General features: G+C 36.4%; 1 protein-coding gene and 2 non-coding genes across 3 annotated transcripts; 2 read left to right on the forward strand and 1 right to left on the reverse strand.

The window, feature by feature from the left end:
* Positions 1-12,957: 12,957 nt before the first annotated feature.
* LOC112787441 (small nucleolar RNA R71) lies at positions 12,958-13,065 on the forward strand. The gene has a single exon (XR_003194856.1). It is a non-coding gene; the product is annotated as a small nucleolar RNA R71 (small nucleolar RNA).
* A 15,027-nt stretch (positions 13,066-28,092) lies between these two features.
* Positions 28,093-28,200, reverse strand: LOC112788701 (small nucleolar RNA R71). The gene has a single exon (XR_003196055.1). It is a non-coding gene; the product is annotated as a small nucleolar RNA R71 (small nucleolar RNA).
* Positions 28,201-41,229: 13,029 nt separating this feature from the next.
* On the forward strand, positions 41,230-45,494 carry LOC112782864 (uncharacterized). Its single transcript, XM_025825500.3, has 3 exons — positions 41,230-41,370; positions 41,607-44,331; positions 44,806-45,494. The coding sequence occupies exons 2-3, from the start codon at positions 41,709-41,711 to the stop codon at positions 45,180-45,182; spliced, it is 3,000 nt and encodes a 999-aa protein (XP_025681285.1). The 5' UTR covers positions 41,230-41,370; positions 41,607-41,708; the 3' UTR covers positions 45,183-45,494.
* Positions 45,495-72,089: the final 26,595 nt, after the last annotated feature.

A 72,089-nucleotide genomic window follows, 5' to 3' on the forward strand; every position in this document is an offset into this window, starting at 1 on the left:
GTCGCTAGCCAATGAGTTGCTGCATGCACAAGGCGGGGTTCGAACTCCCGACACTTGCTTAAGCGGACGAGTGAGCTGACCACTCGACCAACTCAAGTTGGTTTTTTAATGCTATAGCTATATAGTGATACTTCCTATATTCTATAAGTTATGATAATATATAAAAGCTAGGGTTTTGTTTATTATAATGAAGCAAGTGGGAGCGAAGAGAAAATGGGCCATCCCTTGAAATAGAGCATGACATTGGAGACTGGTGAAGATGGAAATTTTTGCAATAACGTTAGAGAGAAATTCGGAAAGCTACATATTTCTTTCACCATAAATCTTATACTACTGATGAATTCTGAAATATGTTTCAAAAAACAAAAAAGGATCCAAGTGTTAATAAGATAAAAATAAAATGTAGAATCAAAATATTTTTCTCTATAAAAGGGATAAGAATGTCTCTTAGCTTATTTACATATAAGAAAAATTACCTGTTAATTTTAAAATGATCTTTTAAACTTAACTCACTATTTTAATAATGATCTAAATATATAAATTTGATTAGACAGTGATATATTAAAATCAAATTCATAATTTTATTATGATTAGATTAATTATACAATCTTTACTTATCTTTCTAACATATATATTCTCACTATAATTAAAAAGATTTCATAAAAATATGTTAAAAAGGAATGTATATAAATACCAAGCTTTTGTTATGAAAAAATATGTTTGGAGTTTTTGAGAGTAAATAAAACCCTAGAAAATGGAGAGATGGGGCAAAGCATGCCGGGTGTGACAAAGACCACACACTGTATATTCCTTCGAGAAAGACATTGTGGGTCACCTTACTCTTCAAAGTTCAAAGCGCGCACACACAAATAGAAAGGGTTACAACACCACTGAACAATAACAAAAGAAAAGAAATTGAAGAACGAAAAGTTATTATTATTATTATTATTATTATTATTATTATTATTATTATTATTATTTGATTAATATATATAAATAGAGATCGACAGAAACTGATGGTGTACAAATTCACAAAAGAAAACTTTTGTAATTCTTAAAATTTAAATCTGAAATCTCATTTAGAATTTAATTTTAATATATTAATATTATAAAACAATTTACACGTTCATCCAATTAATTAGGTTTATGTATTTAAATATTTTTTAACTAATAAATTTAAAAATTTATTTTTATTGATGTAGTAATATATTAATAATTATTTGTGAAAAATATTTTACATTAATAATATATAAAAATTAAATTCTAATTATTGTTATATATTAAATTTTAGAATAAAATAAACTAACAAACACATTTAGGATTTATAATTCAATAGCTACTAATTTATGGTAATTAAATACAATACATAAAAATTATTAAATAATTTATTATATTTAACTAATTTATAATATAATAATTTTGAAGTGTTAATAACAACTTTATATATAAAAATATTATTTATATATTAAAATTAACTACTAAAATCAGTTATCAATATGTTTATGTATATGTATAAATAGATATGTGATTTAATTTATTTTTAATATGTATTTATATTTTAATATATAAATAGGACAATGTTATAAATAATCATCTTAATCTATTAGTATATATATAAAGCGAATGTGCCCACGAGCTAAGTGCTAGTTACTAGTTAGTGTATATAACGTAAAAGACTCGCAACTTTTTCTTCACATTCCTCAACTTTGTGACCTCTCTTTTTTTTATTTTTTCTGTACACTAGTTCTCTCTATCTCTTTTTGTTTTGATGGCCCATTGGCTCTGCTCATTCCTCTTTGCCTCTCTTAATAACACTTTGTTTTAGTTTTCTTGTTTCTGTAGCTATATGCACACTTTTTCCCCTATTCCCTCCTCCAAAGTTTCCTTTCTTTTCTCCTTTCTCTCTGCGTCTCTTTTTCTATTTTCCACTGTTTGAGAGAGTGACGAGAATCCAAGATAAGAACGTAAAGTCCAAACAAAAAAACAAATAATAATTAAAAAGGGGGTTTCAGGAATCACACGCTTTTTAACATGCTAAGGGAAAAAAAAGCGCTTCGCTACACTTCATCATGATCTTCAATGCGCCCCACAAAAGTTTGCCCTTCATTTATAAAGAAATTACCACCAGCAACCAATTATTCAATCTTCTTACCTATCTGTATTATGCAGCCATGTGCGGCCTTCAATTAATCTTAGAGTGATGAGTCAAAGAATATATAATAATCTAAATAATTATTTATAGGGTAATTAAAGTATATTTTCTGTTTGTAAAATTTGTCAAAAAAAATTAAAAATATTTTTAAATTTTATTTTGTTTTAATTTTATCTTGAAGTTTTTAATTTGTATCAAATGTATTTTTACTAGTTAAATTTTTAAAAAATTTAGAACAAATTTAGTAATAACGCATGACAATTATATTTGATTTATTTGTGTTGAATAATGTTGTTCTTGTGAAATTGTTGCTAAATTGGTCTTAAATTTTTTGAAAAATTAGCCGTTAAAAGTATATTCGATACAAATTGAAAAATTTGGGATAAAATTAAAATAAAATAAAATTTAGGGATATTTTTAAAATTTTTAACAAAAACAAAAAATATACTTTATTCTTATTTATATTCATATGATTTTATAGCTCCAAATTACTTATAATAATATAAATGTTAATGTGTTAATATTAAAAAAGGACAAATGATTTTTTTTAAATAGATATAGAGATGAGTATATATAGAAACTAATTTAAAAAATATAAAAACTTAAATGTATGATATTAAATTAGTTAAATAAAAAATATTAGTGAACTAAACCATTAAAATATAAACTCGTCACATAAAAAAATGATAAATATGTTAGATACTATTTTTTATTTTCTTATATATATATATATATATATATATATATATATATATATATATTTAAAATTTTGAGGAGTTGAAACCATTGTTCGCCGCTCTATATCCGTCCTGCCTTCGAGTGAATTATTACCCCAACAAATTAAACATCTGAAATAAACTAATCGGATAGAGAAAATATAATAGAAAAATGAATTTATGATTGTTGAGTCTATAACTCCATGAAGTAACCATTAAGGATATTATCGTTAACTCCAGTGAAAAGAATACTAGAACTACTTCTGTTTAATGATAGTAGTGTAATTCAAGTCCACGTAATAAGCCACATTAAATCCAGTAATCCACGTTGAAAAAGAAAACTGGAACACATCATTAACGATCAGATTGTTTAAACAATTATATATACAACAACGTTGGCCAGATGAAATAGAAAACAGATCTTGTTATGATTGGTTTCACTGATCATTTCCAACATTACAACTCTTCAAGACACAAAGTCATTTGATTTGCATGCATGGATGTGATGTCCCTCAGTATCTATTGTTTTGGCTATACTTAATAGGTTTATGGTGATATCTTTTCCAAACATACATGGTCAACCTCCTCCTAAATAAATACATGTGCATCCAAATTGGTTTACAAAGTAGATCAATCTTCATAATTAATCTTGATCTCAATTAATGCATTCCAATCTTTCTAATAAAAGCAAAAAGCGGCTCCTCCATCTCCGCAAAATTGTCTGTGTCATTTTTGTTCATATCAGATTATATATTGGAATAAACGCACATCAAATAAGAATTAGACATATTTATTGATTAGGTGGTTATAACCCCATCTAACTACGCCTATAAATCGAAATTTAAATAAAAAACAAACGTGGCTTATCTTCAGTTAGAGAGAATCTCGCTAATAATAATTCACTCAGCAACAAATTTAAATAATGGCCGAAAGTTCAGGTCGATATCTCAATCTCTCTGAAAATACGCTACTCATTCTGAGTAATATTATACTTATATGCTTTTATTAACTTGAGCGTCAAAGTGTTTTTACAGGTGCATGCCATCGCCATTCCTCTTGAAGCCGACGTATACCTCTTCCATTTTAAGCAAAGGCAAGCTCAATCCTTAAACAGGATGAGTTATATATCAAGTCTGGCTTACTATGCAAGAATATTTAACACCTACTGTGGGGCCGAGTTTACTTAACCCCACTATATATCATTTTTTCAGTCTCACTACCTACTGATGCATCACTATTTCGTGCTATATTTTAGGTTGAATTGAGTGGATTTTATCCATTATTCTTACACTTATGCATAAAAATTGCATGTTTTACATTTTCCTTCCAAATTCTGTGCTTTAATTGAAACATGCTTCTTTGGCCTTAAATTACTGATTTTCAATTCTTTCTTATTACCATTCGATGCCGTGATATGTGTGTTCAGTGTTTTAAGGTTTTATAGGTCAGGAATGGCTTAGAGGACGGAAAGGAAGCATGCAAAAGTGGAAGAAACACAAGAAAGTAGAGTTTTGAGAAGCTCGCAGCGACGCGTACGCGTGGGCGACGCATACGCGTGACTGGTGCAGGAGACGAACGACGCGTAGGCGAGCGTAAGCGTGACAGAGCGTCATATGCTGCATTAAACAGAAGACGCTGGGGCGATTTCTGGGCTGCTTTTGGCCCAGTTTCAAGCCCAAAAACACTGCTTAGAGGCTGCAGAGTGAAGCTAGGAAGGGAGAATCACTCACACACTTTATTCACACAAAATTAGGTTTTAGATGTAATTTTCTAGAGAGAGAGAGGATCTCCTCTCTCTAGGTTTTAGGGTTTCTCTTTCAATTTCTCCTTAGGTTCAGGTTCAATTTTACTTTAATTTTATTTTTTCTTACTTTTATTTGTTCAAGCATTTTAGTTCATCTTCCTCCCTTGTTATTTCCCTTTTTCACCATTTTCATGTTTATGAGCTATTGTTACATTTGATTTATTCTGATGCAATTTGTGTTTTTTATGTTTATTGTTGCTCTCTTTAATTGTTAGTCATTGATGCTTGCAATTGATTGTTTAGATTTATTTTTCTTGTTAGTTTTCTATACTTTTATTTTATGCCTTCCAAGTATTTGATAAAATGCTTGGTTGGATTTTAAATTAGATTTTCGTGTTCTTAACTTAGATTGAGTAATTTGGAGACTCTTGAATTGTCAAAGTCTCTTGTTGGTTGGTGATTGAAAGTTGCTAGTTGGCTTGAGTTTCACTAACTCTAATCTTTGATTAGGACTCAAGTTGAATTGCTCACTTAACTTACCTTCAATTGTTAGAGGTTACAATTGTTAGAGGTTAACTAAGTGAGAGCAAAAGGCAATTACCATCACAAGTGACTATGATAATGGGGATGAGAATTCCAATTATCAATCCTTGTTAAGACTTCTCTTAATTGTTATTTTATTTCATTATTATTTATATTACTTGTCTCTTATTACAAAACCTAAAAAGATACTTTTCTATAACCAATAGTAAAAACACTTCCCTGCAATTCTTTGAGAGACAACCCGATGTTTAATTCTTCGGTTAATTTTTATTGGGTTCGCTTTAGTGACAAACAAATTAAATGTTGATTGAGGATTGTTGTTGATTTAGAACTATGCTTGCAACGAGATTTCATTGAGAAATTCTTTACTGACAATTTTCCTCCATCAAAACTTTGGCACCGTTGCAGGGGAATTGCAAATGTGTGCCTTATTATTGGTTATTGTGAATATTGTGAATAATTTTACTTTTTCGTTTCTTTGTTAGTTATTTTTAGTTTTAGGAGTTTATTTTCATTATTTCTTATTAGTTTTTGTTTTTAGTTTTACTTGTTACTATGAATTCTCACCCCTTTGGCTATGAGTTTAGTTCAAATTATGTTGTAGGGAATGGAAGCTACAATGAGAATATGCATCACGATTGGGACAATCAAAGGTGGGAGGAGCCTCAAGCTTATGGACAACCCTCTTGGCAACAACCTCCACCAACTTACTATGAGCAAGATCCATTCCAAGGTGCATACCAAGACAATGGATATGGTGGACCCCCTTGTAGTTACCAACAAGCCCCACCATATGCCTATGAAACCCCTCCTCAACATAGTTTTGAACCACCATACTCACAAGTCTCATCCTACCAAACACTTCCATATGACCCTAACCCATATCCATCATACCAACCACCTTATGAGCCATATGAACCATACATAGAACCACCCACATTCCAACGCAATTACTCCCAAGAACCACCACCTCAATATACACCACCTCCAATGTATGCGAGCTTTCAACCGCAATATGATCCTAATTATGTTAGCTAAGCGGAACAAGAGTCACAGGATCATTTTAAGGAAGCAATGGATCGAATTCAAGCGATCATCCATCAAATGGAGCGAGAGGAAAGCCAAAAAGCACACGAAACTCTCATGGCTAACAAATCTTAACTTGAAAACCAAGGACTGAGTGTGTTGTGCAACCAGTGGAAAAGATGGAGAGTGTTGAACTGCCATATCCTTATCATGATGAACCACTCTCTTATCATGAACCTTTCCTCCCAAGCAATGAACTCTCATATCCAACCCAATCTTCAATGAATGACACTCTTGGTGTTCTTCTTCAAGGGCAAAGAGAGATGCAAAGGGAGGTGCTAGAATTCACAGCTGCCTTGACTGAGGTAGTAAGTCAATTAGCTTCCCAACGTTTGGACACTCAAAGAACTCCCATGGCTACATGTGGAGAATCAATAGAAGAGCGTAGCATGAAGGAGACACTAGAAACTCCGGTGAAAAGCGAGGAATGTGGCTTTGTATTGGAATAATTGGAAGAAGCCGTAATTGTTGAAGCGGAAGAAGTGGTTGAAGACTTAGGAGATGCTGAACCTCCATGGGAATCTAGAGTTGTAGAGTATTCCTCCAAGAAGCTTGAAATTGATGTTGAGGAGGTTAGTGCACAACTTCCAAGGCATATTCCCTATGACGAATTGGACGAAATAGATCAAGAAGCAAGTTCCCTTGGTGATGATGATCATGAATCAAGCCCTCCTAGTAATAAATTTGCATCCACAAGTGAACCACTTGAGTTAGAAGAGCCTTCCCCCGATGACATTGCAAACAACATTGAGATAGATTTCTCTAAACCTCATATTTATGATTTGAGTGACAGAGAAGAGTTGGATGAATTCGGAGAGGACGAGCTTGAAGGTGATGAATCTTTTCAAAAGGTGGAAGTCCTTCACAAAGGATGGACGGGAGTTGAATATGCTTTGTCAAGATCGTTGGAGACTTCTCTACCTAGGGTGCCGTCTACTACTTCATTTGAGTGGGTAAAACTTATCTCTATTCGATTTACTGTCCCACTTGGGTATGGTATTCTTGAAACAGATGGCCAACTTAGGAGGCTCTGTGGCATTAAGCGTAAGAGAAAAATGTTTAGTGGTTGGAGTTGCAAATCAAGGCTCATCAAGGTTGAGATTTCAAGACCTAGATGCAAGGGTTGGACAAGTGACAATTTGGTTAGATCTAAGAGAAGAGTTTGGTATTTTATTGAGAATTTGGATTGCTTGCCATCCAGTTGGAACGATGATAAGCAACTTAAAGACGGGTGTAGAAACAAGATTTGGGATCCCAGCATACAAAAGGATTAACTTTGGAAGCTCAAAGCTTTTGAAGAACTTCATCAAGGCTTGGTGAATTCACTTGGAAATGTTGGAGCTTATTGGAAGTCCAAGCATTGGCAGAAGTTTCAAGATGAGTTCAAGCACAAGCCACCTGGTGCACGAAATTGTGATCTCCAGGCTCGAACAAATCCTGGTAATGGCTCCAAAGCTTGGTGCTCTGATCTTAATTCATAATTGTCACAACTTCGATACAACTAACCAGCAAGTGCACTGGGTCGTCCAAGTAATACCTTACGTGAGTAAGGGTCGAATCCCACGGAGATTGTTGGTATGAAGCAAGCTATGGTCACCTTGTAAATCTCAGTCAGGCAGATATAAAGTGATAATGGTGTTTTCGAATATTATATAATAAAATAGGGATAGAGATACTTATGTAAATCATTGGTAGGAATTTCAGATAAGCGAATGGAGATGCTTTTTGTTCCTCTGAACCTCTGCTTTCCTGCTATCTTCATCCAATCAGTCTCATTCCTTTCCATGGCTGGCTTTATGTGATACATCACCACTGTCAATGGCTACTTTCGGTCATCTCACGGGAAAATGATCCAATGCCCTGTCACGGCACGGCTAATCATCTGGAGGCATCACCCTTGTCAATGGCTTCATCTTATCCTCTCAGTGAATAATATGCTCACGCACCCTGTCACGGCACGGCTATTCATCTGTCGGTTCTCGATCATGCTGGAATAGGATTTACTATCCTTTTGCGTCTGTCACTAACGCCCTGCAATCGCGAGTTAGGAGCTCGTCACAGTCATTCAATCATTGAATCCTACTCGGAATACCACAGACTAGGTTTAGACTTTCCGGATTCTCTTGAATGCCGCCATCATTCTAGCTTACGCCACGAAGATTCTGGTTAGGAGATCTAAGAGATATTCATTCTAGCTTATTTCATGTAGAACGGAAGTGTTTGTCAGGCACGCGTTCATGAGGGAGAAAGATGATGAGCGTCACACATAATCATCACCTTCATCACGTTCTTGGGTGCGAATGGATATCTTAGAAGAGAAATAAGAAGAATTGAATAGAAAACAGTAGTACTTTGCATTAATCTTTGAGGAACAGCAGAGCTCCACACCTTAATCTATGGAGTGTAGAAACTCTACCGTATGAAAATACATAAGTGAAAGGTCCAGGCATGGCCGAATGGGCAGCCCCTCTGATCTAAGAACCAGGCGTCCAAAGATGCCTAATACAATAGTAAGAGGTCCTATTTATAATAAACTAGCTACTAGGGTTTACATGAGTAAGTATTTGATGTATAAATCTACTTCCGGGGCCCACTTGGTGTGTGTTTGGGCTGAGCTTAAGTGTTGCACGTGCAGAGGCCATTTGTGGAGTTGGACGCCAGTTTTTGTGCCAGTTTGGGTGTTCAGCTCTGGTTTTGGATCCTTTTCTGGCGCTGGACGCCAGATTTGGGTAGAAAGCTGGCGTTGAACGCCATTTTACGTCGTCAATTCTTGGCCAAAGTATGGACTATTATATATTGCTGGAAAGCCCTGGATGTCTACTTTCCAACTCAATTGGAAGCGCGCCATTTCGAGTTCTGTAGCTCCAGAAAATCTACTTTGAGTGCAGGGAGGTCAGAATCCAACAGCATCAACAGTCCTTTTTCAACCTCTGAATCTGATTTCTGCTCAAGTCCCTCAATTTCAGCCAGAAAATACCTGAAATCACAGAAAAACACACAAACTTATAGTAAATTTCAGAAATGTGACTTTAACACAAAATCTATTAAAAACATCCCTAAAAGTAACTAGATCCTACTAAAAACAATGTCAAAAAGCGTATAAATTATCCGCTCATCACAACACCAAACTTAAATTGTTGCTTGTCCCCAAGCAACTGAAAATCAAAATAGGATAAAAAGAATAGAATATACTATAAATTCCAAACTATCAATGAAACAGAGCTTCAATCATATGAGCGGGACTTATAGCTTTTTGCCTCTTGAATAGTTTTGGCATCTCACTTTATCCATTGAGGTTCAGAATGATTGGCATCTATAGGAACTTCAGATTTCGAATAGTGTTATTGACTCTCTTAGTTCAGTATGATGATTCTTGAACACAGCTTCTTTATGAGTCTTGGCCGTGGCCCTAAGCACTTTGTTTTCCAGTATTACCACCGGATACATAGATGCCACAGACACATAATTGGGTGAACCCTTTTAGATTGTGACTCAGCTTTGCTAAAGTCCCCAATTAGAGGTGTCCAGGGTTCTTAAGCACACTCTTTTTTTTTTTTGCTTTGGACCTTGACTTTAACCGCTCAGTCTCAAGTTTTCACTTGACACCTACACGCCACAAGCACATGGTTAGGGACAGCTTGGTTTAGCCGCTTAGACCAGGATTTTATTCTATTAGGCCCTCCTATCCACTGATGCTCAAAGCCTTGGGATCCTTTTTATTTCCCTTGCCTTTTGGTTTTAAGGGTTATTGGCTTTTTGCTCTTGCCTCTTGGTTTTAAGAGCTTTGGCTTTTTCTGCTTGCTTTTTCTTTTTCTTTCTATTTTTTTTTTGCCTTTTTTTTTCTGCAAGCTTTGTTCTTTGCTGCTTTTTCTTGCTTCAAGAATCATTTTTATGATTTTTCAGATTATCAAATAACATGTCTCCTAGTCATCATTCTTTCAAGAGCCAACATATTTAACATTCTTAAACAACAACTTCAGAAGACATATGCACTGTTCAAGCATACATTCAGAAAACAAGAAGCATTGTCACCACATCAATATAATTAAACTAAGTTCAAGGATAAATTCGAAACTCATGTACTTCTTGTTCTTTTGAATTAAAACATTTTTCATTTAAGAGAGGTGATGGATTCATAGGACATTTATAACTTTAAGACAAAGTTACTAACTACTAATGATCATGTAATGAAGACACAAACATAGATAAGCACAATACATAGAAAACGAAAAGCAGAAGAATTAAGAACAAGGAATGAATCCACCTTAGTGATGGTGGCATTTCCTTCTTGAGGAATCAATGATGTCCTTGAGCTCTTCTATGTCTCTTCCTTGCCTTTGTTGCTCCTCCTTCAGTGCTTTTAGATCTTCTCTGATTTCATGAAGGATGATGGAGTGCTCTTGATGTTCCACCCTTAGTTGCTTCCAATAATTGTGTGGAAGAAAATGTATCCCCTGAGGTATCTCAGGGATCTCTTGATTTGCAGTCAAATGTTCTACCACTGAGCTATAGACCCTTGATGGAAGCTTTTGTCTTCCCTTTCCTCTTTCTAGAGGTTTCTCTGGCCTTAGGTGCCATCAATGGTTATGGAAAAAATAAAAAAGCTATGCTTTTACCACACCAAATTTAGGCATGTAAAATGCCCTTGCACACAACTCTGGGCGTTCAGCGCCAGGTTGGTGCCCATTTTGGGCGTTCAACGCCCCTTTGCTGCCATTTCTGGTGTTGAACGCCAGAACCATGCTTGTTCTGGGCGTTCAGCGCCAGGATGCTCCCATTCTGGGTGTTCAGCGCCAGAACTATGCTCTGTTCTGGCGTTTGAACGCCAGATGCTCCTCCAGGGTGTGATTTTCCTTCTGCTGTTTTTGATTCCGTTTTCAATTTTTATATTTATTTTGTGACTCCTCATGATCATGAACCTATAAAGACACATAACTAAGAAAAATATAGTTAGATAAATAAACATTGGGTTGCCTCCCAACAAGCGCTTCTTTAATGTCAATAGCTTGACAGTGGGCTCTCATGGAGCCTCACAGATGTGCAGAGCTTTGTTGAGACTCTCCAACACCAAACTTAGAGTTTGGATATGGGAGTTCAACACCAAACTTAGAGTTTGGTTGTGGCCTCCCAACACCAAACTTAGAGTTTGACGGTGGGGGCTCTGGTTGACTCTGCTTGGAGAGAAGCTTTTTCTGCTTCCTCTCCATGGTTGCAGAGGGAGATCCTTGAGTTTTAAACACAAGGGAGTTCTCATTCCATTGAAGGAATATTTCACCTCTGTCAACATCAATCACAGCTCTTGCTGTGGCCAGGAAAGGTCTTCCTAGGATGATGGATTCATCATCTTCCTTTCCAGTATCCAGGACTATGAAATCAGCAGGGATGTAAAGGCCTTCAACCTTTACTAGCACATCCTCTACTTGTCCATACGCCTATTTTCTTGAGTTGTCTGCCATCTCTAATGAGATTCTAGCAGCTTGCACCCCATAGATTCCCAGTTTCTCTATTACAGAGAGGGGCATGAGGTTTATCCCTGAACCAAGGTCACATAGAGCCTTAAAGATCATGGTGCCTATGGTGCAGGGTATTATGAACTTTCCAGGATCCTGTCTCTTCTGAGGCAATGTCAGTTGATCCAGATCACTTAGTTCATTGATGAACAAGGAAGGTTCAACTTCCCAAGTATCAATGCCAAATAATTTGGCATTCAGCTTCATGATTGCACCAAGAAACTTGGCAGTTTGCTCTTCAGTAACATCCTCATTCTCTTCAGAAGAGGAATACTCATCAGAGCTCATGAAGGGCATAAGGAGGTTCAATGGAATCTCTATGGTCTCTAGATGGGCCTCAGAGTCCTTTGATTCCTCAGAGGGTAGCTCCTTATTGATCACTGGACGTCCCAGGAGGTCTTCCTCCTTGGGATTCACGTCCTCTCCTCTCCTCACAGGTTTGGCCATGGCACTTATGTCAATGGCCTTGCACTCTCCTTTTGGATTCTCTTCTGTATTGCTTGGGAGAGTACTAGGAGGGATTTCAGTGATCCTTTTACTCAGCTGGCCCACTTGTGCTTCCAGATTTCTAATGGAAGACCTTGTTTCATTCATGAAACTTACAGTGGCCTTAGATAGATCAGAGACTAGATTTGCTAAATTAGAAGCATTTTGTTCAGAGTTCTCTGTCTGTTGCTGAGTTGATGATGGAAAAGGCTTGCTGTTGCTAAACCTGTTTCTTCCACCATTGTTAAAGCCTTGTTGAGGCTTTTGATCCTTCCATGAGAAATTTGGATGATTTCTCCATGATGAGTTATAGGTGTTTCCATAAGGTTCACCTAAGTAGTTCACCTCTGCTATTGCAGGGTTCTCAGGATCATAAGCTTCTTCTTCAGGAGAAGCCTCTTGAGTACTGTTGGATGCAGCTTGCATTCCATTCAGACTCTGAGAAACCATATTGACTTGCTGAGTCAATATTTTGTTCTGAGCCAATATGGCATTTAGAGTATCAACTTCAAGAACTCCCTTCTTCATAGGCGTCCCATTACTCACAGGATTCCTTTCAGAAGTGTACATGAACTGGTTATTAGCAACCATGTCAATGAGTTCTTGAGCTTCTGCAGGCGTTTTCTTTAGGTGAATGGATCCACCTGCAGAAGTGTCCAGTGACATCTTTGATAGCTCAGATAAACCATCATAGAATATATCCAGGATGGTCCATTCTGAAAGCATGTCAGAAGGACACTTTTTGGTCAACTGTTTGTATCTTTCCCAAGCTTCATAGAGGGATTCACCTTCTTTCTGTCTGAAGGTTTGAACATCAGCTCTAAGCTTGCTCAGCTTTTGAGGAGGAAAGTACTTGGCTACGAAAGCTGTGACCAGCTTATCCCAAGAGTTCAGGTTGTCTTTGGGTTGAGAATCCAACCATAATCTAGCTCTGTCTCTTACAGCAAAAGGGAAAAGCATGAGCCTGTAGACTTCAGGATCTACTCCATTAGTCTTAACAGTATTACATATCTGCAAGAATTCAGTTAAGAACTGAAAAGGATCTTCAGATGGAAGTCCGTGAAACTTGCAGTTCTGCTGCATCAGAGAAACTAATTGAGGTTTCAACTCAAAGTTGTTTGCTCCAATGGCAGGAATGGAGATGCTTCTTCCATGTAAATTGGAATTAGGTGCAGTGAAGTCACCAAGCATCTTCCTTATATTATTATTATTTTCGGCTGCCATCTCCTTTTCCTGTTCGAAAATTTCTGAAAGGTTATCTCTGGATTGTTGTATTTTAGCTTCTCTTAATTTTTTCTTCAGAGTCCTTTCAGGTTATGGATCTGCTTTAACAAGAATGTTCTTGTCCTTGCTCCTGCTCATATGACAAAGAAGATGGCACAGAAAAAATAGTAATAATAATATGGATCCTTTATACCACAGTATAGGGATCCTTGTGTTTGTAGAAGAAAAGAAGGGAAGAAAATCTGAACTCAGAGAGAGAGGGGGTTCAGATTTTTGGAGAGTTGAAGAAAAGATGTTAGTATATCAATAAACAAATAGAAGAAGATGAGAGGGGGAAGTGAATTTTTGAAAACAATTTTTGAAAAAGAGTTAGTGATTTTTGAAAATAGTTTTTGAAAAAGGTTAGTATTTTTTTTCGAAAATTTTTTTTTAAATAAAAAATAAAAATAATTAGTTAATAAAAAAGAAATTTTTGAAAAAGAGGGAAGATATTTTCGAAAATTAGAGAGAGAGAGTTAGTTAGGTAGTTTTGAAAAATTTAAGAAACAAACAAAAAGTTAGTTAGTTAGTTGAAACAAATTTGAAAAGATAAGAAGTTGGGAAGTTAGAAAAGATATTTTGAAATCAAATTTTGAAAAAGATAAGATAAGAAGATATTTTTTTGAAAAGATATGATAGAAATTAGTTTTTGAAAAAGATTTGATTTTTAAAATCACAATTAATGACTTGATTCATAAGAAATCACAAGATATGATTCTAAAACTTAAAGTTTGAATCTTTCTTAACAAGCAAGTAACAAACTTCAAATTTTTGAATCAAAACTTTAATTGATTATGTTATTTTCAAAAATTTGGTATAAAAATAAGAAAAAGATTTTTGAAAAATATTTTTGGAATTTTCGAAAATAACTAAGAATTTTGAAAAAGATTTGATTTTTGAAAAAGATTTTGAAAAAGATAAGATTTTCAAATTGAAAATTTGATTTGACTCATAAGAAACAACTTGATTTTAAAATTTTTTGAAAAAGTCAACTCAAATTTTCGAATTTGCTGAGAGAAAAAGGGAAAGATATATATATATATATATATATTTTTTTTTTTTTTTGAATTTTTATGATGAGAGAGAAAAACAAAAAAATGATGCAATGCATGGCAATTTTAGATCAAAATTATGAATGTGTGCAAGAATGCTATGAATGTCAAGATGAACACCAAGAACACTGTGAATATCATGATGAACATCAAGAACATATTTTTGAAAAATTTTATATGCAAAGAAAACATGCAAGACACCAAACTTAGAAATCTTTCATGTTTAGACTCTAATAAATAAAAAATGTACATGTAAAACAAGAAAAGACACAAAACAAGAAAAACATCAAGATCAAACAAGAAGACTGACAAAGAACAACTTGAAGATCATGAAGAACACTATGAATGCATGAAATTTTCGAAAAATGCAAGATGCACATGCAATTGACACCAAACTTATAACATGACTCAAGACTCAAACAAGAAACATGAATATATATATATATATATATATATATATATATATATATATATATATTTTGGATTTTTATTTTATATTTTTCGAAAAGTAATTTTGAAAAAGAAAATAAGGATTCCAAAATTTTTAATATGAATTCCAGGAATCTTATGCTCTAAAGCTCCAATCAAAGGGTCAGGCATGGCTTAATAGCCAGCCAAGCTTTAGTATGTAACTCAGACATGACACGCCTGACATTCCTTACATTCAACAGTCAATTGGCTAAGAAAGATAAAGAATCTCTTCTCTTGAGTATAAGAATTGAGACATGGCTTTACAGCCAGCCAGGCTTCAACATGCTCCATGAAACACTAGAATTCATTCTTAAAAATTCTGAAAGGAAAATATATTTTTGAAAACATTTTTATTTTTAAAATTTTTTTTTTCGAAAACAAAGGAAGAATTTTTGAAAGATTTTTGAAAAATTTTTTGAAAACAAGACAAAAAAAAAAATTACCTAATCTGAGCAACAAGATGAACCGTCAGTTGTCCAAACTCGAACAATCCCCGGCAACGGCGCCAAAAACTTGGTGCTGTTGCCGGATCAAACTTGGCACTGATGTTACCGGACCAAAAGCTTGCCGAAAACTCAAACAATCCCCGGCAACGGCGCCAAAAACTTGGTGCACGAAATTGTGATCTCCAGGCTCGAACAAATCCTGGTAATGGCTCCAAAGCTTGGTGCTCTGATCTTAATTCATAATTGTCACAACTTCGATACAACTAACCAGCAAGTGCACTGGGTCGTCCAAGTAATACCTTACGTGAGTAAGGGTCGAATCCCACGGAGATTGTTGGTATGAAGCAAGCTATGGTCACCTTGTAAATCTCAGTCAGGCAGATATAAAGTGATAATGGTGTTTTCGAATATTATATAATAAAATAGGGATAGAGATACTTATGTAAATCATTGGTAGGAATTTCAGATAAGCGAATGGAGATGCTTTTTGTTCCTCTGAACCTCTGCTTTCCTGCTATCTTCATCCAATCAGTCTCATTCCTTTCCATGGCTGGCTTTATGTGATACATCACCACTGTCAATGGCTACTTTCGGTCATCTCACAGGAAAATGATCCAATGCCCTGTCACGGCACGGCTAATCGTCTGGAGGCATCACCCTTGTCAATGGCTTCATCTTATCCTCTCAGTGAATAATATGCTCACGCACCCTGTCACGGCACGGCTATTCATCTGTCGGTTCTCGATCATGCTGGAATAGGATTTACTATCCTTTTGCGTCTGTCACTAACGCCCTGCAATCGCGAGTTAGGAGCTCGTCACAGTCATTCAATCATTGAATCCTACTCGGAATACCACAGACTAGGTTTAGACTTTCCGGATTCTCTTGAATGCCGCCATCATTCTAGCTTACGCCACGAAGATTCTGGTTAGGAGATCTAAGAGATATTCATTCTAGCTTATTTCATGTAGAACGGAAGTGTTTGTCAGGCACGCGTTCATGAGGGAGAAAGATGATGAGCGTCACACATAATCATCACCTTCATCACGTTCTTGGGTGCGAATGGATATCTTAGAAGAGAAATAAGAAGAATTGAATAGAAAACAGTAGTACTTTGCATTAATCTTTGAGGAACAGCAGAGCTCCACACCTTAATCTATGGAGTGTAGAAACTCTACCGTATGAAAATACATAAGTGAAAGGTCCAGGCATGGCCGAATGGGCAGCCCCTCTGATCTAAGAACCAGGCGTCCAAAGATGCCTAATACAATAGTAAGAGGTCCTATTTATAATAAACTAGCTACTAGGGTTTACATGAGTAAGTATTTGATGTATAAATCTACTTCCGGGGCCCACTTGGTGTGTGTTTGGGCTGAGCTTAAGTGTTGCACGTGCAGAGGCCATTTGTGGAGTTGGACGCCAGTTTTTGTGCCAGTTTGGGCGTTCAGCTCTGGTTTTGGATCCTTTTCTGGCGCTGGACGCCAGATTTGGGTAGAAAGCTGGCGTTGAACGCCAGTTTACGTCGTCAATTCTTGGTCAAAGTATGGACTATTATATATTGCTGGAAAGCCCTGGATGTCGACTTTCCAACGCAATTGGAAGCGCGCCATTTCGAGTTCTGTAGCTCCAGAAAATCTACTTTGAGTGCAGGGAGGTCAGAATCCAACAGCATCAGCAGTCCTTTTTCAACCTCTGAATCTGATTTCTGCTCAAGTCCCTCAATTTCAGCCAGAAAATACCTGAAATCACAGAAAAACACACAAACTCATAGTAAAGTCCAAAAATGTGACTTTAACACAAAATCTATTAAAAACATCCCTAAAAGTAACTAGATCCTACTAAAAACATACTAAAAACAATGTCAAAAAGCGTATAAATTATCCGCTCATCACCACCATAACAAAGAGCTCACCAAATGTCCAACTTAAGGACTTTAACTAAAAGTGCTAGGTGGGAGACACCCTACCATGGTAAATTCTTTCCAATTTTCCTTTTTCTTATATTAGTAATAAGTTAAATTTTTATTTTTAGTTATGTTTATTTCGTCTAATTTATGGTTTAGTTGTTTAATAATTTCTGGCGTTGTTATATTTTTTTTCCAAAAAAAAAAAAGTGCAACTGACGCGCAAGCGTTCATGACGCGTACGCGTCATATGGAGGCTCGCTCGCTATTAATAATGAATATGCTAGAGACGTGCGAGAGGGGTGCCTAGCGCACAAGCCGCCCCACGCGTACACGTGGCCCACACGTACACGTCACCTGCAATTTTGCCAATCCACACGTAAGCGTCAGCGACGCGTACGCATGGTATGAAAATCGGCGTAAATTGGTGATTGAACAGAGAGTTGGGCTGCCACTGTGCTGGAAGCTGCGTTTCGCACGCGAGTAGTTACGCGTACACGTAATCGACGCTCACGCGTTAGTGTGCATTTTAGCCATCTACGCGTACGCGTGGACGATGCTTACGCTTCGCATGGCTGTTTCTGTTTTCATGCGTACGCGTGATGTATGCACGCGCGTCGCGTTAGCTTCCTGTTTTCCACTCTTCCTCTTTCTTCTCTCCTTTCTTATTCTTCCCTATTTCCTTTCTTCTCCCTTTTCTTCTTTCCTTCCTTTCTTTCTTCTTCTTCATTTCTTTAACTTCTCATCCTTATTCTCTTTTATTCTCTTTTGTTTATTGCATTGGCATACTGACATTCATTGCATTTTAATTTTGTGCATGCTTTTATTTTCTTTTCTAAGTTTATTATTTTTTCATTGGTGTTAAATATTCTTATTCAATTGTTGCATCTTTTTTTTGCATTATTTTGGTGCTTCGTGACCTGTTTTATGTTATTGGGTATTATTATTCATAGGTCAATGCTAATTTTTTATGACACTTGTATTCCATTTGCATTGATATGAACTTATACTATCTTTCATGACCCACTCTCTCTCCCCCATTGTTGCAATTTTTGCACTATTGATATGCCATGTGCTTCTACCATTTTCTAACTTGCATGTTGTAGCTGCCATGTAATTGAGACCCTCATTATTCGGCATTCACCCACCCATATTTTATTTGTTTTCTTATCTTTGTTTCTGGGTTACTTTTCTTCCTTTTTCTCTTATTTCAGGATGGCCACTGAGAGGGGAAACGAAAAGCTTCTCAATGGGATAACAGACAAGTCCATCTGCACAATCTTTGGAGAAAAATATCAGTTGTAGCCACCCGTTGATGCGTGAGCATCTTTCCTATCTTTTCCTAGTGAATTTGCATTTAAATTATTGAGTTTAATCAAGAATTAATTATCTTTTAGCCACTATGGATGCTACTTTGAGTCTTGTGCAATTCTGTTTAATTTAGGTTGCATTCAGATGGATTTGATGGAGTTTCCGCAGAAAAAGAAGAAGGCTATATAGGGCAGGAATGACTTAGAGGAAGCTTGCACAAATGGAATCAGCACAAGAATTAAAGGAGATGACCAACGAGGAGCGACGCGTGCACGTACCTGACGCGTGCATGTGATTTGGAGATTTGCTCAGCGACGCGTGTGCGTACCTGACGCGTGCGCGTACCTGACGCATACGCGTGACACGCGAAGAAGACCATCGACGCGTACGCGTGACTGACGCGTACGCGTGACATGCGCCACGTGCAGAAAACGCAGAAAACGCTGATTACTTAATTAATTCTGATTTAAACTTTATTTTTATATTAGAAAAAGATATTATTTTAGTTTTAGAGAATAGATTTTTAAATTAAATTAGGATTAGATATAAAAAAGAAAAGAAACTTCTCTTCTAGGGGGATTCCAACATTATTCCACTTTTCATTCCACCTCAGCGCAATTTACAGTTTATCAGAATCCTTATTTTCTCTCTGAACCATGAGCAACTAAACCTCCACTGTTAAGGTTAGGAGCTCTGTCTATTGTATGGATTGATACTATTATTTTTCTATTTTAATTCATGTACTGATTTATATTTCAAGAATTGTATTCGTTCTTTATCTTATGAATTTGGGTGGAACGGAAGTATGACCCTCTTTCTAATTGAGTTCTTGTATAACTTGGAAAAGCTCTTTACTTGAACAACAGCTTGAAAATATATTCTCCAAAATTTCTAATTATCTGGACTTAACAGGATACGTGACATATAATCCTCTTATATTTGGGTAATTAGGAGTTTTGTGGCATATAAACTAGAATTGAACTTCATCCTCTAATTGGAATTAAGTAACCAAGGAATTGGCGTTTGATGAAAGTTAGAGTAGACTAAGAAGGTCTAAGGAATTAGGGTTTAGTCATATATAGTTTGCCATGAATTAAATCTTGCATGATTAAAATAATTAGTAAGAAAAGTCAATCCAGAAAATAGATATCTCTGAAGCCTTAACTATTTCTCTATATATTATTCACAACTTGTTTACTGCTTGCTTTATTAAATTTCTAAATTATTGTTTAATGTTTTTGAACTCTCAAACACTATTTTTTGCTTGTCTAACTAAGTAAATCAATCAACCATTGTTGCTTAGTCCATCAATCCTTGTGGGATCGACCCTCACTCACCTGAGGTATTACTTGGTATGACCTGGTGCACTTGCCAGTTAGTTTGTGGGTTATAAATTCCGCACCACCCGTCCACTTGCATATCTTTGCATGCACCGAGGACGGTGCAATCTTTAAGTGTGGGGAGGTCGATACCGACTTCCATGGGTTAGTTACTTTCTTTTCAACACCAATTTTTAATTTTCTTTGTTAGTTAGTGTTACATTGCATAATAGATTGCGTGTGTAGTAATTGTTTGCATGTATGTACTACTTGGTTGAAGTGATGAATTCTTTTCAAGAAATTGTTTAGAGCATTTCACTAATTTGAATTAAAACTTTTTGAACTTGCTTGAAGTAATTTATTTTGGAACATGGTTTAGAGCTCGAACACACAAAACCAGTGAGATTTTAAACCTATTTGATTTGCATCTTATCAACCAATATATTCTGTTTTAGTGTGTGTTGTTCTCTCTAAAATTGTGATCTTTGTCTTACTTAATCCTATATTTCCATTGTTTGATGTATGCATGCACTTATATAATTGAGGCCTTTGTTTCACTATAGCTCATATACCCATATGGCCTTATCCTTTTAATTATCCTTTGCAAACCAATGTTGAGCCTTTTAACCCCATTTGTTCTTTATTTTAACTCATCACTAACTCTAAGCGAAAAATAATATTGTCCTTAATTTGAATCCTTGGTTAGCTTAGACTAGTGAGAGTGCTCATGATTTAAGTGTGGGGAAACTAGGTTTGGAAACACTTGGTTTGAGAATTGGGTGTTGTGTATTTTTATGAAAACGTGAAAAAACTGTTGAGGATATGTTTATGCATTCAATACCTTAATCATATGCATTGAGAAAAATAAAAAAATAAAACAAAAAAAAAGAGTAATTAATAAAAGGGGACAAAATACCCCAAAGTAAATGGTGATAGCAATGCATATGTACTGTACTCAAATTTAGAATGCATGAATATGTGGTAAACGTAGTTAATGGCCAGTTGAATTTTGTATTTTGACTACATGGATTGTCTTAAGTTAGGTGGAAAGTTTGGGTTAATCAAGGATTCAGATTTTAGTCCACTTGACCAAATACAATCCTACCTTGACCCTAACCTCATTACAACCCTTAAAAGACCTTTTGATATGTGTATTTGTGCATTAAATTTTTGTTGATTGGTAGAAGAAGGGCAAGCCTTAGAAAGCAAGATTAGTAGAGAATTGAGAGAATCGAACCTTAAACACTTGACTGATTAGAGTGTATACACTTTCGGTGAGGGTTCGATGCTCGATTCTTTGTTCCCGGCTTTCACGAGCTTTCTTTTTGCAAGTTCACTGTAGTTTATTTTGTGATTTAAATTAGTGGAATCCAATTTATGTTTCTCTTGGAGAATTTTTTTTACTTTTAACCAAGTAGGTAAAAGCATTTTGTATTTAGTCGCATTCATATAGAAAGGTTGCATTTCATAAATTCTACCATTCCTCTTCACTCTCTTATAGTTTCTCCTTGAGCTTAGCATAAGGACATGCTAATGTTTAAGTGTGGGGAGATTTGATGCACCACTATTTCGTGGTACATTTTAGGCTGAATTGAGTGGATTTTATCCATTATTCTCACACTTATGCATACAAATTGCATGTTTTACATTTTCCTTCCAAATTATGTGCTTTGATTGAAAACATGCTTCTTTGGCCTTAAATTACTGATTTTTAATTCTCTCTTATTACCATTCGATGCCATGATATGTGTGTTCAGTATTTTCAGGTTTTATAGGGCAGGAAGGACTTAGAGGACAGAAAGGAAGCATGCAAAAGTGGAAGAAACACAAGAAAGTGGAGTTTTGAGAAGCTGGCAGCGACGCGTACGCGTAGGTGACGCGTACGCGTGACTGGTGCAGGAGACGAGCGACGCATACACGTGGATGACGCGTACGCGTGACCAGGATTTTGTTAAGCGACGTGTACGCGTGGACGACGCGTATGCGTGACAGAGCGTCACGTGCTGCATTAAACAGAAGACGCCGGGGGCAATTTCTGGGCTACTTTTGGCCCAGTTTCACGCCCGAAAATACTGCTTAGAGGCTGCAGAATGAAGCTACGAAGGGGGAATCACTCATACACACTTCATTCACACAAAATTAGGTTTTAGATGTAATTTTCTATAGAGAGAGACTCTCTCCTCTCTCTAGGTTTTAGGGTTTCTCTTTCAATTTCTCCTTAGGTTCAGGTTCAATTTTACTTTAATTTAGTTTTTTCTTACTTTTATTTGTTCAAGCATTTTAGTTCATCTTCCTCCCTTGTTATTTCCCTTTTTCACCATTTTCATGTTTATGAGCTATTGTTACATTTGATTTATTCTAATGCAATTTATGTTTTCTATGTTTATTGTTGCTCTCTTTAATTGTTAGTCATTGATGCTTGCAATTGGTTGTTTAGATTTATTTTTCTTGTTAGTTTTCTATGCTTTTATTTATGCCTTCCAAGTGTTTGATAAAATGCTTGGTTGGATTTTAAATTAGATTTTCGTGTTCTTAACTTAGATTGAGTAATTTGGAGACTCTTGAATTGTCAAAGTCTCTTGTTGGTTGGTGATTGAAAGTTGCTAGTTGGCTTGAGCTTCACTAACTCTAATCTTTGATTAGGACTTGTGAACTCAAGTTGAATTGCTCACTTGACTTACCTTCAATTGTTAGAGGTTAACTAAGTGAGAGCAAAAGGCAATTACCATCACAAGTGACTATGATAATGGGGATGGGAATTCCAATTATCAATCCTTGTTAAGACTTCTCTTAATTGTTATTTTATTTCCTTATTATTTATATTACTTGTCTCTTATTACAAAACCCAAAAAGATACTTTTCCATAACCAATAGTAAAAACACTTCCCTGCAATTTTTTAATAGACGACTCGAGGTTTAATACTTCAGTTTATTTTTATTGGGTTTGCTTTAATGACAAACAAATTAAATGTTGATTGAGGATTGTTGTTGGTTTAGAACTATGCTTGCAACGAGATTTTATTGAGAAATTCTTTACCGACAATTTTCCTCCATCACCTACCCTATTTTGTAGGTTTTAATCAATGGCAGAAAAACACAACAATCTTCCTCCTCAACTCTCTACTATAGTCGAACTATTAGTGATTAAGAAATCACTAAAAGCAGAAATTCAAAGGTTAACTGAACCTTTGAACCAAAATGAACAAGGCGATGAGGAGGAACCAAAGAAGTTCTGGTAATAATGTCAACTATGACGATCACACTTTGGAAATAACGACTGTAATAATAATCACTCCAAACCCATTAATAAAGGAAACAAATTCTACCAAATGCTCTCGTAACATTATCTAATGGTACACAATTGTTTCAGTTCCAATTTCTTTTAATTAGAAATTTCAAATTAGCACAATTATGCAAACATTTGATTAAATAAATTGATTTCATTATTTTTGATATATAACCAAGAGTCGAATACTCGAATCATATATGAATCTAAGCTCACAATGAATCTCTCTTGTCGTTGTTTACATTACTATTGCGATAATTAGTATCTTGTCCTTATTATTTGGTGTTAATCCATGTTATTTTATTCAAAATTTTTTCTTCGTTTTCTTCAATTATCTTCTTCCCGGGATAGAAGATTCAGTTTTAGCTTTAACTGACAAATTCAAAACATGTGTTTACAATACAAAACAAAAAAGCCCAAAATTATAAGGCAATTGAGAGACCAATAACCTTAACATATCAAATTGACAAGTCCTACACTACGGTCAAACAATTCGCAAGCATAACCTAACCTGATTATACCATTCTTTTAATTTTCAATACGACATGGCCTCTAATAAGGTACACACTAACCTATATACTTGAACCGCTTTACTTTTACGTATCTTACCCTCTCATATACCAACCTTGGACACATTATATTTCATCATAAATTATCAGTCTGTATTTTATTTTCGACTGACCTTCTTTAAATATATTTGGTACTATTGTTTCTATCATACATTTCTGCGCCAAATTTTATATATAGAACAATACAGTCGCACCGACCAAAAGAAAGTCAGGCAGTTCTATAGATGATGAGCGGATAATTTATACGCTTTTTGGCATTGTTTTTAGTATGTTTTTAGTAGAATCTAGTTACTTTTAGGGATGTTTTCATTTGTTTTTATGTTAAATTCACATTTCTAGACTTTACTATGAGTTTGTGTGTTTTTCTGTGATTTCTGGTATTTTCTAGCTGAAATTGAGGGACTTGAGCAAAAATCAGATTCAGAGGTTGAAGAAGGACTGCTGATGCTGTTGGATTCTGACCTCCCTGCACTCAAAATGGATTTTCTGGAGCTACAGAACTCAAAATGGCGCGCTTCTAATTGCGTTGGAAATTAGACATCCAGGGCTTTCCAGCAATATATAATAGTCCATACTTTGGCCGCGTTTAGATGACGTAAAAGGGCATTGAACGCCAGTTCTACGCTGCTGTCTAGAGTTAAACGCCAGAAACACGTCACAAGCCAGAGTTGAATGCCAGAAATACGTTACAAACTGGAGTTCAACTCCAAGATTGACCTCTACACGTGTAACATTCAAGCTCAGCCCAAGCACATACCAAGTGGGCCCCGGAAGTGGATTTATGCATCAATTACTTACTTCTGTAAACCCTAGTAACTAGTTTAGTATAAATAGGACTTTTTACTATTGTATTAGACATCTTTGATCAGTTTTATGCCATCTTAGACTTTCATGGGGGCTGGCCATTTGGCCATGCCTGAACTATTATCACTTATGTATTTTCATACGGTAGAGTTTCTGCACTCCATAGATTAAGGTGTGGAGCTCTGCTGTTCTTCAAAGATTAATGCAAAGTACTACTGTTTTTCTATTCAATTCAACTTATTCCGCTTCTAAGATATTCATTCGCACTTCAACCTGAATGTGATGAACGTGACAATCATCATCATTCCCCCACGAACGCGTGCCTGACAACCACTTCCGTTCCACCTTAGATTGAATGGGTATCTCTTGGATCTCTTAATCAGAATCTTCGTGGTATAAGCTAGATTGATGGCGGCATTCATGAGAGTCCGGAAAGTCTAAACCTTGTCTGTGGTATTCCGAGTAGGACTCTGGGATTGAATGACTGTGACGAACTTCAAACTCGCGAGTGCTGGGCGTAGTGACAGACGCAAAAGGAGGGTGAATCCTATTCCAGTATGATCGAGAACCTCAGATGATTAGCCGTGCTGTGATAGAGCATTTGGATCATTTTCACAAGAGGATGGGATGTAGCCATTGACAAGGGTGATGCCTCCAGATGATTAGACATGCAGTGACAGCGCATCGGACCATTTTCCAGAGAGGATAAAAAGTAGCCATTGACAACGGTGATGTCCTTACATAAAGCCAGCCATGGAAAGGAGTAAGATTGATTGGATGAAGACAGCAGGAAAGCAGAGGTTCAGAGGAACGAATGCATCTCTATACACTTATCTGAAATTCTAACCAATGAATTACATAAGTATTTCTATCCTTATTTTCTATTTATTATTAATATTCGAAAACTCCATAACTATTTGTATCCGCCTGACTGAGATTTACAAGGTGACCATAGCTTACTTCAAGCCGACAATCTTCGTGGGATCTACCCTTACTCACGTAAGGTTTATTACTTGGACGACCCAGTGCACTTGCTGGTTAGTTGTATCGAAGTTGTGAATGAAAAACGATTTATTAAGACGTGCGTATAGAGTTTCTAGCGCCGTTGCCTGAGATCACAATTTCGTGCACCAAGTTTTTGGCGCCGTTGCCGGGGATTGTTCGAGTTTGAACAACTGACGGTTCATCTTGTTGCTCAGATTAGGTAATTTTCTTTTTGTTTTATTTCCAAAAATTTTTCAAAAACCTTTCAAAAATTTCTCATCTGTTTTCGAAAAAAAAAATAAATCTTTTCAAAAATATATTTTTCTTCAGAATTTTTAAGAATGAATTCTAGAGTTTCATGAAGCATGTTGAAGCCTGGCTGGCTGTAAAGCCATGTCTAATTCTTTTGTATAGGGGCTTCCAACCATCAGCATAGAGGCAAGTTAATTGAAATGTCAGCCGTGGCATGTCTGAGTTACATACTAAAGCTTGGCTGGCTATTAAGCCATGCCTAACCCTCGGATTGGAGCTTTAGACTAAGAATACAAGATTCCTGGAATTCATATTAAAAAATTTTGAAATCCTTATTTTCTTTTTCCTATATGTTTTTTCAAAAAAAATATACAAAAATCCAAAAAAATAAAAAAATCATAAAAATAAAAAATATTTCATGTTTCTTGTTTGAGTCTTGAGTCAAGTTGAAAGTTTGGTGTCAATTGCATACTCATCTTGCATTTTTCGAAAAATTCATGCATTCATAGTGTCTATAAATGAAAAATTTTTAAGTTTGGTGTCTTGCATGTTTTCTTTGCATTACAAATTTTTCAAAAATAAGTTCTTGATGTTCATTTTGACATTCAAAGTGTTCTTGGTGTTCATCTTGACATTCATAGCATTCTTGCATGCATTCATTGTTTTGATCCAAAATTTTCATGCATTGAGTCTTTTTCATGTTTTTCCCTCTCATTATTAAAAATTCAAAAATAAAAAAAAAATATATCTTCCCCTTTTTCTCTCATAAATTTCGAAAATTTGGATTGACTTTTTCAAAAAATTTTAAAATCTAGTTGTTTTTATGAGTCAAATCAAATTTTCAAATTTTATCTTTTTCAAAAATCAAATCTTTTTCACTTTTCTTATTTATTTTCAAAAATTTTTAAAATATTTTTCAAAAATCTTTTTCTTATCTTTATCTCCTAATTTTCGAAAATAACATCATCAATTAATATTTTGATTCAAAAATTTCAAATTTGTTACTTACTTGTTAAGAAAGATTCAAACTTTAAGTTCTAGAATCATATTTTGTGATTTCTTGTGAATCAAGTCATTAATTATGATTTTAAAAATCAAATCTTTTTCAAAACTAATTTCAATCATATCTTTTCAAAAATATCTTTCTATCTTATCTTTTTCAAAATCATATCTTTTTCAAAAATTTGATTTTAAAATATCTTTCCTAACTTCTTATCTTCTTATCTTTTCAAAATTGATTTTCAAATTTGTTTCAACTAACTAACTAACTTTTTGTTTGTTTCTTATCTTTTTCAAAACTACCTAACTAACTCCCTCTCTCTCTAATTTTCGAAAATATCTTCCCTCTTTTTCAAAATTTCTTTTTAATTAACTAATTATTTTAATTCTTGATTTTAATTCTCGAAAATTACTAACCTTTTTCAAAAACTATTTTCGAAAATCACTAACTCTTTTCAAAAATTATTTTCGAAAATTCTCTCTCTCTTATCTCCTTCTATTTATTTATTCATCTACTAACACTTCATCTCACCCAAATTCGAACCCCCTCTTCCATCTGTGTTCGAATTTTTTTTTCTTCTTTTCTTCTACTCACACAGGGACCTCTATACTGTGGTAAAAAGGACCCATATTATTATTATTTTTCTGTCCCTCTTTTTCATATGAGCAGGAGCAAGGACAAGAACATTCTTGTTGAAGCAGATCCAGAACCTGAAAGGACTCTAAAGAGGAAACTAAGAGAAGCTAAATTACAACAATCCAGCAAGCACCTTTCAGAAATTTTCGAGCAAGAAGAAGAGATGGCAGCCGAAAATAATAATAATGCAAGGAGGATGCTTGGTGACTTTACTGCACCTAATTCCAATTTACATGGAAGAAGCATCTCCATTCCTGCCATTGGAGCAAACAATTTTGAGCTTAAACCTCAATTAGTTTCTCTGATGCAACAGAACTGCAAGTTTCATGGACTTCCATCTGAAGATCCTTTTCAGTTCTTAACTAAATTCTTGCAGATATGTGATACTGTTAAGACTAATGGAGTAGATCCTGAAGTCTACAGGCTCATGCTTTTCCCTTTTGCTGTAAGAGACAGAGCTAGAGTATGGTTAGACTCTCAACCTAAGGATAGCCTGAACTCTTGGGATAAGCTGGTCAAGGCTTTCTTAGCCAAGTTCTTTCCTCCTCAAAAGCTGAGTAAGCTTAGAGTGAATGTTCAGACCTTCAGACAGAAAGAAGGTGAATCCCTCTATGAAGCTTGGGAGAGATACAAAGGACTGACCAAAAAGTGTCCTTCTGACATGCTTTCAGAATGGACCATCCTGGATATATTCTATGATGGTCTGTCTGAATTAGCTAAGATGTCATTGGATACTTCTGCAGGTGGATCCATTCACCTAAAGAAAACTCCTGCAGAAGCTCAAGAACTCATTGACATGGTTGCTAATAACCAGTTCATGTACACTTCTGAGAGGAATCCTGTGAGCAATGGGACGCCTCAGAAGAAGGGAGTTCTTGAAATTGATACTTTGAATGCCATATTGGCTCAGAATAAAATATTGACTCAGCAAGTCAATATGATTTCTCAGAGTCTGAATGGAATGCAAGCTGCATCCAATAGTACTCAAGAGGCATCTTCTGAAAAAGAAGCTTATGATCCTGAAAATCCTGCAATAGCAGAGGTGAATTACATGGGTGAACCTTATGGAAACACCTATAACCCCTCATGGAGAAGTCACCCAAATCTCTCATGGAAGGATCAACAAAAGCCTCAACAAGGCCTTAATAATGGTGGAAGAAATAGGTTTAACAATAGTAAACCTTCTCCATTATCCACTCAACAACAGATAGAGAACTCTGAACAAAATACCTCTAATTTAGCAAACTTAGTCTCTGATCTATCTAAGGCCACTGTAAGTTTCATGAATGAAACAAGGTCCTCCATTAGAAATTTGGAGGCACAAGTGGGCCAGCTGAGTAAAAGGATCACTGAAATCCCTCCTAGTACTCTCCCAAGTAATACAGAAGAAAATCCAAAAGGAGAGTGCAAGGCCATTGACATAGTCAACACGGCCGAACCTGGAGAGGAAGGGGAGGATGTAAATCCCAGTGAGGAAGACCTCTTGGGACGTCCAGTGATCAATAAGGAGTTTCCCTTTGAGGAACCAAAGGAATCTGAGACTCATCTAGAGACCATAGAGATTCCATTGAACCTCCTTATGCCCTTCATGAGCTCTGACGAGTATTCATCTTCTGAAGAGAATGAGGATGTTACTGAAGAGCAACTTACCAAGTACCTTGGTGCAATCATGAAGCTGAATGCCAAATTATTTAGTATTGAGACTTGGGAAGATGAACCTCCCTTGTTCACCAATGAACTAAGTGATCTGGATCAACTGAGATTGCCTCAGAAGAAACAGGATCCTGGAAAGTTCCTAGTACCTTGTACCATAGGCACCATGATCTTTGAAAAGGCTCTGTGTGACCTTGGTTTAGGGATAAACCTCATGCCCCTCTCTGTAATAGAGAAACTGGGAATCTATGGGGTGCAAGCTGCTAAAATCTCATTAGAGATGGCAGACAATTCAAGAAAACAGGCTTATGGACAAGTAGAGGACGTGTTAGTAAAGGTTGAAGGCCTTTACATCCCTGCTGATTTCATAATCCTTGATACTGGGAAGGATGAGGATGAATCCATCATCCTTGGAAGACATTTCCTAGCCACAGCAAGAGCTGTGATTGATGTTGACAGAGGTGAATTAGTCCTTCAATTGAATGAGGACTCCCTTGTGTTTATAACTCAAGGTTACCCTTCTGTAAACATAGAAAAGAGGCACAGTAAGCTTCTCTCAAAACAGAGTCAACCAGAGCCCCCACAGTCAAACTCTAAGTTTGGTGTTGGGAGGCCACAACCAAACTCTAAGTTTGGTGTTGAACTCCCATATCCAAACTCTAAGTTTGGTGTTGGAAAGTCTCAACAATGCTCTGAACATCTGTGAGGCTCCATGAGAGCCCACTGTCAAGCTATTGACATTAAAGAAGCGCTTGTTGGGAGGCAACCCAATTTTTATTTATCTAATTTTATTTTTCTTGTTCTTTCATGTTTTATTAGGTTCATGATCATGTGAAGTCACAAAATAAATATAAAAATTGAAAACGGAATCAAAAACAGCAGAAGAAAAATCACACCCTGGAGGAAGACCTTACTGGTAGGGGTGGCAAACGGGCCTAAATCCGCTGGGCCGGCCCGCGTAACCCGTCAAAAAAGGCGGGCCGGGCTGGAAAATTGGGACCACCAAATAGCAAAAGCCCGCTTAACCCGCACCGCTTAAACCGTTGGTTTTGGCGGGCTTTGGCGGGGCGGGGCGGGCTTCCCCGCCGGGCTTAGTATTTTTTTAGTAAGGGGTATTTTTACAATTTTTTTACCAAAACCCAACTTCCCCCAACCCAACTTACAAGAGAATGAAGATGAAAATTAAGTGTTTTAGATTATGTTTGTTTTATTTTAGAGACAATATTGTTAATTATGTTTTGGATTATGTTTATTTTGCTTTGGAAATAATATCTATAATTATGTTTTGGATGAAAACTTGTTTATAATCATGTTTATTAGATATTTATAATTAAAAAGACTTTAATGTTTGTTAATACAAAAATTATAATTTGTTTATACTTTTAAAAATTATAATAGTTAAAAGTAAAAAACAAAAGAGATTTTTTTATATCTTTATATATATTATTTTAATAGTTAAAAGTAAAAAAAACAGATATTTGGCGGGCTTAGCCCGCCGGCCCGCCAGCCCGCCATTAGGCGGGGCGGGCTGGGATTCTGGGACCGCCTCACTAGGCGGGGCGGGGCGGGCCAGCCTGCCAACTGGCGGGCTTCTGGCGGGGCGGGGCGGGCTTCCCCGCTTGCCACCCCTACTTACTAGCGTTTAAACGCCAGTAAGAAGCATCTGGCTGGCGTTCAACGCCAGAACAGAGCATGGTTCTGGCGCTGAACGCCCAAAATGGGCAGCATCTGGGCGTTTGAACGCCAGAATTGCACCCTGGAGAAGAGTTGGCGCTGAACGCCCAGAACAAGCATGGTTCTGGTGTTCAACGCCAGAAATGGGCAACAAATGGGCGTTCAACGCCCAGAACAAGCACCAATCTGGCCCTGAACGCCCAGAGTTGTGTGCAAGGGCATTTTGCATGCCTAATTTGGTGCAAGGTTGTAAATCCTTAAACACCTCAGGATCTGTGAACCCCACAAGATCACCTCAGGATCTGTGGACCCCACAGGATCCCCACCTACCTCCACTCACTTCTTCTCGGATTTAGATCCTCTAAAGTTTGAATTTCACTTTAGAGAGTAAAGTGTGATCTCTCACCATTGATTTCATAGGTGGGACCAATAATAAATATGAAAGAGAAATTATTCAATGGTAGAAGATCACACTTTACTCTCTAAAGTGAAATTCAAACTTTAGAGGATCCAAATTCCTTCTTCTCACCCCTCTTTCAAACAATCCCATAAACACTCTTCCCCAAAACTCTTCACCAATCACCTCAATCTCTCTTCCCTATAACCACTTCACCACTCACATCCATCCACTCTTCCCATAAACCTACCTCATAAACCCCACCTACCTTCAAAATTCAAAATCAATTTCCCACCTAAAACCCACCCATATGGCCGAACTTTACCCCCATCCCTTCCCTATATAAAGCCCTCCACTCTTCTTCATTTTCACACAACACAACCCTCTCCTCCATATTTTCTTCTTTTTCTTCATCTATTCTTTCTTCTCTTGCTCGAGGGTGAGCAATACTCTAAGTTTAGTGTGGTAAAAACATAAGCTTTTTGTTTTTCCATTACCATTGATGGCACCCAAGACCGGAGAATCCTCTAGAAAAGGGAAAGGGAAGACAAAAGCTTCCACCTCCGAGTCATGGGAGATGGAAAGATTCATCTCCAAAGCTCATCAAGACCACTTCTATGATGTTGTGGTCAAGAAGAAGGTGATCCCCGAGGTCCCTTTCAAGCTTAAGAAGAATGAGTATCTGGAGATCCGACATGAAATACAAAGAAGAGGTTGGGAAGTTCTAACAAACCACATCCAACAAGTCGGCATCCTAATGGTTCAAGAGTGCTATGCCAATGCATGGATCACTAGGAACCATGATCAAAGTAAGAACCCAAACCCAAAGAATTATATTACAATGGTTCGAGGGAAATACTTAGATTTTCGTCCGGAAAATGTGAGGTTGGCGTTTAACTTGCCTATGATGCAAGGAGATGCACGCCCCTACACTAGAAGGGTCAACTTTAATCAAAGGTTGGACCAAGTCCTCATGGACATATGTGTAGAAGGAGCTCAATGGAAGATTGACTCCAAAGGCAAGCCGGTTCAATTAAGAAGACTGGACCTCAAGCCTGTGGCTAGAGGATGGTTGGAGTTCATCCAACGCTCCATCATCCCCACTAGCAACCGATCTGAAGTTACTGTGGATCGGGCCATCATGATTCATAGCATCATGATTAGAGAGGAAGTAGAAGTTCATGAAGTCATCTCCCTTGAATTCTACAAAATAGCCGAAAAGCCCTCTCCTGGGGCAAGGCTAGCTTTTTCTCATCTTATTTGCCATCTATGTTACTCAGCTGGAGCTTTCATAGAAGGAGACATTCCCATTGAGGAAGAGAAGCCCATCACTAAGAAAAGGATGGAGCAAGCAAGAGAGCCCATTCATGGATCTCAAGAGACGCATGAAGCTCATCACCATGAGATCCCGGAGATGCCTCAAATGCATTTTCCTCCACAAAAATATTGGGAGCAAATCAACACCTCCCTAGGAGAACTAAGTTCCAACATGGGACAATTAAGGGTGGAACATCAAGAGCACTCCATCATCCTTCATGAAATAAGAGAAGATCAAAAAGCAATGAGGGAGGAGCAACAAAGACAAGGAAGAGACATAGAAGAGCTCAAGGACATCATTGGTTCCTCAAGAAGGAAATGCCACCATCACTAAGGTGGACTCATTCCTTGTTCTTACATTCTCTGTTTTTCGTTTTCTCTATGTTAAGTGCTTATCCATGTTTGTGTCTTCATTACATGATCATTAGTATTTAGTAACTTTGTCTTAAAGTTATGAATGTCCTATGAATCCATCACCTCTCTTAAATGAAAACTGTTTTAATTCAAAAGAACAAGAAGTACACGAGTTTTGAATTTATCCTTGAACTTAGTTTAATTATATTGATGTGGTGACAATGCTTCTTGTTTTCTAAATGAATGCTTGAACAGTGCATATGTCTTTTGAAGTTGTTGTTTAAGAATGTTAAATATGTTGGCTCTTGAAAGAATGATGATAAGGAGACATGTTATTTAATAATATGAAAAATCATAAAAATGATTCTTGAAGCAAGAAAAAGCAGCAAAGAACAAAGCTTGCAGAAAAAAAATAGCAAAAAAATAGAAAGAAAAGAAAAAGAGAAAAAGCAAGCAGAAAAAGCCAAAAGCTCTTAAAACCAATAGGCAAGAGCAAAAAGCCAATAACCCTTAAAACCAAAAGGCAAGGGTAAATAAAAAGGATCCCAAGGCTTTGAGCGTCAGTGGATAGGAGGGCCTAAAGGAATAAAATCCTGGCCTAAGCGGCTAAACCAAGCTGTCCCTAACCATGTGCTTGTGGCGTGAAGGTGTCAAGTGAAAACTTGAGACTGAGCGGTTAAAGTCAAGGTCCAAAGCAAAAGAAGAGTGTGCTTAAGAACCCTGGACACCTCTAATTGGGGACTTTAGCAAAGCTGAGTCACAATCTGAAAATGTTCACCTAATTATGTGTCTGTGGCATTTATGTATCCAGTGGTAATATAGGAAAACAAAGTGCTTAGGGCCACGGCCAAGACTCATAAAATAGTTGTGTTCAAGAATCATCATACTGAACTAGAAGAATCAATAACACTATCTGAACTCTGAGTTCCTATAGATGCCAATCGTTCTGAACTTCAATGGATAAAGTGAGATGCCAAAACTATTCAAGAGGCAAAAAAGCTACAAGTCCCGCTCATTTAATTGGAGCTATGTTTTATTGATAGTTTGGAATTTATAGTATATTCTCTTCTTTTTATCCTATTTGATTTTCAGTTGCTTGGGGACAAGTAACAATTTAAGTTTGGTGTTGTGATGAGCGGATAATTTATACGCTTTTTGGCATTGTTTTTAGTATGTTTTTAGTAGAGTCTAGTTACTTTTAGGGATGTTTTTATTAGTTTTTATGTTAAATTCACATTTCTGGACTTTACTATGAGTTTTTGTGCTTTTCTGTGATTTCAGGTATTTTCTGGCTGAAATTGAGGGACTTGAGCAAAAATCAGATTCAGAGGTTGAAGAAGGACTGCTGATGCTGTTGGATTCTGACCTCCCTGCACTCAAAATGGATTTTCTGGAGCTACAAAACTCACAATGGCGCGCTTCCAATTGCGTTGGAAAGTAGACATCCAGGGATTTCCAGCAATATATAATAGTCCATACTTTGGCCAAGTTTAGATAACGTAAAAGGGCGTTGAACGCCAGTTCTACGCTGCTGTCTGGAGTTAAACGCCAGAAACACGTCATAAGCCAGAGTTGAACGCCAGAAATACGTTACAAACTGGCGTTCAACTCCAAGATTGACCTCTACACGTGTAACATTCAAGCTCAGCCCAAGCACACACCAAGTGGGCCCCGGAAGTGGATTTATGCATCAATTACTTACTTCTGTAAACCCTAGTAACTAGTTTAGTATAAATAGGACTTTTTACTATTGTATTAGACATCTTTGATCAGTTTTATGCTATCTTAGACTTTCATGGGGCTGGCCATTCGGCCATGCCTGAACCATTATCACTTATGTATTTTCATACGGTAGAGTTTCTGCACTCCATAGATTAAGGTGTGGAGCTCTGCTGTTCCTCAAAGATTAATGCAAAGTACTACTGTTTTTCTATTCAATTCAACTAATTCCGCTTCTAAGATATTCATTCGCACTTCAACCTGAATGTGATGAACGTGACAATCATCATCATTCTCCCACGAACGCGTGCCTGACAACCACTTCCGTTCCACCTTAGATTGAATGAGTATCTCTTGGATCTCTTAATCAGAATCTTCGTGGTATAAGCTATATTGATGGCGGCATTCATGAGAGTCCGGAAAGTCTAAACCTTGTCTGTGGTATTCCGAGTAGGACTCTGGGATTGAATGACTGTGACGAACTTCAAACTCGCGAGTGCTGGGCGTAGTGACAGACGCAAAAGGAGGGTGAATCCTATTCCAGTATGATCGAGAACCTCAGATGATTAGCCGTGCTGTGACAGAGCATTTGGACCATTTTCACAAGAGGATGGGATGCAGCCATTGACAAGGGTGATGCCTCCAGACGATTAGCCATGCAGTGACAGCGCATCGGACCATTTTCCAGAGAGGATAAAAAGTAGCCATTGACAACGGTGATGTCCTTACATAAAGCCAGCTATGGAAAGGAGTAAGATTGATTGGATGAAGACAGTAGGAAAGCAGAGGTTCAGAGGAACGAATGCATCTCTATACGCTTATCTGAAATTCTAACCAATGAATTACATAAGTATTTCTATCCTTATTTTCTATTTATTATTAATATTCGAAAACTCCATAACTATTTGATATCCGCCTGACTGAGATTTACAAGGTGACCATAGCTTGCTTCAAGCCAACAATCTCCGTGGGATCGATCCTTACTCACGTAAGGTTTATTACTTGGACGACCCAGTGCACTTGCTGGTTAGTTGTATCGAAGTTGTGAATGAAAAACGATTTATTAAGACGTGCGTACAGAGTTTCTGGCGCCGTTGCCTGAGATCACAATTTCGTGCACCAATAGACCATCTAATCCAAACAACCCCAGCAATAGTACTGCCATGCGGACTATAACTCAGACAATTTGCAGCTTCTAACAGTTCAACTTTAAAATCAATGTATCAAACTAGCCTAAAGGTGCATTACAAATAAGCCCATAAGTTAAAACACGATAATGATCTCTTATTTCATCAATAATCTTTATTCTTCTACTTTCATTCTTTTCTATTATATTTCAGTTATCATTATTCTTAATTGATCTACAAATATCTTATATACAATCAACCAAAGTTACTGCCACGAATCTTCAAAATCAAATATATTAAGTTCACCAAATCTCCGAATGAGATATACTTTCTTATATAACACTCAAGTTACCGAATTATCTGCAACCAATTATTCCTATACCGGAACGGACCTACGATTCGAACGGTCAAGTTCCAACAGAAAATTACAATTCAATCAATACTAAGTCAAACTGTTCAAGCTTATCCAAAAGATATCTTGATCCAATATTCAAACTCAATTCTCCTTACCGAATTATAATTCAACTTTCCAATAAATCGCGACTTTTACTCTTTTATTATCTGATAAGCAATTTCAGATACTATCCACAAATAAATATTCCAGCAATCTAAACAAATATCTACAAATGACTACTGATCCAGTGCTTGATTAGTACCAATATTCAAACCACAACAAGTGGCTTAATTAACTAATCAAAACTAAACTATACTTCGGTTTTCAAATCCATAAGCCACTAAGCTATCTATCACTTCAAACAAACCGACATCTATAAGTCAACATCATTTCGAACAACCTGACACCTATGAGTCGGAATAATTTCAAGTCAAATCAATCTATAATAAGTTGGTATAGCATCAATGCATATCGGCATCGTCCATACTATATCCATTCCCAAACCGACCTATTATGTCGGTCCACCAATTTGTGAAACAACTCAGCAATAACCTACACTACCTATTTGACGTATCAAAAATGATCCTCATCAATTACTACTAGTCATACTTATTCAATCTTACCATTTCAACACATATCAATTAGCCTATCCTATATTGTATGTATAGTTATCTATAGATTTTCACCTAACTAGATCAATGTTTCACTTTGTTATATTTCTCATCAATATTTCTGTTCCTTACAAGTTAAACACAATTCCTTGATCAAACTATTCCAAAACATCAACTGAACAATAATCATGCAAATCATACTACCTCTAAGTAACAATCTCACAATACTCAAACATCATCTTCAGTGAATCTATCAACAAATCAAAGCAAAAGCATAAGGTAAACACCCAATAACATTATGTAGCCAGTTCATCGAAACAACCAAATTCACATTACAAAGTTTAACAAAACAAAACATAAACCTACAAGCATTGTTCAAGCAAAATATACAATTCTAATCCTTTCAAACTACTAAGGGGTGGTCATATTATCATCTCCACTCTCCTGCTCTACATCATCATCATCAATAAGTTTTCCATTAAGCACCACCTTACATGGGTCCATCATAGAAAAATCAACTGTTGATGCAACAAACTTGGCCTGCTCAGAGGCTCAGTCAAATCCTTCAGCCATCATTTGATATTCATAACTTTATTTACCCTCTTCGGCGGTTTTCTTTTCTAAAGCCAGTTCAGCAATCCTAACCTCCAACTCGGGGTTCTTGGTTTCAAAGAGTTTCTCTCTTTCTTCTAAAACTCCTACTTTATTCTTTATTTTTTTCAACTCCTCATCCTTCAAAACAAGTTCCTTGAGAGCATTCTGCAATTCCCTCTTCTTTTCAATTTTATCATGGACAAGTTTGTTCAGTTCCTTTTTATCCACTGTAGCACTTCTATGTTTCAACTCACGGGTCCGACCTATACACATAAGTCGAGCCCTATGACCTATATCACAACAAAAATCAAATTAGCAAATACACTTTTCAATCATACAAATACAATCAAACTACTTACATACCTGCAAGTACTGGTCCAGCACCACATTTTCAATACCGGTTACAAACTTCACATTAGAAGGAGCTTGCATACTCCTCAGACAACTTGAAAAATGGATAATCCCTCCAAAGAGAGCTTGTATTCTCAACTCTTTTGAAGGTGTGTAACTCTTTCTGATTAGAAATAAAAGTGTCAACCTCCTCCACTATGGGTTCTTTCACCAATTGCCCACCTCCCACAAGATCTATCATATCTTGCTTGCTACCTCTAACGCCAGCTTTCCTTTTCTTGACACTAACCACCTTTTTTCGCAATTGCTCCACCTCGATACCACTCTTAACCCTAACAGTGTTAATTGACCCTTCTCTCTCTGTGTTTCTTGCCTTGAAAAAGGCACGCAAACTGCCTGGAGTAACTTTTGGGGCTTTTTCACCTGCAAACACAAAACACAAATGTTTAATAGAAGTATTCATAACATATCAGCACTATCTAAACACAAATTTATCTATATAATCAGCTAAAGCCTCTCTATCAGATTCATATTCCAATAATTTAGCCACCGATAACAATCTATGAGAAGATACTCCCTCATTCAGGAAATTCACAATTATCTCTTCCTTACTATCCATATAATCCATCCTAAGATCTGCTTTGGTTGCGGATCCCATTATAACAAAAATCTTTCAATCAACATTTTATCTACATAAAAGGAAAAGCTATCCTCCGTTGATCTAACCTTCAAAAACATCTCCTTGAATCCTTTGAATGAGGATTTAAAGGCACAAAATATTGCTCGACCAGGACTCTCACTAAGAGTTACCCAAATCCCTCCCCCCCCCCTTTTCACTCATTTTGACTGAAACAGAGCAAAAAACACCTCTAGTAAAGATTTTACTTTCAAAAAATCTATCAAAATATCAAATTCTCGAACAAACACCCATGCATTTGGGTGTAGTTGAGATGGAGTATACATCAATTGAGTAAGCACACCATACTCAAACTGATGAAGAAAACTTCATATTCAACTCAACTAAGACACATGAATACAAGAAAAACTCAAAACCCTCTCCTCTATGGAACACACGATCCAAAAGCTGTGCATAGCAAAAATTCAACCTTTATATCTAAGCTTTTCCTAACCCAACAAGCTGTCCCTAGCTACGCCACACTATATTATCATCAAATACTGAACAACGCTTCTTCACTAAATCAGACATCCAACTAAACAGGTCATTCATATCCCATATGAACTCCTCCTCAACTATGATATCTTTATCATCTTTCTTCTTTCCTTTCTCGTTCTCATTTACCATACCCATCTTTTTAATTCAGAGGCTACTACACAAGGCCCACACACGCTATAGAAGAAGACAAAGCAAGAACAATAAAATAGACTAACCCCTATTCTCCATCCCCAAATCACAAAACTCAAATAAACACACCAAACGACTTCACATACTGTATGTGTTCTATTTCAAAAGAAGACCTACCCCACATTCTATCCATCCTTTACCATAGTTATGTGATCAACAGTGATGATTACAAACTCTTCACTTTCAGATCCCATCAACACCATTCATTCAAATTTCACCTTCATCAAAACTGGTCATTATACCCTCGGTAAACAAAAAGTAACTGCATGTCATAATTACTTCTATCACCTCATTTACTACCTATATTCAATATTTTTCTATTTCATTTACTTCATACTAATTCATTATTATTCATTCCATTTACTCAAAATAAATCGGCAATTATAAGTCGGATTCAATCCAAAGAACTAAACGGTTATACGTCGGAATAACTCCAGTCAAAATTTTCATTTATAAGCAAGACTCGTTCTAAGCAACCAGACACCTATACATCGGCATAACCACAATCAAATTTGTATTTATAAGTCGAACCAGTCAAAAATTAAGCCGCTACATACCAACACCATTCTCTTTCAAGAAATATTCTATTCTTCATGCTATCAAATCAAACTTGGGGACTTATCCTTATTATTTAACTATTATTCTTAATTATTCTCAAATTTCTTTTACTCTATTATTCATGTAAAGCCATTTTCAAGCATGACTATCACTTTTCAATATACAACAAGTTGAGTTCAGGAGCTACTATTATTACTATCACTATTTCGAATTACAATTACTATTCCGAATTACAAATACTATTCCGAACTATGATTACAATCACTATTCCGATATATATTTATTATCGTCATTCCAATTTATAGCATCACAAAAAACTCATAAGTTCAACCCGTCGTATTGAAAAATACTACATGTCAAGCTTGGGGCTGTGATCCGGTAGTTATAATCCGGTCCAACTATGCCTATAAATCGGATCCAAATCCAACAACAAACGTGACTTATCTTCAGTTAGAGAGAATCTCGCTGATGACAACCTACTCAGCAACAAACTCAAATGATGGCCGAAAGATCGGCCAATATCTCAACCTCTCTGAAAAGGATCACATTCTATAAATACCAAACTTTAAATATGTAAAAGGTATGCTACTTATTTTGAGTAATATTATATTCATCTTCTATTCTTACTAACTTGAGCGTCGAAATGTCTTTACAGGTGTCTGCCATCGCCGTTCCTCTTGAAGTCGATGCATACCTTTTCCACTTTAGGCGAAGGCAAGCTCAATCCTTGAACAGGACGAGTTATATATCAAGCTCAGTTTACTACGCAGGAACACTACTTATAAACAAAAAGACGGTAGAAATTAGCCAAAATTAATTTAAAGTTATCTTATTTTATATTTCTTAATTATTATTAAAATAAATACATAATATTATTAAATATAATAAGTATACAATTATAAATATTATATATGATAAATTAAATAAAATATTTTTAAATTATTATTTTTTAAAAATTACTCAAATTAATTTAGTCATTATTGGAAAGACAGATAATTATAGAACCAGAATTATGCTATCATGAGACGAAATTCTGCGTACAAGATGGACCTTTGATCTTCATGGGAGATCCCATGCCATATACTAATACTAGTAATATTATAACTAAAATTAGTCAAACACAATAATCCTAGAAATAAGAGTTTCAAGTACAAACATTTTAATAAATTCTTGTGCATGTTTACTTAGCGAGTCTCTGTTTCCTTGTGATGCCTTCTTTTTTTTTTTTTTTTTTTTTGGTTACCATTTACCAAAGCAGGGTAAGCGTTTTTTCTTTTTTTTCCTTTTTTTCAACGGATACAGAAATTCTTTGTCACTTTCGCAAGGGGTCAGTGAGTGAGTCAGTCAAAAAGGATCATTTTAGTAACAATCCGACAAAATTAGAGCCCTCTATTTTTTGCCTTTTTATTTTAATTTTTTCGCAAGTGTCCCTGGTTCCCTTTCAACCGTTTGTGTGTGTTCAAACACCAATTTCAAAGTAAGTCAAGGGTGGCAAATTCGTAATTATATCCTAATTCAATGCCAAAAAGAAATCCTCCACAAACCCTTTCCATCTATTTAAGCACGCACACATCTCTCTCTCTCACGTCCACCTTATTCTCCTTCAAATAGTACTGTTTGTGATCAAAGAATAATCTTGATCCTTTCAGTCCAAGTTCTTCAATTATTCTTCTCCATCATCAGCAATTTAAACAACCAACTGTCCACAATAATTATGGTCTTTAGGTTCGTAATTATACCCTGTCATTACTTTGTATTAAGCAATTTCTCTCATTTATGTGCATGCATGTTCCTCAATTACGATCAAAACTGAGTGTATTAAATTAATGGTAGCTAGACCTAGCTAGCTACTAGAAGTACTCAAGTAGTTAATTCATCAGTGTCTTATGTAACTAATTCAAAAGTTGCATAATATTTTAATGGACCTATATAGATTGAAGTTTGATTATTATTTTTTACAGCTTGGGATCCGAGGAGTTCAATAATCCATCAACAAGCAACAACACAGAAAACTGAGAATTATTTAAAAAGACACACACACAGAACAGACCCTTGTCAAAGACATGACCAGAGTGATGATGTGGTTCAGGTTCTTGTTCTTGCTAATTCTTCTCAACTTGCTGAACCCATCACATGGAAAAGAAACTGAAAGTCAACAAGACCTTGAGCTTCTCTTATCGTTCAAAGCTTCAATCCACGACGATCCACTTCACTCTCTCAGTAACTGGCTCCCAACCATTTCTTTATGCAACTGGAACGGCATCACTTGCAACAAGAATATATCTGATGTCATAGTCGTCACCGCCCTTTCCCTCGCCGGTAAAAACATCTCCGGCGAGGCTTCTTCCTCCGTTTTCCACCTTCCAAACCTCACATCACTCGACCTCTCCAACAACCAGCTTACGAAGCTCCTCCACTTGGATCAAGCTCCTCCATTTCTCTCCCCAATTCGTTACCTCAACCTCAGCAACAACAATCTAACCGGCCCTCCCCCTCGCTCCTTGTTCTCCGCCTCCTTTTCTCTCCTCGAGACTCTTGACCTCTCCAACAACATGTTCTCCGGCGAGATCCCTCCCCAAATTGGCCTTTTATCAGCCCTAACCTACCTTGACATTGGAGGCAACCTTCTCGGCGGACACATTCCGAGTTCCATAACTCAGTTGAAAAATCTACAGTACTTCACTCTCGCTTCGAACCAGTTAGTCGGCGAAATCCCGAAAGAGATTCGAGCCATGAAGAATTTGAAGTGGATTTACTTCGGTTACAACAATCTCTCTGGTGAAATTCCCAGTGCCATTGGTGAGTTAACTTCATTGAACCACCTCGATCTTGTGTACAACAACCTCACCGGAGCGATTCCTGAATCCATCGGAAGCTTAACGAATCTCGAGTACATCTTCCTCTACCAGAACAAATTCAACGGTCCGATTCCTCGTTCAATCTTCAACCTCAAGAAGCTTGTATCTCTTGACCTCAGCGATAACTCTCTCTCCGGCGAGATTCCGGAACTCGTGGTGAATCTTCAAAGGCTTGAGATTCTTCATTTGTTTTCGAACAATTTCTCAGGGAAGATTCCCAAGGGTTTGGAATCATTGCCGCGGCTTCAGGTGCTTCAGCTGTGGTCAAACTCGTTGACCGGGGAGATTCCGTTGGAACTTGGGAAGCGTAACAACCTAACGGTTTTGGATCTCTCTTCTAACAACCTCACGGGGAAGGTTCCAGAAACTCTGTGCAATTCCGGGACGCTTTACAAGCTCATCCTCTTCTCTAACAAATTAGAAGGCCGAATCCCGAGAAGCTTGAGCACATGCAAAACGCTGCGTAGAGTGCGTCTCCAGAATAACAAGCTCTCTGGGAATTTGCCTGAGGAATTCACCAAGCTCACTCAGGTCTACTTCTTGGATATCTCCGGCAACCAACTTTCTGGAAGAATCGATGATAGACAATGGAGCATGCCGTCTCTTCAGATGCTCAATCTGGCTAACAATTTCTTCTCCGGCGAGATTCCGAGCTCGTTCGGGAGCAAGAAATTGGAAGATTTAGACTTATCAGAGAATCGATTCTCTGGTGAAATTCCTCGTGGAATCTTCGAGAATTCGGAGAATTTGGTGCAGTTGAAGCTGGGAAACAACAATCTTTATGGTACTATTCCTGAAGAACTCTGTTCATGCAAGAAGCTTGTGGCATTAGACCTCAGCCATAACAATCTCAACGGTCAAATTCTGATGAAGCTTGCGGAGATGCCAGTTTTAGGGCTTCTTGATTTGTCGGAGAACCAATTCTCCGGCGAGATTCCGCAGAATTTGGGGAAAGTGGAATCTCTTGTTCAGGTTAACATATCTCACAACCGTTTCCATGGAGGTTTACCTTCCACAGGAGCGTTCCTCGCCATCAACGCTAGTGCAGTCGCAGGGAACGATCTTTGTGACCGCGAAAATGAAGCTTCTAACGGTTTGCCACCATGCAAGGGTTCTCAGAACCAGACATGGCTGTTCTTAGTGCTATGTTTACTCTTTGGATTGGTTGCGATTGCCGTTACAGCTTTTCTGGTAGTTTTGGTGCGAAGAAGGAAAAGCATGCAGATGAGAAGAGTGGAGAATAACGAAGATGGCGGCACGTGGGAGATGCAGTTTTTCGATGCGAAAGCTTCGAGAACGATAACCATGGAAGACGTTGTTGCTTGTTCAAGAGAAGGGAAAGTGGTTTCGAAAGGAAGGAACTGGGTTTCGTACGAAGGAAAATGCATGGGAAGCGAAAACGACATGCGTTTTCTGGTGAAGGAAATCACTGATGCAACGTCTCTTCCGCTTAGATTCTGGGAAGATACGGTGAAGTTTGAGAAGAAGGTTCGGCACGGTAACATTGTCAAGCTTGTTGCCACGTGTCACTCAGGGAAGAAGGGGTTCTTGGTTTACGAGAGTGTGGAGGGAGAGAGGAGTCTCGCCGAGATTGTGAGCGGTTTGAGTTGGCAACGGAGGTGGAAGGTTGCGGTGGGGATCGCGAAGGCGCTTAAGTTCTTGCATTGTGAGTGTTGCTCTACGGTCTGGGATCTCACCGACGAGGTGCTGTCGCCGGAGATTGTTTTGGTGGACGGAAAAGGTGTCACTCGCCTTAAGCTCAGCCCTCCTGGCATGGCGCCTTTGGATGTCAAGGGTTTCATGATCACTTCCCCCTACGTTGCACCAGGTACAAATTTACCATCTTGCCCCTTTTCATTTTTTAACTAACGTACTGGTGGAATATTTGCTTCCTAGCTAGTTGCATAGTATCTCATACTAGAGAATTATAAACTAAGCGTGACATAATCAAAAGTGAATATATGTCTATAAACTATCATTTCTCATATTTTTAACAGGATGGAATTAGGAACATAATGATGTACATGGATCCAATTCAAAAAATCTTAAAAGTGTTTCACTTGTAAAATAAGCAATTATTAATCAAATGATATACACACGAAATTAATGTTTTTATTTAATTTATAAGTGATGGTGCATGCAGCACTACTAGCTAGTTCGTGCTATTATATAACCCAGGTAGCTATTTCGTGCGCATATTGATATAAATACAAAATGTCATCATGAAGCATATGCCTAATAAAGTAATGTATATAAGTGTCTAATCAGTCTCATGAATCATGTTTGTTTTACACACATTCAGAGGCAAGGAATAATAATAGTGGAGATGCGACAGAGAAGAGTGAAATATATGGATTCGGAGTTATGCTGATTGAATTATTGACTGGAAGAGCCACTACGGACATTGAATCAGGGAATGGAAATGTGGTGCACCAGCATCAGAGCGTTGTAGAGTGGGCCCGATACTGTTACTCTGACTGTCATCTTGACACGTGGATAGATCCGGTGATCAAGGGTGGAGATGAGTCAACCAAATATCATAACGACGTCGTTGAGGCCATGAACCTTGCCTTGCACTGCACCGCCACTGATCCTAAGGCCAGACCAAGCGCAAGAGAAGTTCTTAAGGCTCTAGAAGCTATTCACGCCACCAACACACAATTATTTTGCTCAACATGAGAATTTTAATTACAATTCGGGCACTAATGATCATGACTTTCCTAATTTTCTGTTTTCTTTCTTTCTTTTTTTTTATATATTTGAGTTTTTTTTCCCTCTTTTGTTCAAGTTTTTTAGTTTATATATATATAGCATGATGATAAGTAATAAGTTGTTGATGATCAAGGGATTGCTAGAGAAAAAAATATATATGTATGTATGCTTGATATTTTATTTTATAATTCTATGGGGTATGCTTGACATACTGCTAATGAGTGTAAAAGTAAGAGTAAATGTAAATAAATTATTGATGAATGCCATTAATATTATATATGAGATCGATGCAACCGATTTAATTTATATATTTATTTTTGAGAATGAAATAGGATAGAGAATTATTTCGCAAAATCAAGCACCTACAAAGTGAAACACTTGAAATCTCAATTGAATCTGATAAAAAAGAATGGCTTAACAGCAAGTGATTATGTCTTCAAAATCTCTCATCAACTTAAGTTTTTGGAATAAGTAGTTTCATGATATAGTATTAGAATGCTTTTGCATTTCCCTTTTTTTCGTAAAAATAGTATTGGAATATCAGAAACACTTGTACCGCTCCACCGCTTCTAGAGGCGGCAGCACTGCCTTCTGGATTTTTTCCGCCGGTGCCTTCATCTCCTTCTAGGATTTTTTCATCTTGTGGAATTTTTTAATGAATAAAAGAGTGATGACTCAATGATAGAAACCCATCGAAGAATATAAAAAATGGAACAGGATAGAGGATTATTTCAAAAAATCAACTAAGTACAAAGTGAAACAATTAAAATCTCAATTAAAGCTAATAAAAAAAATGGCTTAACAGCTCAGCAAGTGATTATGTCTTCAAAATGAAGAACATAGCAGAACATATTGGTGCGCTTTTAGAAGGTCTCACTACTGATTATCAAATACTTCTTACAACAATGAATGCAAAGCCAAAAATCTTTTCTTAAAATGAACTTAAAACGTGTATTCTATCTCACGATGATATGATCTAGAAATATAGAAGTCCAGATACTTTATTACCACAAGCACATGTTGCTCAATCCACCTTTCAACAATCATCTATCTTTGGCAGAGGCAATGGAGGCCGTAAAGGAAGAGCAGGACGTTTTTCTAAAGGTGCCAGATCCTTCTACTCATCTTCGAGACCTCAATGCCAAGTATGTGACCAAATTAGGCACATAATTTGGCATTGCTTCGATTGATTTGATTAGCAAATACCACCTCTTTCTCAAACCACAGACCTCCCTCAAATCACTCTATTCTACAATCTCCATCTTCTCAGACCTCAAATTCAAATGCTACACTACCACTACCACCATCAGCACCATCATTCCACACTCCTTCAGCTTATATAACTATACCAAATTCAGTAGCTGATCTTATCTGGTATCTAGATACAGGAATTTTGAATCACATCACTCCAAATCATTCAAATTTGATGACAAGCCATGAATATTCAAGTCTAGATCAAATTCTTGTTGGGGATACAGATTTGACAATTAAAAATATTGAAAATTCTTTTTTATATACCTTAGAATCTAGCTAAGAGATGGTTTAAACTGAAAACTTTAATACACTCACCCCAAATAACAAAGAATTTAATTAGTGTATTAAAATTTGCAGAAGACAATCATATTTTTTTTGAATTTCATATTAAATCAAGATTAGTTAGTTAGGATTGGTGCTCTCAAGTTAGTTAGTGGTTTGCATATTGGTTAGTGGTCTGCATAATAGTTTTGGCAGCTCATATATAAATAGCCATGAGTTATCAGGTTCTAGATAGATAATAGTTCATTACTTTGTATACACTTTTAATTTCTTTCAAATTCTAATAAAAGAGGTATATTGAGGTTATTGTTTTTTGTTCTGTTTTTGTCAAAGGTTCTTCTGCTGTTAGTTGTTCTTCAAGCTATTACAAAATTCTTCAATCAGTTTTGGCTTCCTCGCAAGTCGCAAGAGATACTAGGAATACTAAAGGACCAATAAAATTTATTATTTTTGGTTAATAGTTAATTATTAATATTTAAAAATATGAGTTAAAAGTGTATTGTTGAATTATTATATTAAAAAAATTAAATTAATAATTAAAAATAATTTCAAAAAATAAATTTTGTTGGTCTTTAATTATTATTAGAGATATAATTATTCATATATTTTTTTATCAACTTAAATTTTTGAACAAAATTATTCCATAACATAATTTTAAAACTTTTATGGTTAAAAAATTTAGAGTTTGATTTCTTTTTAAAAAATAATATAAAATAAATAAAAAAATTTATGAAAAAATATAAATAAACTCAAAATAAACTTTTGCTTAAAAAGACATGATAAAAATATAATCATTGGTGTATTTTTTTTTCCATCTGACCTAAGAAGTGATTTGGCAGCAATTATTCAAAAATATTAAATAAGTATCACCATCATTACTATTGCTCTTGGATCACTTTCTAAATTTAATGTGAAAGAGCACTTTGGTCTTAATTTACAAAACAACAAAACACAGTACTCTATATATATGCCAACCCTATTTGGGAATTTGGGAATGGGAGCTAACTGTTTGCCATAACATAACCATGGAAAGCGAATGCTCCTTCATCCAAATAATAAACCCAACAAAACTACTCATTTTTCGCTACGTGGGGGACCACATTCTTTTCCCCTTAATTTATTCTATAAATTTTGTTTCATTTTCGAATATTAATATGTTACCAATGTTTGGCAGAAAAAATTCGCCCCGATATGATGATCTTACAATATAATAAGAATTTCATCTACTATTGTCACGCAACTCAAGGCTTATGCTGCATGCAGAAACTCAGTTTGATAGCGAAAGAAGGAAAAACTTTCGATGCAGCTATATATGCTTTTTCTGTTGATGTTCCTTCATTCATTCCATCGTACCTATATATAATAATACTTTGCTCTATTTTATTCAACTTTACCTACCTTCAATTATACAACCTTAGGTTAGCTTCAATAAAGTAGTACAGTCTAGGAACTTAGCCATGTTTCATAAGTGTTACCTTAATTTAATTAACTCTTATTACAAATATTTCTAATATGCATATTTTGTATTGACCTAATGATGCAATCACATTCAACGTTCCGATTGTCATGATAATACAATCACAAAATCTATATATCCCCGCAGACAAAAGACATTATTCAACAGAAACTTTTCTGTCATTATATGTTATATACAATGATAAGGAGGAGACACATATTATTTCTTATAATTTGGTTTGAATGCAAACTCTAATTGAGACCTTTAGTGATATATATGTTATGATTATAGGACTGGTGAAAAGACGACGATTGATTAGATTTCTTCCTTCTAAGAGACCCTTTTTCATTCCTTTTCTTTTTTGTGTGTTCATGATGCAAGTTTGAATATATGATGATGCCTTTAGATATATATTGACAATGCAATCACACTAATTATGATATATATAGGCGCCATGTATGTCTAGCTCTTTTCATACACTATTACATAACAAACTAAATAAATCATATATTATATATATATATATATATATTCACTTAATTAGTTACATACCCTAGGTTGTTAAAATTTCAAGTGAGTAATTAAATCTTGAACTTTGCTTAGATATGATATATGAGCTAGCTAAACCTTAGAGCATAGATCAAAATCATGTTTGATTTTACCGTCATGAGGATTTAGACCTTTTCATTGATGAGATTTTTCTATAATGTAAAATTTTATACACATACATGATTTACAATATATAAATTTTAAAGGTAGTTATTCTAACGAAGATATTTCATGTGAACTATTATATTGTTTAACATATTTAACTAAATATATTTGATTGAATTATCTAACATTCACACAATAAATTTTACATAAAAATGTCTTTATGTAAATAGCCACCAACTTTAAATTCTTAATTTCATTGTAGATTGTGTGTATCTGATCTCTATCTGTCCATGTATATATTTAAGTTACTAAGTGCACCATATGGACTCAAACAATTGTTTTCTACTTTTCATGCTATGGGTTTATGTATGATTAAACACAAGATGCATTCCACTTAAAAAGAAAGAAAAAAACAAATTAAAGTATTGTGTAGTAGTAGTAGCAGTGTAGTACACATTGGGGATCTTTCCAACCAGGCCTGTCCACAAACTTTCTTGTGGCCCACCTTTCCTTCCATGTTATGATGAAAAAGAAAAAAAAATCTGTATGTATCATCTTTTTCTTTTGAAAGAAATTATTATTTTTTTCCTCATTCCATCCAATACTAGTAAGTAGTAATGATGGTTGGCAAGAATCCTTTTATCTTCAGCATTCAATCAGAACTCTTGAAGGGGTTTTCCACAGTTAGAAGATTCCACCACTAAAGATAAATCTAAGCATAAAAGACTAAACTAGCTAGTTCTCATTATAATGAAAAATAATTTTAAATAAAAAATATTATATTTTATTTTATTTTTTTAAACAGCTCATGAGTGTGGTTGGCATGGATATGATCTGCAGCAATGTTTTGTTCTTCTCAAAAAGCCACAAAATTTCAATGATAACCCTCGGAGACCATGCAAAAGGTTATTTGGCTACACTCTTTCAGGTTCATAAAAGCCCCTTTTTCCCTCTGATTTTTGGAGTAAAGTCTTCTTTCTTGGCCATCTTTTTGTAGTAGTAGTAGTAGCTATGTCAAGGGTTTGAAATGTTTTAATATGTTGAACAACATTATATTTTCCTCTGCTCTTCTTTTGTTTTACTTTGTTGAAGATCACAACGAACAAAGGCAATTTTCTCATCAAGTACTTGCTTGTTTGCATTAAAAGACAGCTGGCTTTTGTTTTTGAGACACTATTTAGTTGAAAATGATGATAGTGTTTGGATCCACGTGCAACCCATTGGATATTGCACTTAATTAATTAGCTCCCACCACTCAGTTTGACACAACTCATGTTCAAAGCGTGGAGAAAATTAAAGGCAAGCAATTTTGTTCCATTGACTCGTTGCATTATCGGAAAAACTTCTCATATGAAACGATCTTTTTCGTATTAATTAATAAGCATGCTATTCTAAAGACATAGATACTGTGTAATTCGTTGTAATTATAACCGCAACATGAAATTTTTCCACGAAAAATTCAGTTAGTCGTCGATTCCAAAACAGGAGGAGAAAAAGATTCTTGCAACATATGCATCACAAGTTAATTAGGAAAATTACAACAAAGAAATAAAAAAAAGTTTAGAGTATTAATACTTTTTATCAATGTTAACTAATACTCTGGTTTAATACCTTATTTTATAGTGAATTCTATCCAACTTTCATTTTAAAGAATAAGTTATCTCTTCTTACATGTCATAGTATTATTAATTGAAATAAATTAGTTTATCATGATAAAATTTAACCTTTATTTAATCTAAGTTTTGATAACTAATTAACTGTAGTATAATTTTTTTTATAATTTATAAAAATCATTAACAAAATCTTGTTTTGTAATTTATTTTTTCTCAAACCACATATTTATTAATCATTTCTAACAAAAAAAATTCAAAAGATAAAAAAACAAATATAAAAAAATTCAAAAAGCATTAAAAATTTTCAAAAACACTATATCTTAATAATTCTCTCTTGCTTCTTTCATATTTTTCAAAAACTTTTTTCATATATAGTATATTTGGTAGTTACTAAAAAAAATATGTATATATATATATATATATATATATATATATATATGTATATATATATGTATATATATATCAGTAGTAATTTCGTTCAACATGTACATATATATATAAAAGCACGTAAAATTATAAAAATTTTTGAGATAATAATAACACATTTTGTAAAATAAATTCCCTTAATTTCATCCAATTGAATTTAAATTTTAAATTGTATGTAGATTGCATAGTTCTTTATTTTTGATTTTTTCTGCTGTTGTCAACAACCTGAATTTAACTTTTTTTTTAAATTATATTCATCTCTGTACGAAGAATTTCTTGTATGAAGAATGAAGTTTTTTTTTTTAAAATACAAAGGAAGTAAGATAGATAGTGTTACGATGGGTAACCGGAGATTATTGGGTTGGATAAGTTTGGCTGGCCCAATCGTCTGAATGAGGAAGTATCCAAGCGGATTGATGATCCAAGGCCCCCGTCCGACTTCGGTATGAGAGAATGGGGGTGGTACCTGCAAAGACACTCCGATGCCAAAGTCAGCAAAGGGAACAAAACAGGTCTAGAGAGTATTGAGCTTCTGAGATACCTGAGAAGTGTCAGTGTATTTATAGTGGTGAACCCATAACCACCGTTGGTGTAGTTCCGTTATTCATGGGGAATAACCGTCCATTTATCTTAGGGAGGTTGAGATATGGCTCCAGGAAGTGGGTGGAGAGATTTTAGGGGCAGTTACTCATTTGAATGGGTGTTTATCTGCCAGTTAATCTTCGTCCCAACTTCTTTAGAGCAAGTCGTGGTAGGAACCGACTTCGTGGGGTGAAGGTCGGTGTAGAGCGAGGCTTAATCCTTTGGATTGGGCCTTTCGTTTGGACCTGGGCCTTATCATTAGGCCAGAGTATGAACAGTGCCCCTACTCGAGCCCAATTTCTTTTAGGACTTGGGTTCGAGTATTCTACTCGGGGTCGTAGCCGACTTGTTGGAGGACCGACGTGATGGTTTGGAACCGACGTGACTTTTCGTGACTTTTGATTTTCACAGTTACGTCTAATCAAACATCGCGTCCGTTAGAGGTTTGCGTAGGGGTTGTCTTGGTAACGGTGCACCCATTAATGACTGCGTCCGTTTTTACCATTATGCCCCTAACGTATTTATAAATACTTTCCTTCTCTTTCTTTGCTTCGTTTCTGTGATTTTTCAAATTTTCTTCTTCTCATCTATTCGTGGAGCACCCCTTGTTTGAAGGCTTTATCTTCCTCTACCTTACTTCCAGATAAATGTTAGTCTTTTCTTCTCTTCTTTACGACGTGCTTTCTGTTTGCATGCTTTTATTCTTTAGATAGAGAGAAGTTGATTCGTAGGCTCTGATTCCGTATTCCCCTTAGAGACCATGTTTTTTATTTTCTTTTCTTTTTTCTTTGTAGGTTTCACTCACCTTTTTAGGAAAAGAAATGTCTTCCGTAGAAATTCTTGCTCAGTTGGTCGATGCCACAGTCTTAGGAGAGGAACCTCTGGTTGACACTGATTTTATTACTGACCTTCGTACTCGTCACCGGCTCTGCACCTCTGATGAGGATGAGCCAAAGTATGAACTGCTTGCCCCGGGTCCGGAAGACCGGGTTTGCTTCGGGAGGGCTACTGAGATGGCCCCTCATTTCTTCTTTATGTATGAGAGCATGATTACTCGTTTGGGTGTTTTTCTTCCATTTTCTGATTTTGAAATGGCTGTCTTACGTCACTGTCGTGTTGCTCCTACCCAACTCCACCCCAATTCTTGGGGTTTTCTAAAAATCTACCAATTTATCAGCCATGCTTTAGACTTTCTGACTTCTTTGAGGATTTTCTTCTTTCTTTTCTACATGACCAAGCCCTTCAGTGGGCAAAATAACAAGCAACAATGGGTGTCTTTCCAAGCTATACAAGGTCGGAGAGTTTTCACCCTTTTTGATGAATCCTTCCATGACTTCAAAAATTATTTTTTCAAAGTTCAAGGCGTAGAGGGTCACCACCCCTTTTTCTTGGATGAGAATTATTCTCCTCGCTTTCCCTTGTACTGGTTAGAGGCTTCTCCCTATGAGAAATATGGTTTGGAGGATCTGGATAAGGTGGAGGCGGCTATTGTAGGGTTCCTCCGAGAAGTATGGGGGAGGGCCCCATATCTGGATACCAAAAAATTTCTCCAGGGGTCGTCGTCTTTTGTCCAGACACAATTAGGTAGCTTTTATCTACTTTGTTTCCGACTTGTTTCTACCGACTTGAAGTTTACCGACTTGTTTTACTAAATGTTTTCTTTTACAGAGATGGCGAGGAAGAATTCCAATGAGTCTTACCAGAGAGTCCAGGAGGCCAAGGCGAGGTCTCGCGCCAGAACTGGTGGTGCCAGGGTAACTAGCTCTCCTCTTCCTCTTCCTCCCCCTTCTTCCCGAAATTTGGGGACTCCTTCTCAACCCATTGTTATTTTCTCTTTGGCTTCTTCTCAGCCGTTCCCTCCTCCCCGACCTTCCCCTGAGCCAGAGAAGAAGAAACGCAAGGCTTTAGAGTCTGGCTCTTCTTTTGAAGGTGAGGCTAAGGTGGATGCTCCTGCATTTATCCGAAAATTCATCTATCCTCATACCCGTATAGGTATGGATGATGTTTCTATTCGAAACCACCTCACTATTCTGGCTGAGGAGAGCATCAGGGCGGCGGGAATTTGTGCCAAGTTCCTTGATATTTTTGAGAAGACTCCTCTTAGCTCTCTGGGTTCAACCTCTAAGATTGAAGAGTTGGAGGGAAGGCTTCTCATATATCAGGAATATGAGAAGGAGTTGAAGAAGGAGGTTGCCAAATTGAAGGAGGAGAGGGATAGCCTCCGAGAGAAGGAGAGCAAGTTACAAGCCCAATGTACCATGGAGGAGGGCTTGAGAAAGAAGGCACAGGAGAGTTATCAGAGTTTATTTGAGGACCTTGTGGCTGTAATGAGGGATTTGTTGAATTCTCGGACTGCCTATGCCGAGTTGAAGGACTCTATTACTGAGGGGGCCGAGGAGGCCTGGAGGATTTTTAAGGAGCAGGTCGGAGTTCTAGCTCCCGACCTGGATCTCTCTCCTTTGGATCCTGACAAGGTCGTTATTGATGGTGCCATAGTTTATCCCCCAGCTCCCGAGGTCGTCACCGAGTCAGATTCGAAGACTCGGGGGCAGAGAATCATTGAGTCCCCTCCTCGTCAAAAGGATGTTCCAAGTTCCTCAAGACCTCACGGCGCCTCTTCTCCGACTCCTATGGACACTTCTCTCCCTGGTTCTGATGGCGCTCCGACTTCTCTTCTTGACTCTGGTGGTGATCCGACTACTCCCTTCGGTCCTGGTGGTGATGCTCTTTAAAAATTTATTATTTGTTGGCTATATAGGGGCCCGGCCTGTGGGTCCCTCTTTTTAACTCTTTATATTTGTGGTGGTGGTATGTTGACATTGGCCTTTTGTGGCCGTAAACAAAAAATATTTATAATTATCCTTTTTTGGATAAGGGTTATTTTAACAAAAATACCCTTTTTGGTATAAGGGTTTCAGCTACCTTTTTGTGTGCATGCTTTTCTAATTTTGTTTTTTCGAAGTCCCCTTGATCTTTTCTAAAAAACCTTTCTTTTGGCTTGTCTGTTTTCCTGAGCCTTTTTGCTTTTAAGGACTTTAGGACAGCTTTTAAGCTTTTTCTAGGTTTTTTCGATCCTTTTTTGTTTATTCCTTATACTCAACTTTGTTTTATTGAGTTTTTATGACTTAGGTTATTTTTGCGATGCGTTTTCTTTTCTACTCGGTTTTTCATTTCGACTTATGAGTCGGGATGTTTCCGAGTTTCTCACGATCAACTTTTATAACCTCTTTACACCGACTTGTACCTTGTCGTTTTATCCTGATGACCATCTAGGTCGGTTCATGGGATTTTCACGTTTTGTCGAGCTTAAGTCGGCGTGTTTCGTAGAAAAGTAAACGAGAAGGAATTTATAAGAGATACTGTAAAAAAGACCTTTATTTATTTGGGGAGGTACTTTTACGGCTACTAAGGGTTTAATGATCTATTCCCCCCTTAGCCTCCACTATGATGCCTCGTTAAAAACCCTTCTTCAGAAAAAACCCTTTAACTTTTGGGAAAAAATCATGAAGTTGGGAAAAGAGTACATCAGGGAGTAGAGTTCGCTTTTAGCTATAGTACCTTTTCATGTTACAATCATGCCACGACCTTGGTAGCTCGGTGCCGTTTAAGTCGGTCACCTTGTAATAACCTTTTCCTAAGACCTCGCTAACTTTGTAGGGTCCTTTCCAATTGGCAGCGAGTTTTCCTTCCTCTGATTTGTTGACTCCTATGTCATTTCTGATTAAGACCAGATTGCTTAGTGCGAAACTTCTTCGAATGACTTTCTTGTTGTATCTGGTAGCCATCCTTTGCTTCAGCGCTGCTTCTCTTATCTGGGATTGTTCTCGGACTTCGGGGAGCAAATCGAGCTCCTCTTTGTGCCCCTGTATATTTCCGATTTCATCATGGAGAATCACTCTTGGGCTTTGCTCACTGATTTCCACTGGTATCATAGCTTCTACTCCATAGACAAGTCGGAAGGGTGTTTCTCCAGTTGCAGATTGGGGTGTCGTCCGATAAGCCCACAACACTTGGGGGAGCTCCTCTGTCCAGGCTCCTTTTGCATCTTGTAGTCTTTTCTTTAGCCCTGCCAGTATGACTTTGTTGGCTGCCTCGGCTTGTCCATTTTCTTGTGGGTGTTCCACCGAGGTGAACTGGTGTTTGATTTTCATACTGGCCACTAGGCTTCTGAAGGTGAAATCGGTGAACTGGGTTCCATTATCTGTGGTAATGGAGTGACGTATCCCATACCTTGTGATGATATTTTTGTAGAGGAACCTCCGACTTCTCTGGGCGGTGATGATGGCCAATGGTTCTGCTTCTATCCACTTTGTGAAGTAGTCTATTCCCACAATTAAGTATTTGACTTGTCCTGGCGCCTGGGGAAAAGGACCTAACAAATCCATTCCCCATTTTGCGAAGGGCCATGGAGAGGTTATACTAATGAGCTCCTCGGGGGGAGCCACTTGGAAATTTGCATGCATTTGGCAAGGTTGGCATTTTTTCACAAATTCTGTGGCATCCTTCTGCAAGGTCGGCCAGTAGAATCCAGCTCGGATTACTTTTTTGGCTAGCGACCTGGCTCCGAGATGGTTTCCGCAGATCCTATTGTGGACCTCCTCTAGCACTTCAATGGTCCTTGAGGTCGGTACGCACTTCAACAATGGCGTTGATATTCTTCTTTTATAAAGGACATTTTTCACCAAAGTGTAATATTGTGCTTCCCTCCGGATTTTCTTGGCCTCTTTTTCCTCTTTGGGGAGGATGTCAAATTTTAGGTATTCGACCAGAGGATTCATCCATCCGAGATTTAGCCCGGATACCTCAAGGACATCTTGTTTGCCCTCTGCTTTTACTACAAAGGGCTCTTGGAGAGTTTCCTGGATCAGGCTTCTATTATTCCCTCCTGGCTTAGTACTCGCTAACTTGGAGAGGGTGTCTGCTCTGCTATTGAGATCCCGAGTTATATGCTTAACTTCGGTTTTGGCAAAGCGCCCGAGATATTCCAGAGTTTTTTCCAGGTATCTCTTCATGTTTGGATCTTTGGCCTGATACTCTCCATTTATCTGGGAGGTCACCACCTGAGAGTCACTGTATATCATTATTTTTGTCGCACCGACTTCTTCGGCCAGCTTCAGTCCTGCAATCAGGGCTTCATATTCTGCCTGATTATTTGAAGCTGGGGATTCAAATTTGAGGGATACCTCTATTTGAGTTCCCCTTTCGTCGGCCAGTATTATACCTGCACCGCTTCCTGTCTTGTTTGAGGATCCATCTACATAAAGTTCCCATGTAGTTGGCTTTTCCTCTTGATCTCTCGCGTATTCTGCTATAAAGTCGGTGAGGCATTGTGCTTTGATTGCTGTCCGAGATTCATATTTCAAGTCGAACTCGGAGAGCTCTATTGCCCATTGAACCATTCTCCCCGCAACATCCATCTTTTGGAGGATTTGCTTCATGGGTTGGTTCGTCCGGAATTTTATTGTATGTGCTTGAAAGTAAGGCCTTAGCCTACGTGAGGCTATTACTAAGGAGTAGGCAAACTTCTCTAGTTTGTGGTACCTTAGCTCGGGGCCCTGTAGAACTTTGCTGATGAAGTAAACTGGATGCTGTCCGACCTCGTCCTCCCTTATTAGGGCTGATGCGACAGCTTTGTCTGCTACGGACAAATAAAGGACGAGGTCCTCCCCGATTAGAGGTCGGGTTAGTATTGGTGGTTGGCTCAAGAGTCTTTTGAACTCCTGAAACGCTCCTTCGCATTCTGGAGTCCATTCGAACTGGCATCCCTTTTTTAATAAGGAAAACAGTGGAAGGGATTTTAGTGCCGATCCTGCCAAAAATCTAGAGAGGGCTGCGAGTCGGCCATTCAGTTGCTGAACCTCTCTTAAGCAAGTCGGGCTCTTCATTTCCAGGATAGCTTTACACTTATCGGGATTTGCTTCAATCCCTCTCTGTGTTAGCATGAATCCTAGGAATTTTCTGGCCTTCACCGCGAAGGTACACTTTGCGGGATTTAGCCTCATCCCGTGTAACCTTATGGTGTCGAATACTTGCGAGAGGTCGGCTAAGAGGTCGGCTTCTTCCTTGGTTTTTACTAGCATGTCGTCTACGTAGGCTTCCATTAAGTTCCCAAGGTGGGAAGCAAACACCTTGTTCATCAGTCTTTGGTATGTGGCCCCTGCATTTTTTAATCCAAATAGCATGACCACGTAGCAAAAATTTGCTCTAGGCATGATGAATGATGTTTTCTTCTGGTCTGGCTCATACATTGGGATTTGGTTATATCCCGAGTAGGCATCCATGAATGACAAGTATTGATATCCCGAGCTAGAATCTACTAGGGTATCAATACTCGGGAGCGGATAAGGGTCTTTGGGACATGCCTTATTTAAGTCGGTGTAGTCAACACACATCCTCCATTTGCCGTTTTGCTTCTTGACTAGAACTACATTTGCTAGCCATGTCGGGTATTTAACTTCTCTAATGAAGCCGGCTTCTAGGAGTGCCTGAACTTGCTCTTCCACTACTAGGGCTCGTTCCGGGCCGAGCTTACGCCTTTTCTGTTGTACAGGTCAGGATCCTGGATGTACCGAGAGCTTATGGGACATGAGCACGGGGTCTATCCCGGGCATGTCGGAAGCCTTCCAGGAGAAGAGGTCGGAATTGTTTCTTAGGAGCTTAGTCAACCCTTGCTTCAGGGTTTCCCCTAGGTTGGCTCCTATGCTGGTATTCTTCCCTTCCTCTTCGCCGACCTGTATTTCTTCAGTTTTTCCTCTGGGCTGTGGTTGTAGCTCTTCTTTGGCCCTTGCACCACCGAGCTCTATGGTGTGAACCTCTTTGCCTTTTCCCCTCAGGTTCAGGCTTTCATTGTAGCACTTTCTTGCCAACTTCTGGTCTCCCCGCATTGTTGCTATTCCCGCAGGTGTCGGGAATTTCATGCAAAGATGGGGGATAGACACCACCGCTCCGAGTCGATTCAGGGTAGTTCTGCCGATTAGGGCATTGTATGCTGACCCCACGTCGATGACTATAAAGTCTATGCTCAGAGTTTTGGACTTTTCCCCCTTTCCAAAGGTAGTGTGGAGGGGTAGAAATCCCAGTGGTTTTATTGGCGTGTCGCCTAGCCCATACAAGGTGTCGGGGTAGGCTCTCAACTCCTTTTTATCCAGCCCCAATTTATCAAACGCGGGCTTGAAAAGGATATCCGCCGAGCTTCCTTGATCCACTAGGGTTCTGTGGAGATGGGCATTAGCTAGGATCGTAGTTATTACCACTGGATCGTCGTGTCCAGGGATTACTCCTTGCCCATCTTCCTTTGTAAATGAGATAGTGGGGAGGTCGGACGATTCATTTCCGACCTGGTAGACTCGCTTGAGGTGTCTTTTGCGAGCGGACTTGGTGAGTCTCCCTCCCGCGAATCCGCCTGAGATCATATGTATATGTCTCTCCGGAGTCTGCGGTGGTGGGTCTCTTCTATCCGCATCGTCTCACTTTCTTTTCCCATGATTGTCCGACCTTTCTATGAGATATCTGTCAAGTCGGCCCTCTCTGGCCAGCTTTTCTATCACATGTTTAAGGTCGTAACAGTCATTTGTTGAGTGACCATATATTTTATAGTACTCACAATAGTCGTTGCGACTCCCCCCTTTTTTATTTTTAATAGTCCTGGGAGGTGGCAACCTTTCAGTATTACAAATTTCTCTGTGTACGTTCACTATAGAAACCTTTAGAGGAGTATAAGAGTGATATTTCCTGGGTCTATCAGGACCGAGGTCTTCTTTCTTCTTGGGCTCCCTTTCTCTCTCTTTTATTGAGGGAAGGTGCCCAGGTCGCCAGCTCGACTCTCTCAGCCTGGCACTTTTCTCCATGTTGATGTACTTTTCAGCTCTTTCTTGTACATCACTCAGGGAGGTGGGGTGCCTTTTTGATATGGACTGTGAGAAGGAACCTTCTCTAAGTCCATTTACTAGCCCCATAATGACTGCCTCGGTGGGCAGGTCTTGAATCTCTAAGCATGTTTTGTTGAACCTTTTCATATAATCTCGTAGAGGTTCTCCGACCTCCTGCTTTATTCCCAGGAGGCTCGGTGCATGCTTTACTTCCTCGAGAACCTCTTTCTGAATGGAGAATCTCATCAGAAACTTCCTCGAGAGGTCCTCGAAGCTGGTGACCGACCTTGGAGGGAGACTATCGAACCACTCCATCGCTGCTTTCGATAAGGTGGTCGGAAAAGCTTTGCAGCGCGTTGCATCAGAAGCATCAGCCAGATACATCCGACTTTTAAAGTTGCTTAGATGATGCTTTGGATCGGTGGTTCCGTCATAGAGGTCCATATCGGGGCTTTTAAAGTTTTTTGGAACTTTTGTCCTCATTATGTCCTCACTAAAAGGGTCCTCCCCTCCTGGGGGCGACTCTTCTCGATCTTCACGGGAGTTCCGACCTCTGAGGGAGGATTCTAACTTTAAGAGTTTTTTCTCTAACTCTTTTCGTCGATCCATCTCCTCTCTTAGGTGCTTTTCTATCTCCCTTTGTCGCTCCCGTTCCTGTTCTAGCTGTTCCAAGCGACTTTGGTGGACATGGACTAGCCCCATTAGTTCAGTTGCGTGGGGTGGTCCATCATTTTCTGACTCACGCCCCTCCGAGGAATTTGTCTTTGGATTTTTAAATTCGGAGGTTCCTTCCCTGTGTTGGTCGTTGGCTTCCTGGTAGAGGGTCAGGTCTGCGTCGTGGTTTCTGGTATCCAGATTCTCTTGCTCGGAATCCGACGCCACATGACCATCTTTAGGGGATACATCCGCCATTACTGGCTGATCTCTCGGGTCCCCGGCAACGGTGCCAATGTTACGATGGGTAACCGGAGATTATTGGGTTGGATAATTTTGGCTGGCTCAATCGTCTGAATGAGGAAGTATCCAAACAGATTGATGATCCAAGGCCTCCGTCCGACTTCGGTATGAGAGAATGGGGTGGTACCTGCAAAGACACTCCGATGCCAAAGTCAGCAAAGGAAGCAAAACAGGTCTAGAGAGTATTGGGCTTCTGAGATACCTGAGAAGTGTCAGTGTATTTATAGTGGTGAACCCATAACCACCGTTGGTGTAGTTCCGTTATTCATGGGGAATAACCGTCCCTTTATCTTAGGGAGGTTGAGATATGGCTCCAGGAAGTGGGTAGAGAGATTTTAGGGGCAGTTACTCATTTGAATGGGTGTTTATCTACCAGTTAATCTTCGTCCCGACTTCTTTAGAGCAAGTCGTGGTAGGAACCGACTTCGTGGGGTGAAGGTCGGTGTAGAGCGAGGCTTAATCCTTTAGATTGGGCCTTTCGTTTGGACCTGGGCCTTATCATTGGACCAGGGTATGAACAGATAGTATTATGAGAATTTCTTTTTATATCTTTTCACTACAATAAATTTGGCAGATAGCGGTAGAAATTTTACTGCAATTTTGTAAAACCGCCGCAAAACGACAACCTGCGGCGCATATAACGGCGGTTCGGGGTTAGTGCTGCAATCAGTATAATACCCCGAATTTTTAAAAAAAAAATAATAATAATTTATTATTTTATTTAAAGAAAATTATTCTTCTAAAAGTAATTAAATTAAATTTTATGATATTTTGAGTTTAAAATTTATTAAAATTTTTAAATTATTTTTGTTATTATAATAAGATATTTCAAAAAAAATATAAAAGAATTATTATTATTATTATTATTATTATTATTATTAAGAACTAAATAAGGCTTATACATATATATGAACGAAGCTTAGAGGGATTCAAAGAAGTTAAAGCCAAACGTGGCTTGCTAATCATACATACATATATATAATTACACATGTTTCCTTTCCATTCAATAACCATGACACCTAACCCTTTCTTATCACATTAATCATCATCATCTAGCTTCTTTGGATTTCATTTTCTTGCACGGTGAGAAGATAGTGACTGAGAGTGAGAGAGAAAACTGTGGAACCCTTATACCTTTCTACTTCAATTCCTTTAAATTCGTAACTCTAATAAAAAATTTAATCCAGTAAAAGTGTTCGTATCTTTCTCCTCTACACGTTGACATTATTTTTGTTCGGTGAAAACTGATGGTGACGTAGCTTCCCTTTCCCTTGAGTTCGGCCAACTGGAGTTCTAGGAGGCACAGACGATTTCAGACGTTTTCTTCTTCTGCAGCTCGGTCAGAAAGCTTCTCCGGAACTTCGAGTATTTTGATTTCGTACGGAGATAGTGGATAAAGCTGTGGTTGCGGCTGCCGCTGGGTGTGAGGCGAGAGAAAAGGGTTTCTTTGAGGCATTTAGTTTATGGGTTCGACAATCGAGGTAGGGGGTTTCATTTTTAAAATTACAAGTTTTTAATTTAAGGATGCCAAAAAGCTTATTGAGTAATTGCAAATAATTTATACGTGTTTTGTGTGTCTAATTGATGAGAATTGGTTGTAATTGTGAGTGTTGGTCAACTTGGTGTTGCTTATTAAATTGCAATGTGATTTGAGTTTATGAATTGGGTTTGAATTGAGACTGTGTTTGATGCTGGAATTTATGGTTATGGAAGTGGATGGTAACTGATTTTGGTATTAGTATGATGGTGAATATGTGCTGATGAAGGGCTGGTAAAAATACGCAAGAAGGTGATTTTGGTTAGTATTAAATGTTAAACGAGTATGGTCGGAGGGATTTGTAAAGTCTTAATGAAGAAATGAATTTCCTTTAATTTTCAAAAGAAAAAGATTTGAAACGGGCTAATTTTATTGAAATAGAAAGAGGCTTAGTTTTAAAGAAAATGATTTGATTCTATTTGATATTTTGAACGATGTGAATATTGAAAACGATTTATTACTTGAAAATGTTTTGAAAAAGGTTTGAAAGATAATTAATGGAATCTCTGCCACAGGAGAGCAAAGAATAAAGATTAGAGAATATATTAACCAAAAGGATATCTGCCACAGGAGAGCAGAGAACAAAGATTAAAGAAATATATTAATTAATAAAATGACTGCCACAGGAGAGCAGATGTGACATTGTTTGGGCCTTAGTGCCAAATGTATAGTGGGGATGCCCACACACTGAGAACTGTTTTCCAGATGTACACTTATTGATTTGGAAAGTCACACTGTATGCGGCCTAGCCGTACGACTTAAAGTCACACTGTATGCGGCCTAGTCGTACGACTTATAAGCACACTGTATGCATCTGGAAAGCCATATCTGGGACTCGTGCCCAGGTAATGTTGGGAGCGGGTAGGCAACCGACACATGAGCTCATGGCCTGCATTAGGAATAGACATGCATCATGTTGTTTGCACATTTGTATTTAGTTGTGTTTGCTTGTATTACTTCTCTGTGATTGTGCTGTTTGACTTGTTTGTATGTTGGTTTGAATCCCTTACTTGTGCTGTTAGTTCACGGATATATTGAGGTGAGATGTTGTGGTTGAAAAATGATTATGTGGCTGAGAGATGGTTAGTATGACTAATTTCGTGATTCAAATATGTTTTGCATTTAGATATTTAGAGAAAAGTAATTATTTGTCTAAAGTAGAAATAAAAGTATTTTTAAAGGTTTAACAAAATAGTTTTACTAAGTAAGTTAATTATTTGCATTAAATTCATTACTTTTACGGCATTCCTATTCCCTACATAGAACGTGTGGTTTATTCTCACCCCAAAATCTTCCACCCTTTCAGTGACAGGTTCGAAGATTTAGTATGAAGCTGCGGATGACTAGTAGATTTACTTGTGATACCTGTTGTTTTTATAGAGTTCCCTCATTCTTGTTGCTTTAGCTTTTCTTTTGTCCAGATGGATGGATATTGTCTTCAAGTTTTATATTGAATTCATTTGTATAGTATTTATTATTATTAATAATTGTGTGATTTTTTTTAATTACTAAAAATAATTTTCTGGTATTTTCTTATAAATTGAAACGCGATATCACCGTAAAGGCTCAATATTAAATAGATAATAAAGGAAATCAGGTCCATAACGCCTTACTTTTGGTACGATCATGACATGCTAAAAGTTAGGGTGCTACAATCAGGCCGGCATTTAGTGGCAGTTTTTCTCGAACCATCGCTGTATGTCAATCAGGTATGCATTTAGCGGCGTATTTTCAAAAACCGCCGCTATCTAAACTGCCGGGTGAGTTATTGTTTTACATTTTGCGGCGGTTTTGTTTAAACCGCCGCAAACTGCATATTACCACATATTGCAATGTTTTCTTTAGTAATAAACTATCTGGGTATAATCTAGTTAGGTAAACACTACTATCTTAAGCTATATATGTTTAAATAATTGTTACTTAAACTCGTAACACTTTTTTTACATTCGTTTTACGTAAAAAAATTCACAAGTTAAATAAGCTATATATGTTAACTCATGTGAACAAATTTACCAATAAAATTTTCTTGTTTACTTTATTGGCATTTAAATTTGCATTCAAACATGGATGTAAAAGAAGAAAATAAAATCATACTTTAAACTAATTAAAAATCAAACATTTTTTAAAAATAATAATAATTAAAAATATTTTCTACAAGTCATTAAAAATTCAAAACTTTATAATTTTAAATTTTAATTTTTTTATTTTAATGATTTGTTGAACATTTATTAAAATAAAAAATTTAAATTTTTTTTAATAACAATCTTAACTTGTATTCTTAGATATAAGAATTCATAATAACTAAATTCAAAATTAATTAATGTTTTATCAAAATTAAATACTAAATAGAATAAAAATATTTTTATATGAAAATCAATCAATCATCTGCATATTATTGTGGTTAATAGATTCAATAATGCTATCTGACCAATAAAATATAATGTTTTTGGTAAATATTTTACTAATTTTAAATATTAAAGACTAAATTCTAAATCTTAATAAATATTTTTAGAAAATATTTGATTTTTAATAATTTATAAAAAATATTTATAATTATTATTTTTTTATTTATTATTGACTGTACTCTTTATTGAATTCATTATGGATATTATTAAATGTACTCTTTATTGTACTCTTTATATACGCTTGGATCATATATAAATAGATGTAAATTAATTTGATCTACTATGGTCCAAAATTAATTCGAAGTAGACCCATTCGAATTACTAGGGACGTCCTAGCGTGCATAATTCGAATCACCTTGATTCGAACTACCTTAAGACTACATGCAAGCATAATTCAAATTGGACAATTTCGAATTACAAACATTACTACTAATTTAAATAGGACTAATTCGAATTAGTGTTGGTTTGTCTAATTCGAATGAGACTGATTCGAATTACATAAGAATGTGCGTTTGGGAGATCCTGGTAATGTTTTTCAATTTTGTAGAATTGTGTAATTTAGGTCCTCCATTTGATTTAATTGTGCACTTTACCCAATATATATATAAGGTGCCTATAATAACTATGATCAGATATAAAGTATACAACAAAAAATTGTGTGGCAATCAAATGTGTTCAGATTATATATATATATAATGATTAGCGCTATATACATCGAAGAGACATTTGGCTTGGTGGTAACATGACATTGTTAAATTGTTAAAGATTTTTCTTCTTCCAGGTTCCATCCACACGTTGTGGGACTATTGGTGGAAGCGTGGGTTTAACGATTGAGTCGGTTGGACCATCGGATGGTCCGATCCAATTCTAATAACTATGAACGGAAATACTAAAATTTGGCGGTGGTTTAGAACCGCCGCAAAACAAATGCTGTTTTCGTTTATTTGCTATTTAGCTGTTTGCCGCAAAATTGAAAGACGTTTAGCGGCGGTTATTCCAGCGGTTGAAAAAAATCGCCGCTATCCGTTTAGCCGCGCCCCATCTTCCGGCGCTTCATTAAACTGCTGCGAAATATTTTGCGGCGGTTAAAATCGCCGCTAAGCGACTCTAACAATCGCCGCTATCTACCGAGTTTGTTGTAGTGTTTGAAACTTTTTTATCCATTCATTTTATTTTTTTGAGATTTTTTTGGTTGAAAATAATTAATAAATTCGTGGTTTGAAAAAAAATTAAAAATAGAACTTTTTTAATGATTTTATAAATTGTAATAAGAATTATACTCTAGTTCATTTGTGAAGTTATTAAAATTTAAATTAAATAAATAGTTAAATTTAATTATGAGTGATCAACTTATTTCAATCAATAATATTATGACATATAATAAAGGATAACTTATCCTTTAAAATGAAGAAGGTTGGGTAAAATTCACCTAATTTTATACTATTAGAATTTAAATTTTAAGATTTAGAATTAAGAATTTCGCTGTTTAAAATTGGCCAAATATTTATCAAAAATAATAAATTTTATTAGTCATATAATATTATCAAGAAATAAATATATCCAAAAGATATCTCTACAAGTTTGTCTTAGAAATGATAATGGAGCAAGATGAGATGGCATCTATAAAGCATGGACATTTTTTTTATTTGCTGTATCCTAACCCTGTGTCAGGCGTATTTTGAACACAATACTCATTGATATTTGTCCGACACGCATGATTTATGTATCTAACTGTGTCTTAATAAAAATTAAAAAAAATTCTTTTTCAAATATATTTGGACACACTAAAATATCATCACGTGACAGTATATCAAACCTTATTCTTAATTAATATATATTTTTTAAATAAATTTAAAAATTGTATATATTATTATTATTAAAATAAAAATATTTTATATAATTAAAAAAAACTATTAAAAATATTAAAAATTAATTTATATTTTAATATCAATAAAATATTAAAATATTATTATAATTTATCTAAAATATTTTATATTTTATATATATAACTTATCCTCATATCTTATATAAATTTTACATTTAGTTACCAAAAAAAATATAAATTTTATATTTGTGTATTTACATATCTAATGTAATATTTTATTTGGTGTCATCCGTACATCACATAATAAAATAGATATTTCAATAGAACTTTTGTCTTGAACATTAACTATTTTTTCCATTATCTATTTTATTACCTACATATTTTTTATGTCTCAAATTCATACTCATGGGTACTTATATTATAAACTCATACCCATCTCTCTCGAACCCAAACATAAAACTTTTTGTCTGATTTTTCCTTTTTTTCTTATGATATTCTTTTTGTCTAAATTATAATATATGATCCATGAAAATAAAATATAAAATACTAAAAATATGTAAGTTTTAAATATAATTAAAGTCGTGAAATTATAAATTCTAAACAATCTTAAAAGAAGTTTGAATTTATCAAATTAAATTCATCAATTCCATGAGCTTTCTTAAACATTTATTTGTATATATTTGAGGTAGATATAAGATGAGATAACAACTACTAATATATATATATATATTATATTAATTATGAAATAAAAAACAAGTATATAAAATTAATTTTTAATTAGTTAAATTTTTTTTAAAAAAATTATATTTTAATTTTTTTTAAAAAAATTTAAAATTAAAATTTAACATTTAATTAGTGACCTGTACGTTTCTCCGCTAAATAACGACCTCGAATTTTAAAGGAATAACATTAACGTTATAATTTGATTACGATAAGCAATAATTTCCCTTCATAATTGTAACAATAATGCTAGGGAACAAGATCTTTTCAGCAAAAAATCAGTCAAATGTCTCTGACTGAATCCAAAATTTTTATGTGGATGGTGCTTATGTTAGGAATTAGGATGTTTCTTTTTTTTTTTTGTAAATTGGATGTTTTTGAATTTGTTTTCTGATTTATCATGTTTTAGGCATTTGGAGAGGGAAGGAGGGTGAAGAGACGGAAGCTAATTGAATCAGTTTTCGTAGTTCACATTGTAATAATACTGAACGTATCTCCTTTTAATTTGAATGTGGTGAAACATTTAATAACTAATATTTTAAATCATAAATAAATAAAACTAATTATTATATTTATAATTAATTAAGTTGTTCTATTCTTGGCTGATTTGGAGTTGGTTCTGATGCGTGAGCATCTTTCCTATCTTTTTCTAATGAATTTGCATCTAAATTGTTGAGTTTAATAAAGAATTAATTATCTTTTAGCCCAAGTTAGGCGTAGATCCTAGTGAAGTCAAGTGGTCCCCATCCATCAATTGAAGATTTGCTGATTGCTGTAATTAATTCTAATTTAAATTCAAATTTTAAAAATAGGAAAAGATATTATTTTAGTTTTAAAGATAGATTTTAAATTAATTAGGATTAGATATAAATAGGGAGATACCACCTCAACATTATTCCATTCCAGACTTTCAATTCTATACAAATTTACATTCCGTAATCCTAGTTTTCTACTCTGAACCATGAGCAACTAATCCTCCATTGTTAAGGTTAGGAGCTCTGTCTATTTGTATGGATTGATTTTATTGTTTTATCTATTTTAATTCATGTATGGATTTATAATTTAAGAATTGTTTTTGCTCTTTATCTTATGAATTTGGGTGGAACGGAAGTATGACCCTCTTTCTATTTGAGTTCTTGTATAACTTGGAAAAGCTCTTTACTTGAACAATAGTTTGAAAACATATTCTCCTAAATTTTAATTATCTGAATTTAATAGGATATGTGACATATAATCCTTTTATTTTTGGGTAATTAGAGTTTTTGTGGCATATAAACTGAAATTTGATCATGTAGCTTCTAATTGGAATTAATTGATCAAGGAATTGGTAGTTAATGAATTTTAGAGGAGACTAGAAAGGTCTAAGGAATTAGAGTCTAGTCACATATAGTTTGTCATAAATTAAATCCTACATAATTAAAATAGTTAGTAAGAAAAGTAAATCCGGAAAAATAGATAACTCTGAAGCCTTAACTACCTTCTCAATATTTTATTCCCAACTTATTTATCTGTCTATCTTTAATATTCTAAATTTACTGTTAAATCTACTTATTTAACTTAATGCTTTTAAACTTCCAAACATTATTTTCTGTTTGTCTAACTAAGCCTATCAAACACTATTGTTGCTTAATCCATCAATTCTCGTGGGATCGATCCTCACTCACCTGAGGTATTACTTGGTACGACTCGATGCACTTGCCGGTTAGTTTGTGGGTTAGAAATTACCGCACCAAATTTTTGGCACCGTTACCAAGGATTGATTATGATTAACAACTGTTTGATTTCTTAAATTAGATAATTTTTCTTTTAATTAGTTTTATTTTATTATTATTAATTTTTATTTTTCATTTTTGTTTACTTTCATTCTCGTAAATTTTTTTTTCTTTTCTTCGTTCTTTCGTTCGCCCCTTTTCCTGTTTCATTTTAGAGAACTTTCCACCCTCACACATGGAAGAAGAAGATGATGCAAAAATAAAGGAGGTTGATGCACCAACAAAGAAGGAAGATGCACCAACAAAGAAAGAAGATACACAAACAAAGGAGGTTACAAGAGATAAAAATAATTATGGGAATCTACACTCCAATGAAGCAGAGAGTGGCATGGAGGGTGGGTTTATTGAACCACCAATTCAAGAAGTTCTTGATGAAGGGTACACTCTAACCATCACACAACACCCACATGTTGAAATCAAAGAAGTGAAAATAACTAAGGGAAGCACTGAAAAGGGGATTGTGACCAAGAAATAGAAGAAAATATCCATGAAGAAGAAAAGGTCAACAAAAAGTAATCCAACCTCTACCCCCAACAAGTAAGGTGAAGTGATGAGCGGATAATTTATACGCTTTTTGGCATTGTTTTTAGTATGTTTTTAGTAGGATCTAGTTACTTTTAGGGATGTTTTCATTAGTTTTTATGTTAAATTCACATTTCTGAACTTTACTATGAGTTTGTGTATTTTTCTGTGATTTCAGGTATTTTCTGGCTGAAATTGAGGGACTTGAGCAAAAATCAGATTCAGAGGTTGAGGAAGGACTGCTGATGCTGTTGGATTCTGACCTCCCTGCACTCAAAGTGGATTTTTTGGAGTTACAGAACTCGAAATGGCGCGATTCCAATTGCGTTGAAAAGTATACATCCAGGGATTTCCAGCAATGTATAATAGTCTATACTTTGCTCAAATTTAGATGACGCAAACTGGCGTTCAACGCGAGCTCTCTGCCCAATTCTGGCGTCCAGCGCCAGAAACAAGTTGCAAAGTGGAGTTCAACGCCCAAAATGGCACAAAAGCTGGCGTTCAACTCCAGGAATAACCTCTGCACGTGTAACATTCAAGCTCAGCCCAAGCACACACCAAGTGGGCCCCGAAAGTGGATTTATGCATCAATTACTTACTTCTGTAAACCCTAGTAGCTAGTTTATTATAAATAGGACCTTTTACTATTGTATTAGACATCTTTGGATATCTTTGAACAGCTTTGAACATCTTTGGACGCCTGGTTCTTAGATCAGAAGGGCTGGCCATTCGGCCATGCCTGGACCTTTCACTTATGTATTTTTAACGGTAGAGTTTCTACACTCCATAGATTAAGGTGTGGAGCTCTGCTGTTCCTCAAAGATTAATGCAAAGTACTACTGTTTTCTATTCAATTCACTTGTTCCGCTTCTAAGATATTCATTCGCACTTCAACCTGAATGTGATGAACGTGACAATCATCATCATTCGCAATGAACGCGTGCCTGACAACCACTTCCGTTCTACATTAGATTGAATGAGTATCTCTTAGATCTCTTAATCAGAATCTTCGTGGTATAAGCTAGATTGATGGCGGCATTCATGAGGGTCCGAAAAGTCTAAACCTTGTCTGTGGTATTCCGAGTAGGACTCTGGGATTGAATGACTGTGACGAACTCCAAACTCGCGAGTGCTGGGCGTAGTGACAGACGCAAAAGGATAGTAAATCCTATTCCAGTATGATCGAGAACCTCCAAGATGATTAGCCATGCAGTGACAGCGCATCGGACCATTTTCACAGAGAGGAATAGGATGCAACCAACGACAAGGGTGATGCCTCCAGACAATTAGCCGTGCTGTGACAGAGCATTTGGACCATTTTTTCGAGAGAGATCGAAAGTAGCCATTGACACCGGTGACATCCTTACATAAAGCCAGCCATAAAAAGGAGTAAGATTGATTGGATGAAGACAGCAGGAAAGCAGAGGTTCAGAGGAACGAATGCATCTCCATACGCTTATCTGAAATTCTCATCAATGAGTTACATAAGTATTTCTATCTTTATTTTATTAATTAATTTCGAAAACCCTATTACTATTTTATATCTGCCTGACTGAGATTTACAAGGTGACCGTAGCTTGCTTCATACCAACAATCTCCGTGGGATTCGACCCTTACTCACGTAAGGTATTACTTGGACGACCCAGTGCACTTGCTGGTTAGTTGTGCGAAGTTGTGAACCATGGTATTGGCATCGTGTTTTTGGTGCCATTTCCAGGGAAAGAAAGAGCAATGAATTTTACATAATCAAAGTGTAATCACAATTTCGTACACCAAGTTTTTGGCGCCGTTGCCGGGGATTGTTCGATTTTGGACAACTGACGGTTCATCTTGTTGCTCAGATTGGGTAACTTTCTTTTCGTTTTCTTTTCAAAAATTTTTCAAAAATTTTTCAAAAAAATCTTTCAAAATTTTCTCCTTTGTTTTCGAAAAAAAAATTTTAAAAATAAATGTTTTCAAAAAATTTTTTTTTTTCAGAATTTTTAAGAATGAATTCTAGTGTTTCATGAAGCATGTTGAAGCCTATCTGGCTGTAAAGCCATACCCAAACTGCTTTGGGATTGGTATTCAACTAATCACCTCAATGGAGCCATGCCCAATCCTTCTGGATAGGGTATGTCAGGCGTGTCATGTCTGAGTTACATACTAAAGCTTGGCTGGCTATTAAGTCATGCCGGACCCTTTGATTGGAGCTTTAGACTAAAAAGTATAAGATTCCTGGAATTCATATTAAAAATTTTGGAATCCTTATTTTTGTTTTTCAAATAATTTTCGAAAAAAATACAAAAAAAATTTATAAAATCATAAAAATAAAAAATATTTTTGTGTTCTTGTTTGAGTCTTGAGTCATGTTATAAGTTTGGTGTCAATTGCATATTCATCTTGCATTTTTCGAAAATTCATGCATTCATAGTGTTCTTCATGATTTTCAAGTTGTTCTTGGTAAGTCTTCTTGTTTGATCTTGATGTTTTCTTGTTTTGTGTTGTATGGTGTTTTTCATATGCATTCTTGAATTCTTAGTGCCTAAGCATTAAAGAATTCTAAGTTTGGTGTCTTGCATGTTTCCTTTGCATTAAAAATTTTTCAAAAATAAGCTCTTGATGTTCATTTTGATCTTCATAGTGTTCTTGGTGTTCATCTTGACATTCATAGCATTCTTGCATGCATCACATGTTTTGATCTAAAATTCTCATGCATTGCATCATTTTCTTGTTTTTCTCTCTCATCATAAAAATTCAAAAATAAAAAAAATCTTTCCCTCTTTTCTCTCATAATTTCGAAAATTAGATTTGACTTTTTCAAAAATTTTTAAAATCTAGTTGTTTTTATGAGTCAAATCAAATTTTCAATTTAAAAATCTTATCTTTTTCAAAATCTTTTTCAAAAATCAAATCTTTTTCATTTTTTCTTAGTTATTTTCGAAAATTATAAAAAATGTTTTTCAAAAATCTTTTTCTTAATTTTATCTCATAATTTTCGAAAATAACATCATCAATTAAT

Source organism: Arachis hypogaea, chromosome 20 (assembly GCF_003086295.3).
Source record: "Arachis hypogaea cultivar Tifrunner chromosome 20, arahy.Tifrunner.gnm2.J5K5, whole genome shotgun sequence".
In the NCBI taxonomy this organism is placed as follows: domain Eukaryota; kingdom Viridiplantae; phylum Streptophyta; class Magnoliopsida; order Fabales; family Fabaceae; genus Arachis; species Arachis hypogaea.

Coding starts and splice junctions, on each gene's coding strand:
- LOC112782864 (XM_025825500.3), top strand. CDS start 41,709: ATGACCAGAGTGATGATGTGGTTCAGGTTCTTGTTCTTGCTAATTCTT. Junction 44,332..44,805: donor TTCCCCCTACGTTGCACCAG/GTACAAATTTAC, acceptor ACACACATTCAG/AGGCAAGGAATAATAATAGT.